This window comes from Mytilus trossulus, chromosome 10 (assembly GCF_036588685.1).
Source record: "Mytilus trossulus isolate FHL-02 chromosome 10, PNRI_Mtr1.1.1.hap1, whole genome shotgun sequence".
NCBI lineage: Eukaryota > Metazoa > Mollusca > Bivalvia > Mytilida > Mytilidae > Mytilus > Mytilus trossulus.
In genome coordinates, this window is record NC_086382.1 from 39,242,986 (window position 1) to 39,315,074 (window position 72,089).

Genomic DNA, 72,089 nt, shown 5'->3' on the forward strand with positions numbered 1-72,089 from the left:
TTTTGAATTTTCCTTGGAGTTCTGTATTTTTGTGATTTAACTTTTCGTCATAATGGAGACTATGAAATTTTGACCATCTGTAAACTTTTTGAAGTAATTAAAAGAATGTGTGTTTTGATTAACAACAAGAATCCACAAGAGCCAAACAAATTTTGTTAAGCATCACTATTATTACATTCTGGTAAATAATTAGATATAGGAAGATGTGGTGTGAGTGCCAATGAGACAACTCTCCATCCAAATAACATCATGAAAGTAAACCATTATAGGTCAATGTACGGCCTCAACACAGAGCCTTGGCTCACACCAAACAACAAGCTATAAAGGACCCCAAAATTACTAGCATCCTTTATAAAAGGGTACAGTTTATCTAACTGAGAACAGGGGATTCTTGAAATAAGTACTAAATTAATATTATATTAACTTTCTTGCTTATATTGTTGATTTTTATTGTGTCATATATAAGAAATATATGGTGTTATGATATAAATATATGAATTGAATAGAACAGAAACCATCAGACACCTCCTAGTGTAAGGCAAAATTATGCACAGGGCAAATGCAACAAAAAAGTTAAAACATTTTATTAAATTTTTATTAAAACAATTAAAATCGATTTTTCATAATATATATTACAAGCTGTATGTAATTCTTAATATTTTTTAACAACTTGTTATAACAACAAAACAACTGCTTTCCAAGTATCAAATACTGCACTAAACTAAAATTCTAGATCTTGTACAAAATAAATGTTTTTTTTTCTCCATATAAATATCTAATGGTTTAATTAATACTTCAATACTACACTAAAGATGGGAAATTCTTTATTTGAACAAGTGTCAATACAAAACAGACATTCAGGCATTATTCATCTTTGAAGGTAGCAAATTTAGTAGATGAGGAAAAATCATGTTTTGTGGATATTTGATATTTTGGTTATAATGCAAACAAGCATATAGAAAGCGTACAAATTCATAGTTCACCTTTACCCATGAAAATAAAAAAGGCTATCCCCAAGCAATAATAAATCTATTTTTTATCATGACCTCAGATATACGTAAAAATCATTTTGCATGGCTTTTTAATTTCAATTACCAGTGGCAGATCGAGAAATTTTCATAAGTGAGGGCCCACTGACTGCCTAAGCCCCCTCAAGTGATTCCCCATATGAGCAAAAAAAAAAATCCCAAAAAGGGGGGGGGGGGGGCTGGGCCTTCCGCTTAATCTGCATCTGATTACACTAAACAGGTCATAACATAATGGGAGCCAAAAGACAGATGTAATAATTTTCATTATGAAAAGTCAGAGAGCCGCATGTTTTAAATTTGAAAATTAAACTGTCTTGAGTGGATACATATATCTTATCACACTCAGTACATTGGTAGAATCTATATTAACATGGCAGGAGATATATGACATCCAGATGTTCCGCAGGGCACAGCTTTATACGACCGAACAGGTTGAACCCTGAACTGTTGGGGCAAGTATGGACACAACATTTAAGCTTGATAGAGCTCTGAATTTGGATTGTGATTAAAAAGTTGACACAACATAGGTTTTTGACACAGAATGAATGTGGTCTAAGAACTTAAACTTAAAAACTTAAAAATATTAAATTGGACATATACCTATTATGGTCCAATATCCAAAATCTAAATACATGGTTAGATTCAACATAATTCCTAAAATGTTGGGACCAAAACTCCCCAAATCTATCCCAACTTTCCTTTTGTGGTCATAAACCTTGTTTTAACATTTCATAGATTTCTATTTACTTATACTAAAGTTATTGTGTGAAATTCAAGAAAAATGCTGATTTGGGCCCTTTTTGGCCCCTTATCCTAAACTTTTGGGACCAAAACTCCCAAAATCAATACCAACCTTCCTTTTATGGTCATAAACCTTGTTTAAATTTCATAGATTTCTATTTACTAATACTAAAGTTATAGTGCGAAAACCAAATGTCTTCAGACGACAACGATGACGCCAATAATTTATCAGTAGAGAATATTCTTTATATTTATATCATAACCAGTATAAGATGGGACATACATTATCATTCATGTTTAGAATGCAGAAATTGTGCATGAATAAATGCAAGTTAAATAATAGAAAGCTTACATAACAATAAACAGTAGCATATTAATATAAAATGACTAGCTTCTGGATATGAAGTAGATCTCCTTAATATCCATTTTAAGTAGTATACTTTCATACTGACATTCTGTAGTTTGATTTCCTACTAGAGAATCATGAATGTTGGTTAAATATTATATGATATCTATAAATAAATGTAATTCTGATAAACAACCATTAATTTTTTGTTCACATACATACAATTTGTTTTCTGTTGAATTTATTAAAGAAAACTGAAGGAAATGTCATGGTTGGTACTTTAATATTGAAGAAATTTTAACTCAATTTTATGTTTATGGTACATTTGTACATTAAGTTTGATAAACCTATCTATCTGAAATCTTGAAACTGAATTCATTTACAATATTAAGACAAATAGTTGTATTCTCTAAATCAAGTAGTATTTTTTGTGATCAAAAGTTGATTTAATACACCACACCCAACAGATACAAAGCATTGTTTAAATCAATAAAAAATACCCTTACATAAAATCTTTTTTCTCTCATCATTATTTAACAATATTGCAACAGTATTATGAACAACATAAATTATATAATGAGATAGTAATAAATAAAAACATACAACTCCACAGATATTCTTTCTTGAAACATTTACACATAATACTACTGGTAGTATTCACCAAGTGGTAAAAGTTCATAAAATTATTAACGATACTTCTACAATTCTAAAATCATTTTTCATTTACTTCTAATAGAAAAATCAGCAACAAATTTATCCCAAAGTTATAATATAGATTTTTGAGTATGCAAGCTTCCAATTTTCACATGCATGGTTTAGTCTAATATTTTCTGTATCCTTGTGTAGATATTAACTACTGTAAATTCAGAAATTATTGTGAGGTTTTAATTAATATGAAATAATGCGATTTGATGGCTATCCTAATAATGAGAACACTGAATTCTGACAACTCTTTACTGAAACATATACCTGTGTGCATTATTTTACTAATTTGCAATAATTAAACTCACTTTTTGTCCATTCTTGAAAAATCACAATATTAAATGCACACAATAATTACTGAATTTATAGTATTAGATTTAGGAATGTGTATCTGGATTAGCACCTTTAGATTATTTTTAAGAACATTCTACATCATGTCATACTTTTTTTGCTTTTTGCTGCTATATCATGAAAGAATTTATCACGTTTGTCATGAAGATATTGCACAAAATTATTGACCCTGTTTTCTCTGTCATTTGCATATTGTTTGGCAAGTGTATGTATAGATTGAGTTTCTGATTGGTCCATTTGTTGAGCTACAATTTCATAATCACTTTCTCTTTGTAATCGTATTTGGTCAGCTTCATTCTGTTCTTTGGCCTTCTAAAATTTGAAGAAAAATTATTTAATTTTGTTCCCTATTGGATTTTTTTTTAAGCAATTTTATCAAAAGAAGTTATAGGACAACAGAAAATAATTTTTTTCTCTGTCATAGCTGAGAGGGATATCTCCCTTTTTAAATGTTTCAGAGGTTGACAGTTTAAAAATGATTTGGGGTAAATTTCTGATGCAAAAGTGTCAGGTTATTACAAGAGGGTGGTAAAGGGGGGGTGCTTGCAAGAAAAAATACCTTGAAATAAGACATAAATTCACATTGAACGAAAAAAAACACCTTTTATTTGAACCTTTTGTGACTGAGTCACTGTCTTCTTGTATATATAAACTCTTTGTTTTACTTGATATTCCCGATTTATTATACACATTTATGATATAATTGGTTTACGACTTTTAAAAAAGTATTTTATGACGATCCCTACCAAGTGTTTGAATTTTATTTGAAAAATACCGAGCACACAAAGTAAGACTTTGAAAATCATGATGCACGTAAAATTAAATTAGCAAAACACATTGAAGGAGGCACCCGTCTTGCACGACTGAACGTGAAATAAAAAAGTAAAACCACATTGAACGTGAAATAAAAAATGGTGATCATGTTGCACGAAAATAACCCTTTACCACCCTTTTACTAGTTTCTTTGAAATTGGAATCATCCTTAAAATAAATGATAAATCTTACCTGAAGTTGCTTATAGTTTCTTTGGTAATGTAAAATACATCCATATAAATGCCACCTGCTGAATTCTGGCCATAACACTTTTACAAAAGCCAAACAACTGTATGCAGTCTATAACAAAGATAATTCTAATTATAAATATTTGAAGCACAAAATACAACAACACAATATATATTATCAGAAATCCATATAAAGTGGGTATTTCTATTTTTGTGTGAAGTGGTTCATCAGTTAATTTATCCAGATAATATCATAAACTTCTAATTTTGCGATTAAAATGACAAAAACAAATTCCAGCGAGCGTTAAGACATTTGGGCCGATTTTGAAAATTTTCATTCTTTCATTTGCGCCGATTTTATATTTGCTCCTAATTAGATTTACAGGTAAGTGAATACTTGTACATGTACTGTATTATACCATTGATTAAATCTGGTTTTTTACTGTTGTTCATTTATGTTTAAGTGAATTTTCATTCATATTGTTCTGGAACTTTGTTGTAACATGATTGACATATTACACACTGAAATGAGCCGAGGAGTCAATTATTTAATCGAGGGCCATACATGTATAGAACATCAAATCATTATAATACCATGAAAACAAGGTAACAGATAATAGCACAAAAAGTGGTAAATTTCTAATTACCTCAATTAAAATAAAATGGGAATGTGTACATGAGACACATGATGCCCAAGCTTGCATATCATATAAAATTGTACAGGGACATAACTGAAGAACTGTAAATTGATGTTACCCAAATTTGTACTTGATCAGAGTTTTGTGGTAATAACTATTGTCTATAAGGTTCCTAACATTTGGTTTAGGCTTACTAAAGTAAGGGAATGAAAATAAATTTTTAAACCAACTTTGGATGTACTAAGGTACAGCTAGACAAGGGTAAAACTTACTCTATGCTCCCTCTGCTAGGGCGGGCACAACTGTGTGTTGACCTCTAGATGAGTTTTGATTGTTAAGTGTGGTCGGTTTGCTGTTTCATTTACATTCACCCAATATTCTGTTTTATTCATATCATTAAAATAATAGTATCTACAGAGACAGCAGTTTATACATCAAGAAAAATAGTAAATGTTAAAGTTTAAGGTAGCACAATACAAAGATTTTATAACTCCAACTCCCAAGTTTAAAAATGCTGTAACTTTCTTAAAATGCTTGAAAATTTATAAAAATGGTAGTTTTGAATAGCTAACAGATTACTCTTTCAAATTAATGCAATGTAATTATTATGCAACAATTATGTAACCAATTGTAATGTTAACTGTGTCTAAAGTATTTTTTTACCAAAATTCATCTTTCAAATGAAATAAGCTTCTGCATAGGTATTCCTAGAGGGTTGATTATATTACATGTTGTTCCTATGGCTATTATCTACGAGAGGGTGTCTCAGATTTCAGATAGAATGTATAGGACAAATTTTACACCTAATCAAACATTATCTTCTCTTATGTGGTTAGGATGCTTACACTAATTAAAGATTTATGAAAGAATTGAATACCATAAGGACAATTTGAGACACTCTTTTGAAGCCCATGATGTGTTGATTAAGATTTCGTTAAAATTTGTATAGTTAAAGAGATGATAGAGCTAAATTCATTCAAATGAACTGACCCAGATTTTGCCACTAATCACATTATAATTGATTACATAATGTTTGCATAATAAACATATTGCAACCATTTAAAAGAGTAATCTTTTTATCTATCTTATATATATATACCTCTTTTATTATTTTCTATGCATTCATAAGAAAGTGACAACAATTTAAAGGTTAGTGATTGAAAGTAAACAAATCTTTGTATTGTGCTACCTTAAAATGCTTTATGGGGTTTAAGTTGGGAGAATGTTCCTATGCTTACCTGCCATAGTAAAAAATCACTTAGTCTAACTTCTCCTGATGTCCTTACAAGAAGATCTGGGTTGGGAGAATTTCCTGTATACAGACTTTTCTCCAATAAGGCTTCTGATACATCGCTAAAATTTAGTTGCATAATGTGAATGAGAAGTTAAAATAATATAAAAAATATATACCAATCATGCAATGGTTACTCATTGGCTTGCTTTCAACTTACATAATTCTTAGTACAGCTGTAAAAGTAGTCAACTTTTAAAACTGAAAACATGGCTGGAAAACAAGTCAACTTTTAAAATCAGAAAGCATGGCTGTTAAAATCCAATGTTAGAGGGCTTTTATAGCTGTCTATGTGGTATGGCCTTTGCTCATTGTTGAAGGATGTACAGTGACCTATTGTTGTTAATATCTGTGTAGTTTAGTCTCTGGTGGAGAGTTGTCTAATTGGCAATGATGCCACATTTTCTTTTTCGATTAGCCAATAACTAATATAAGATTCTAAAATATTATGGTCCAAAACTAGCTAATTTCTAAGTACCATTAAAATGACAGAGAAAAATTGGAAAATATGGTCATAAATCAGTCAACTACTAACTTCTTAACAAACATACATGTAATATAGACTTGAAATCTTTTATGCATTTTCAATATTGATAAAAATCATGAAAAACAGTATGACTAAATTTCTTCTCAAGCTAAAGTTTGTGGCTGTGGATAAGATTTTTTCATGACGACGTCTTTAATAAAATTGAGAAAGGAAACTTGTTTTTCAAAACCCAAACTGTACCTGTCTTTTATCAATCCAAGTGATACACCTTCTGCTATTTCTTTCATAGCTGTACACATTTCATCTCTAGAGGTATAGGCAAAACAAACATTTAATATGGCCCTGCAAGTATACACAATAAATTATATTCTATGGAATATTCATTAATTTTAACACTGAAAACATGGAAAATCTCTTTTTCGCTGCAATGTGAATATATATAGGACATCTCAAATGTTTAAAATTTTTAAATGGATCAACAAAAAACCCATCAAAAACATAAAATATTTCTGCATATAATTCATGTAATTATCTAAACCAGTTATTTGACAATAATTATCAAAGCATATACTGTTTTGTGTCAATATTTACCATTTTCAAAGACAGACATTTTTGATGGCAGTTGTGAATGTGAACTGCCATATCAACTCTGAAAAGATTTTAAAAAGATGTCAAATTTTATCTTATTCTGCTTTAAATAATTACAGCAATATACTTTGATCAGTGACAAATTGGAAATTTTGTTGGAGATTGAAATCATTAGACTATTTCGACTATCTTTGGTTTCTATCAGTCCTGTAGTTTTAAAGGAGATGACCTTTGAAAAAGTTTACAAATATGATGTCAGTACCAACCTGGTATTATCTTTAGAGTATGTGACAACCTCGGCTATAATTTCCTGTATATCATCAGGTAATAAACTGACATTCCCCAGCACACGCACACATACACCATACTCCTGTATCTTATCTCTAAAAAATACAAACACAATTTATCTATTTAAAATAATTATTGGAAAGTTGAATACATGCTTGTTTCTTAAACATATTACTATAATGACAAATGTACTATTTCAGGATTTTTTGAAATTCACTTTAAAAAAATCATGAATAAGATTTTAAAATTACAATTATTTATGAGTTATTTCCCTTGTTTAGAAGTATACTGCTAAATAAACTCTCCTACAAATTGATTCTCAAATTAGGTATTCAGAGGTTATCAAGGTATGTTCAATTGCACAATTGTTTCAATTAAGTGACCACAGAGATCCTTATGTAAAGATAGGGGTTGATTGTCAAAATTTGAGCAAGAATTACTTCCCTTTGTCTCTAATGTTTGACTTCTAAAAGCCTTCATAAATCAGTCAAATTCAACATATTGATATATAATAGTGAATGCAAGACTTTTGAAAAAGTTATTTTTTTAACAGTTTTGATTTCTTTTAGACCTTATTAATTATAAAATAATAACTACAATCTAGTAAGGATCTCTTATCATATAAAAAAGAAGATGTGGTATGATTGCCAATGAGACAACTATCCACAAAAGACCAAAATGACACAAACATTAACAACTATAGGTCACCGTCAGACTTGTTAAAAGGTTTAATTTCTTTGCATCTGTCCTAATTCAGGAACCTGTTGTTCAGTGGTTGTTGTTTGTTGATGTGATTCATGAAAGTTTCATGTTACTTGCTTTTGACCTACATGTAGAAATTTGGTTATCCAGTTTGAATTGTTTTACACTAGTCATTTTGAGGTCCTATGTAGCTTGCTGTTAGGTGTGAGCCAAGGCGCCATGTTGATGCCTACATGTTAAAATGTTTACTTTTTATACATTGAGATTTGGATGGAGAGTTGTTTTAATTTGGTTAGTCAAATAAGAAAACCAACTGTTGATTTCTCCAAAATGGTGACCAAGGGAATTAATTTAAACTATGTTTATCAACTTAAATCTCACTTTTCTTCCATCAGTCTTTTAAACTTTTTTCTTGCAAGTTCCATGAGACAATCAACCTCTGCTTTAGATCTTTTAAAGTTCTCTATACTAAAGGCATAAACAGTAACTTCTGTGATTCCAATGTCTAAACACCATTCTAAAACCTGCAAAATTTCAAAACAGATTTTTTTAAGGTCTATTTTGAAAAGGGGTTGTCAGTTTGTGTCCTTATTTGGGTACTTCCAAATCTTTTGAATATTATCATGATGATTATCTAATGAACATTCATGATGATTTTAACATTTTTAAGTTAGAAAAATGGGTTTAACATTTTTTCAACAATAAACAAAGTATTGCTTTGCTTTAATTCATTATTTTGATAATGAAAAATATCAAACCACTTAAAATTCATAAGATACAGTAGATGGTGTTCAAATGTAAAAATGTAAAAACACATATAGTGAAGTATTTTGTTTGTTTCTGAAATGTTCCTTGTACCTGTATATATCACTATAAAATTTACCAATATCTGTGTACATGTATGTTAACAAAAAACATTTAAAAGTTGTCTTTCTTTTAAGTTCTTTACAACAATTATTGTCATGCTATTTCATTTTTTACTGTACACATTTAAAAAAAAACTTGTTTTCCAATCTGTATTTCATCAAATTGATAGATCTTCAATGTAATAGTGAATAGTTTCGGCCTAATGCTAGTGAACGTTTGTTTGTATAAAACAAGTGAGGTGTAATACATATTTGACTTATAGTCCACCTCTATTGAAAGTCTTAAAATGCATTTTAGAAATTATGTGAAATTGCAACAATTTAAATACCTACATGTACATGTACTCATCATCATCATCAGGAACACAGCTTGCTAACAAAAACTTGGACTAGAATATGAAATTGATTGGTTTGTTGGTTTTATTTTCAAAATTGCAAGGAAGATAACTCTCCATTTATTCCTGATTTTAGCTTCTAGTTTATAACCATAAAAAAATAAATAATTGTGCAGTCATTTAAAAACCCTTCAAGTATAAAATACAATATGAATATAATACCTCTGTAAGTTTGTCAAAACCTTTGAGATGACCCTCTGCTCTTTCCATACTATTTTTCACAGCGAATCTTCTATTGCCATCCATTATGACTGCTACATGTTTAGGGATTTGTCCAAAGCCAAGGATCCTTAAACACATTCTGTGGTACCATGCCTTAGGCTGCTCAGGGAACCACGTTGACATTCTGAAGCTGTTAAAATGAAATTTTCATATTTTTAGAATCATAGAAAAAACAACTAGCAATCAATTAATTATATATATTGAAACAGGAACATAATTATAGACATGGAAAAAATAATATAAGATTTTGTTGAGTTATCATAAGTAGTTTCCCTTGAAACTGATCTTATAACATGTAAACTACATTTATCTAAAAGTTTTAAAGTAGATAGACCTTTACTGAGAGGACAGGGCCACCTAATCTCCATGGAAAATAGATGACAGGGCAAGGAAAATAATCTCTGACTAAGTATTGTGGTTATCAAGTTCAAAAGATCCAATTTCTATTTGATGTCCAGTTTGTTGGCACCTAAAATAGGATATTATCTCCCCCTGATCTTTCTGTTATTTTCTGGTCTAGCAGGATTCAATATTAGTATATGTTTGGACACCAGTTTTTGGGTTGACAAGGTTGATATAATAAAGTTATACAGTTGCACTTAACAGTTGCAGATCATCAGCATGATCAGAGGAGACACACTGAAGGCCTGAGAGGGGACCTGCTCCAGTGATTCCCTATAAACATGATAAAATTAACCAAATTTTTCACACAAAAGGGGGGGGGATGGGGCTGCCACTCTTAAATTTGCCTCTGTTTTATCTGCCCAAATGATATAGAAAATTTGATTTATATGCTGTATCTATCATGTCTATATTCTTGTATAACTATGTATTAAAACTGAAAAATAAAACCAAAAATATTGATATATTACATTGAGTAGTTACATGTATAAACAAACACTATTGATTTTCAAATTTTGCAAATACATCAGGATGGTCGGTTGCCTGCAAAACGTATTGAAACCCAGCCAATTCTGTGTATGACTGTCCAAAGTAACACAAGTAAGGAGCCTGTAATTCAGTCCTGTTGTTTGTTGCTGTATATCCTATTCATTTATTGTTTCGTACAGAAGGTAGACTCACAATTTTTTTTATCTAAATCGTTCGAAATAATAATTTAATTTATTACTTGCTACATTTATATGGTAGAGTTTTTCTCATTTTTGAAGGCCAAATAGTGACCTATAATTTTTAACTTCCATGTCATTTGGTCTCTCAGGTAGAGTTTCTCACTGGCAATCATGCATACACCATTTTCTTATGCAAATATTTTTATATTGTACATGTACTCAAATATATACGATAAGTGTTAAATTATTTTTTTTACTGGTTTACAAGTGTTATGGTCGTCAAGTTCAAATGATCCTGTTTTTTTTAGTATCAATTTCTTTCTAGTTCTTAATGCATGTAATGTACATGTAAATATATATATGTTACAGTGAATTTGTATTTTTTAGGGAATATGTAGAATCACTAAAATCATTAGTAATTATATATACCGGTATACTGTATGTATAATCCCAGACAATGATCAGTGATTTTACATAATCAAGGGTGACTGGCCATGGGGAATAGAAATATGGTCACTTGGTCCTCTCCCAAACCAGCAGTTAAACGCTTGCCGAACCTTGGAAATTCCAAATCAAGATCAACAGACCAAAAAAATGTTGGAAAACACATAATAATGGAAAAACTAAGTCATCTTCCAGCAAATTCATGGTATAGCATTTACTGATGGGTCCTGTCTTGGTAGTCCTGGCCCTGTAGGAGCAGGTGCTATCATCTTTCCATCAAATAATCAACCTCAAATTGAAATTAGTAAAGCTGTATCCAAGAAAGGATCAATACTACTCGGAGAACTGATCGCCATTAAACTTGTTGTTGACCACTTTTTAATATCAGAAAACAGACAAAACACAGACTCAATTACACAATTTACAGATAGTCAGACCTCAATTGGAATTTTAACTTTAAACTGGAAATCAGAAAATTACATCAAAGTCATAAGAGAAATTAAGAACAACATGAAAGTATTAAAGATGTATGGAATTCCATTAAATTTTGAATGGACACCTGGTCATGCTGATATCCAAGGGAATGACATTGCTGATTCACTGACCAAAAAAGGAGCTAAAGAAGCTGAAAAAATAAAAGAACCATCAGAAGTAACCAGGCAGGATATAAAACATGCAGCAAGAGAAAGTGTTTTTAAGAAAATGGCAGAACCAATGGGAATCAAGTCAACTTGGCAGAAATTATTATAACTATCATCAAAAAGTTTGTCAAAAAATACCAAAAGATTTACCATCCAAATGGTCATTTTCAATTATTACTAGTTTGAGAACAGGTTATTGTGATCTAAATGATTATAAATCCAAAATCATACCATCATCAGACAAAAACTGTTCCTGTGAAGAGCCAGAAACTGTAGAACACTACCTTTTACATTGTTCTAACTACATGTATGAGGAGGCTAGATAGAGGATGAGAACATCTATTTACTTTATTACAGGAAATATACACATGGATTTAGACACCTTACTAGGAATCGATGAAGAAGACATTAATAGAGACAATCGAAATGAGATATTGTGCCATCTGGAAAATTATTTAACGGAGTCTGGTAGATTCAAAAACACTATATAGCAAAAAACACTATAAATCTAAATCAAAATTAAGTCAACATTTTTTAAGCAGCAGCCACCATTTCAATTAAGTACATGAGTGAACATTACATATGTGAAGAAACTACAAAAGAGGAAACGTACACAAGTGTTTACAGTGTCATTTGGGACACTTACTAAAGACTAAAGTCTGTTTGGCTTGGCAGGATGTATTATGTTTGCAGACAAGTCTGGTCAAAATGGGGATGTTAAATCTGATGTCTCGTGTAAATAGAGTGCCACTCTCTTTGCACATTAAGAACCCTTGCAACAACTCTTTGAGCAGTCCGTAGGTGGCCTTTTGCAAGGCAAAATTCCGGTCCCTATCCAATATACCCTCATTTTCCAGTGGCAGTCCAAATTTCCCTGACCATCATCCCAAATGGCCTCTATTATGACAGGACCTACCTATTGTATTTATTGTGAACTTGTTCTCGTCCTGAATATGCATGAAATATTTGCCACTGTTCGTTAAGCAACCAGCAATCAATCAATCAATATAATTTGTTAAATTTTAACAACATTGGTCATTGAAAATTTGTGTATGTACATGCATCTGTATAATTTGGAAGGAATCATGTGTGAATATGGTGTATAAATGTCAGATGTACAAATGTTTTTATAAAGCAATAAATTTACAAAATACTTTACCACCAATATACGGTGCAATTAACAACAGATTAAATGATAAAACACCAGCTGAGAACAATTTAGGGAATCACGAAGCGAGGGCTATCCCCATATATGTGTGACGTAGCACCGGGTTGTGAGTCGGCTAAATTTAAAACATTCACAAATTAGTCCGTAATATTTCTATGTTACGAGATCATTTATTCGCATCTTTTTATAATATAAAATAATAATAACAAATCATACTTTCAAAGAATAAAGTTATACTCATATTTTCAAAACAAAATAGATTTAATTTTTTCAGAAAATTATTCTTCCGCGTTTCGATCCATGGCAGTAAACAGAAAATGGCGTCGCTATCGCTCATTGAATAACCCACACAGTTCATTGTTTAATTAAGTTTTAATGATGAAGCCGGGGCCAAGTAGAGAAAACAGAGAAATATCACCAATAGAAGCTGGTAAATTAATGCTTACATGTTGAATTCATGTGTATTTTATACGAATAAAACTGAATCCAATGTACTAGCAGTCTTTCTGTTTTCTTTTCAGAGTTATATTTCCTCATCGCCAGATTCTTGTCTTCTGGACCCTGTTCCGATGCCGCACAGGTAAGTCTTTGACATTATTGTGTCTGTAAGGGTTCATTTGACTGACCACACACTAAATTTACCCTTTTCTTTTCCAGGCACTTCGCAAAGAACTAGAAAAACACAAGGTAAGTGTGCGAAAATTTGACATGTTTTCAATCCAAATTACGCGCTTTTACGGTAGAAAACGGATAAAAAACGGCAATTTAATGTTGAAAAATAATTGGAAATGTCACGAATTTTACTTGCTGTCATTGTAATCGGACAATTCCACGGAACATTTGGAATAATGAATTTTTGAAATTTTGTAGCTTTTGCCAAAAAGAATTGACTGGGAAGGCAGGGAACACGAAAGAAGTTTTGAAAATTTGGTAAGTTTTCGAAAAACAAGAAATTGACATTTATTACTTTTTCCATTTTTAGAAAGATTTTTTCGTCATCTTGTTTAATGGGTATTATCTGTTGCATGTTATTTCAAGATACACGTAATTTTCACCTATTTAAGTCAATTTTATTAAAAAATCAATTGTTTTCATGATTTGCTTTGAAATTGTAATAATTTCTTTGAGGCCATTATCATATCTAATGCACAAGGTCATGTGTGATGTCATTGACCCCAAGGTTCAGATTTATATCCAATGAGAGAACAGCAGCTATATTTAGAAAGTACGTTCTGAATTTCTCTAGACTTATCATTTAATGTGATTGATTGGGTGCATAAAAGTTTATTTTCTTGTTTTCCTTTTTGATATAGATAATTTTGTCAAATATTCAGTACAAATTTCAAATATACTAACAGATCACATTAAAAAAATTAAGTCTTAAACATGACAAATATTTATAAAAAATCTTGACAAAAACAAGGATTTGTAGTCCAAATCCCTATTTAAAACAAAAATAAAAACTTCTCATCAATCAATAGACAATACTTGATTATAAATTTTTAAAATTGTGTTATTTACAAGACTCTGACTGTTTAAGAAATACATTCATTTTTAATTTCAAGGTGTCGTCTTTTAATTTGCAACCTTTTTTATGGTATAAGAAAAGATTTTTTTAAATATTAATTGAACAATAATAAATTTAATAGATATTTTGGAGGTGGAGTAATATTTAATATCTTTTAGTTAGACATTCAATTTTATTTTTATTATTATCAATGACTTTTAAACTAAATTATTATAATATTCAATACTTATATATATTGATATTTGAAAGTGAAAAAAATCAAGTAATATCTTCTTTTCTTGAATTTCTCATGATCATGATGACTACAATGCTCTATTTTAGTGTTATTTTTATTGGGTGTCTTTTGAAGTTGGTGAAGGATTTGGGGCCCTCCCCTTTTTTGTGAAAAAAAATTATGTTGATTGTTTTGGGAATCATTGAAGCAGGACAGTAGCAGGTCTTGGGCAGTTTGTGATCCCACTAGCATGACTGGAAGTTTTCTTTTCTATTCATAAAAGTATAATTTCATGGACAATTCAAACATTTTTTGTCAAATCACACTTGTCTGTTATTTTCAAAATACTGACCACCCATTAAACACCTATCAATCAATTAATAAAATTAATGCTTTACTTGGACATAGATAATTAACTACTGTTCAAGTAATAAAATTCTATTATTCACAAACTGACACAAAGGCATGTACATGTAATGGTCACAAAAAATCAAGTGAACAGTCAACAGTCAAACTACATGTAATATATATTTCAAATATTCATTTCAGTATGCATTATCCAATAACTGGTTAAGGAGCGATAACTCTCTTAAAAGTATACTTAGTTAACCAAAAGTCTTGACCATACTAAACTAACATAGAACCAAAAAATTACAAAAGGTTGTGTAAATAAGTTTCTCTAGTTATCATAAAATGAGAAATTAATAAATAATGGAAATATATAATTTAATTATATTTGTTGTAGGTTGAACTATACCGTCATGTGACATCTAACCATTTATTACACATATGTCAGAGACTTGGTCCTTTATTAGACAAAGATATCAAACCAAGTGTATGTGGTGTACAGTCTTTACTTGGTTCTGGTAGCAACTCTTTATTGAGGACAAAAGACGGTAAGTTGTACATGTTCAACATGTTTTCCCAAACTTTTTGGTTTTCATAGTTATCAACATTGATCAGTATTTTTTTTTATGCTATAGTTGTCAACATTTCAGATGTACGTCATTAAAAGACTAAAAGAGGTACATTGTACATGTACATCAAAAATCTTAATTTGCAGAAATATGTTGCAATATCAAAATCCTACAAAAGTCAATAGTTTATCTATTGACTTTTAAAGGATTTGTTTCAAGATACATGTACATATATCAAGATTTTTTTTGAAAATTCATACACAAAAATATGTTTAACATGAGGTCATCAATAAAAGCATAACATATACATGATGACATAGACATGACTTTTTTGATAAAGATCAAGTTGTAAAGCTTGTGAAAATTGAGAAATTGTAAAACATTGATTAAGGTGGTACCTAACACTACAGGGAGATAACTCTGTAAAGTCAGCTAAATGTTTTAATTATGTTGTGTTGTAAAAGGTGTTTTAAGCTTCTCAATGTTCAAAATTGGTTTTTGTCAAAGTGCTATATATATGTAACTATGTAATTTTTCAAAACAGTAGGTTAAAATTTTTTAAATTTTTTGTATTTTTGTTTAAGGGTCAAAGTAAATACTTTGATAAAATTTTATGGAAATTAAACGAGCCAAATTAATTTTAGTGAAAGTGTTGGGTACCATCTTAAGATTATAAGAATATACAACATAAAATTACTTTATTTTTTGCCACATGTAACTATAACATAAATGTTTCGACTGCCCCATACCTTGCCTTAAATTAAAAGGAAACACCCAATTCTATGAATTCTATGAATTGAAAAGATGACACAGATACATAAATAAATGTTTATTGTTGACTGTACATAACCAATTATATCAGAAATTTTGTACATGTACGGCTTGTTGTCAGATGAAAATAAAAATAATTATAACATATGTTAAAACATTTGAAACACTACATTAAAACACACAAATAAATATAAATTTATGTATAAACTTTGACTTTTGTTGTTTGGTTGATGTTTACTTCACAACTCTGAAAAAGAATCAGGAGAAATTAATAGAATTGTTTGAAAAAGAAAATAAAGAAAAATTTCTTCTTGTGTTACTATCTAATTGGCACATATTCAATAACACGTTTTACTTAATGAATGGCTTTTATTTATTTTGAATTTATTGAACCATAAAACTAATTTTTGACTCTTCACATTGAATAATCAGCGAAGCGGATTATGTAAAATGTGAAGAGTCAAAAATTAGTTTTATGGTTCAATAAATTCAAAATAAATTATTGCCATTCATTATAAATAAATTTTTACCAAAAATAAGGCTCAAAGAACTTTTTATATTATTTATCTTGACAATAACAACGTACACACATGTTGGCGTATGAATACACAGCGTCAGAGTGGGCGTGTCGCCATTAAAATTGACAACATTGAAAATAAAACTAATAATTTTAACCAATCAGAAGACAGTAAATACACAAAATTTATTTATATCAGTATGTTTGAATTTTAGATACATACATGTATATGTACTTAAACTTAAAATTATAAACTTTTATAAATATTTGATGTCTGACATTGTTTAAGATATAAATATACACCATGTTTTTTATTGTTCAAATGAAACATATGAAGAGATGGGAGATAACTCTTATTGTAATTGATTTATAAATTTGGGGGGAAAATAAATGGATTTAACAAGATATAATTTTCAGAATGGATGTGTGATATACATGTTATAGAACATTCTTTCTATTTTATAAAGTATGTTTAGATCAGTTCAGAAAAGTAGCTGTAATTGAAAGGCAAACATTTTGAAATCATGTTTCTTTTCTTATTGAATTATCGAATACATGTAAAACTGATATTATCAATGTAATAAATTTAAACCTGTTTTGAGTCTGACTTGTAGAATTTAGAGGCTAACATTTCATTACTTTCTTCTGAAAATCGTTTGATAGCATATGCCAAATTCATGTTAAATGAGTAAAATTCTAAGGTTTCAAACCAAACAAGGTGCTTTGTTAAACTCTGCTGCATGAGATCTCAATGTTGTGCCTAACACCCAACAAATACTAAGAATGAAAAGAGATTAGCAGAACCCCACTACAAAGATTTCCTGTATTAATTTAAGCTATATAAATTAAATATATATATATATCTCACATGGGTTACTCAGTATGGGATATTGTGTTTGAACTAGAAATTAGTTGGTATTACTGTTGTAATGGAGAACCCATTAATTATACCAGGAAATTTTCATTTTAACCTGTGACAGACCTTTTTATTTTGTAAAAAAAATATATACATTAAGTCATTTGTATTACAGATTATGACTATAATGCTATCTACTGACTATCATGAAGCACCCCTAGCTTATAATAATAATAGATTTGTAATGAACATTTAATCAAATAACAATCAATCTATCATTTCAAGTTGTAGAAAGTAGTTCCTGGTGAATCTGTCCGTTATACTTGAAAATTTTCTGGACAAAGGGGAATAACTCAATTCACCATATTGCATTAACAGTCGGAGCTCAGTGGTAGTTTCATAGATAGGTTTTCATTATTACTTGAGATTGATAAGACTATGTGCACAAATTCTTTATATATATCGACGCCTTCAATTTAGTATATGTCTATCCTTCATGTAAATATATTATAGCAATATTAAATCCAAGATGGCCACCAGTTACTCATGTTGTGATGCATCATCAGAGACCACTTCTACCTCCAAACAATCTTGTTATACCAAATGTTGGTAAGTGTATTGTGGTATTTAATAAGATAATTATATTTTTTCTTTAATTTTCATTTAGAGAACAATTCAGTCTTACTTATAATTTTGATATTTTTTTTTATTACAATATTTTATAGCAATATATAAGATAAGATAGCCATCAGTACCATCAAAATGAAATTCTCCCTCCAAAGAACCTCAGTATCCCTCTTATCTTCAGACTTGTATTTTTTATTTGTTTGAAAAAAATCATGTTTTTAGGAGTTTATTTTTTATCAACATATTTATCATGTTTATGTTTTATACAGGTCATGTCTTAAAAGGCAGAGAGATGTCTGGCCATTCAAGATTGGATCATACCTTTTCAAATCATATCTATGTCAAAGTGGCACTGCATGCCAGAAAATTAGGCCATTTGGCGGCAGTATATTGTGTAGCATTTGATAGAACAGGAAAATATATTTTCACAGTAAGTAGTATATAAAACCAAAAATCTTTCTGCATTTTAGTTTTTGCAAGGAGTAAATGAAAGCATTTTGGTATAACAGTGAAAAATCAATGTCATATTCCTGGCCAAGTACTTGCATTTTCAAAAAACAACATTTGTAGATCCAAATGTTGAACATTCATAAGTGAAGAATTATCAAATTTAAGTCGTCCATAAGAAAAGTCAATTAAGCATTGCATATATACATCTTAAAACTTAAAAATTTACCAACATTATAAAAATTATTAGACGCTTTGGTTAGAGTGCCAATGATACAACTATCCAACAGCCACCAAATGACACAGATATTAGTAACTGAAATTGTTAAATTCATTAAAACATTATAGAAAGATGTTTCAAATAATTGTAGATAACCTTCATATTATAATCACTATCATATATTTCAGGGTGCTGATGATGCTTTAATAAAAATCTGGTATGCCGAAAACAGTAGACTATTAGCAACCCTAAGGGGACATAACTCTGAAATAACAGACATTGCTGTTAATTATGAAAACACTTTATTAGCATCTGGAAGTTGTGATAAAATTATTCGTGTTTGGTGTTTACGAACTAAAACTCCTTTGGCTGTTTTAAGTGCTCACACAGGAATGATCACATCATTACAGGTATGTATGGAGTGTTCTTAGTTTCTAAAACTTATACTTTCCTTGAACAGTCATGACAGTTGTAAACAAAATAACTTTTGCTTGATTTCAGTTTTTTTTAATATATTGCACAAAAAAAACAAAAAACCATTGCCGTGTGATATGACATTCAAAAATCACTAATCCTTTTGCAGATAATTGAAAATTGCATATACCTAAAAATCATGTGAAAAACAAGAACTTGATTCTACAACAATATGTTGTGTTATAAAATATTTCTCAACTATTGACAATAAGATATTGATATTTAAAGCACTTGACAAGCCTCACATTTAAAATTGAATTCTATAGGGAGAAATATTTGTACATTAATTTCATAAATGAAGACTGTCTTGTCTTAAAATTAAATTCTGATAAGATAGCTACACAAACCTCTAATTGCAGCCTGCAAGTCAGAATAAGCGTAATTACATGACATTCAATATGTGATTATCTAAGTATTTGGGGACTAAGACAGCAGCTATTGTCAAAAAAAAGTTTGATTCCAATTATTTGAAGCTACACAAATAGTTAAGTGTTCAGTATAAAAAAATGATGTGGTTTGATTGCTAATGTCACAACTCTCAGTCAGAGAACAAATCATGTAGGAATAAGAGGTCACCATGGTATGTTGATTTGTGTATACATGTACCGGAATAATAATTACATAAAGTGCACAACACACATCATGTTATACTTTGTATTACAGTTTTGTCCGCAGTCACATGGTGAGAATAGAATATTAATGTCCACTGGAGGTGATGGCTGTGTTTGTTTTTGGTTCTGGAATGTTACAACTAACAAATTTGAGTATGTATTAGAAGTATTGATATGTGTTGTAGATATCTTCCATTTTGTGCCTAAATTGATCTTGCAAGAAAAGGAAATATTTAAATTCATTTTAATTGAGACATCTTTTCATTGTTTTTCCTATTGTTTTCCATATAAAGTACACGTATAATGTTGAAACTGATATTGTTGATAAACACATATGCAAACAATTGAGACATCATTTCATCTTTTTCAGTGTTTAAACTACATACATTGAAATTACTTTTGATTAAACAATCTTTTATTACCTTTTTAAATAAAATGTCATCTAATTTTATTTCAGACCAAAACCAGGAAAGTTTATAGAGAAGTCGCGAGCGGGAGCTCAAATGTTGTGTTCATCGTTTAGTCCTGGTGGTGTATTCCTGGCCACAGGAAGTTCTGATCATGTTGTTAGAGTTTATTTTGTTCATGGAAAAACTCCAGAGAAAATTTGTGAATTAGAGGCCCACACAGTAAGTACAGTCAGGGGTACTACTTGCACAAGATATTTTTTATTACTTGAAGAAGTAATATTAATATACTTATATAAGTAAATATGTAGGCTACTTATACAAGTGAATTTTATTTACTTCGAGCGGACATTTCTGGCATTTCCTCTGCACTTCTTGTATTATTATTACTTCATCACAATGAGAAGACTAACAGTAGAGAGTATCATTTATTGATAGAACAAAACAACAATTTGCTGAAGTCATGTTTACAAAATGTCAAAACAAGCCAAAGATAAAAAAATGACAAGTACAGTTAAGCTCCTTTTATAGAGACAAAAACTATATTCATTAAAAGGCTTTGGGGTTTTTCAATCGAAATAATAGCAAGCTAAACTAACTTAAAAGATTATAATTAGAGATAAATCTTGTCTTTACTAGCCAAATTTCACAAATTTAAAGTTGTTTATAAAAAATTACATCATGAATGATGGTTAAATACGTTTTTTTGGTAATCAGTTAAACTGTATGGTACTATTATTACCATACAAAAACACCTGAGACGTTAAACCGCATGTTTCTATTACAATAGGAAAACACCCGAGACGTCCCAAAATTATATAGGTGCTCCTATCATTGGAGGAACATTACACAGTTGTGTATACACACATGGCCGTACGGAACATAATTGGAAATCCATTTGACGATATCTAAACATCTCGAAACAAAGTGAAAATATTGTGCGTCACCTGGGCACTTACACTTGTCACTCTATGCGCCATTTCTGGTCGATATGCGCTAAAGGCGCAGAGCGTACCTCCTTCCCGATTACTGTCTTTAGAAATCTCTATGATTGTTAGTGATATATATATATAGGTTGTATTAGACTTCGGCACGTAGAAAATAGTGCTATTGTTATTATAATTTGTCTTTGTTTCTGTAGGAGAGGGTCGATAGTATATGTTATAGTAACACAGGAGAGAGATTTGTAAGTGGAAGTTGTGATGGCACAGCTAGAATTTGGAGATATGATAGGCAGGAATGGAAGTCAATTATACTCCATATGGCAACTAAGTTACAGTGAGTACAAAATGATTTCATGCGATACCTTGAACTCCTTCATAATTTTGTTCATGCTTATTCCACTAAAATGAATGTGGGAGGAACAAAATTTCATACAGTCATGACAGTGACATGATATATGAAACTGCTAAATTTTTGGGGGTTACATTAGATAACTTGAAGGGATTGGAAAACAGACAAATAATAATAAGAGAATTCTATCATTTAGACTCTTAGAATGGCAAAAATTTGTTACTTGAAATGAGAATACTTTTATTGAGCAGGGTTATTTTTGGTGATGAGTGATTTCTATGAAAGAAGGTGAGTAGTGATGATTTAAGATGAACTAGCAAATTTATGTCTACTATTAAAAATAGCTATTTGCTATACTGATATAAATCGCCCACACTCACCAATGTTCAATGTAAAGAGAATTCTGACATGATCTTTAGAAAATGATAAAAATAGGCTCATAACAACACTGATTCCAACTTTAAATGTGTAATATTGTAGTGAGAAATATAATAAGTGTATATATGTTACAGTCCTACCACAGAGGAAGATAAAACAAAGTATGGTGTAACCATGGTAGCCTGGAATGCAGACGACAGATATGTTTTAACAGCTGTTACAGATTGTACATTAAAAGTTTGGGACTCTCGTTCAGGAAAATTGTTACATATACTCAAGGTAAATGTTGTATTTTTTATCATTTGTTCTTACAATTCAATGTATATTAAGGATAATTTACTGATAAAAGTCTTCGGTTCTTGCTTCTGGTGTGTGAAATTTTATTATTATTTTCTGTTTTCTAGTAAGATAAATTATGATATACTGTGGTATATAGTATAAAACCTATATTTATTTTTTCCTAGGGTTAAATTTTCGTGAAAAATATGGCCTACCTACTCATAGTAAAATTTCAATTAAAAGATATTCTACAGTAAATAATTTTTCGATTGAATAAACTTTTAAAGTAGACAAAGTCTATAGCAACAACATTAAGGCATTACTTCCCAACTAAATATTGTTATGAGTACAATAGACTGAAAGTGTTATATCAGAAAACATATTGTTTGAAATTTGAAGAGTAAAAACATCATGAAAGTTTTCATATTAACAGTGCTGACTATATTAAAGACGGTTTCTAGATGGTTAAAGATCGGGTCCTTTTATAGCTGACTATATGCGGTATGGGCTTTGCTCATTGTTGAAGGCCGTACGGTGACCTATAATTGTTAATGTTTGTGTCGTTTTGGTCTTTTGTGGATAGTTGTCTCATTGGCAATCATACCACATCTTCTTTTTTATATTCTCTCTATTATAATGAATGAATTCTAAAAAGAATTGAATGTTATTGTTTCAGTACCATGAAGATGAAGTATTTGTATTAGAATGTAGTCCATGGGATCCTAGAGTCATACTTAGTGCTGGTCACGATGGTCATGTGATATTATGGGATATACAGAAAGGGGTTAAAATCAAAAGTTTCTTCAATATGGTATGTATTTGATCAGTTAAACTATGAAAATAAAAAGGTGAATTTTTAGATGTGGGATAAACTTCAATGAAGCTGCACCATAATGACATAAAAAAAAAATGAAAATGTGAAAGGGGAATGTGTAAAAGAGACAACAACCTGAGCAAAGAGCAGAAAAGAGCTAAAGTCCACCCGTGGATCTTAATCACAGTGAGAAAATTAAATTAAATATCATGCAAGACTAAGAAAGGCAACTTAGTTGTGAATAAATCTTGCAGAAACTAGGATAATATAGAAAAATAAAGTATATGGGGTATACATGTATGACACAAAATTAAATGAGAGTCAACATCTTCCTAGGTTTATAGCTTTAATAATAAGGATGACTGATACCTGAAATGAATACACAGTATATTAGTAAATGATTAGTTATCTCCTCCCCGGGGGACAAGTTTTTTGTATACGAAAAAAAAACTTAAACCAAGTCAAGTCTATTAGAAAATAGATCTTCAGGAATGTTCTGTTAAAGTCATCCGGAAGCGAACAAGATTAAACGTATGGTGTCCTTTCACAATTTTAAACATATGGTGTCCTTTCACAATTGTAAATGTATGGTGTCCTTTCACAATTTTAAACGTATGGTGTCCTTTCACAATTTGAAACATATAGTGTCCTTTCACAATTTTAAATGTATGGTGTCCTTTCACAATTTAAACGCAAAGTCTCTAGATTCACTTATAAATGTCTTTGCATATCTCATTAATCAGTTCCTGATTCATCAATGTTATGTTCTGTTGTGTTGCGGCGGCTCGGTCTTCGTGGTGTCAATAGTTCCTTTCCTCCAGCTTTATTATGTGGCTGAAGACGGGATAGAGCACGTGGTACTCTAGACATTGAAGGTACAACTGGTTCAGGGGTCTGGTGGAATGACTGGTCCAAATCTATTTGTGAAGGCTGTTGAATTGTCTGAGTCTGTGTACCCTGTTTTTGAGTGGGGACAATAATTGGTGTCTCATTCAATGCAGCTGGTTGACTTAAGATTCTTGTTGGTGATAAAGACACTGGAATCTTGGGTACTTGTGGCTGTGTCGTCTTGGGTGTAGATGGAGAGCTCAAGATCACTTCTGGATGTTGAACTGCAGTAGGTGCCATCAAAGTACCATGTGTTTGGTTGGTTTGAAAAGGAGTGAACTTTCGAAGGTGTTGGCGGTTGCGGATAGTTACTCGGCCTGTGCCATCTACGCGTATAACATACTGGTGGTATTGGCGTACTTCAACAACTGTTCCTGTACGTTCCCATCTTCTGGGATGGTTGCCTACCAAGTTCTGTATGTATACATGATCTCCAACCTGTAGTGTTGGCAGGTGATGAGTGTGTTCATTCCACCGTTCATGTTCCCTTGAATGACGTTTGGCAAGAGCCATCTCTCGGTGAGACATTAACTCAGTCCATGTTTCATGTGGAGAATATCTACCCATCAGTATGGGAATGGCATCACGAATTGGTCGTCCAAACAGAATCAATGCTGGTGATGCTTTTGTCTCTGGGTCAATAGAATTTCTGTACATTAGTAAGGCTCTCTGGAATTTGTCAACATCCAGAGATCCAACAGCAGTAATGTTGTCCACCAGCATGCGTTTTACTGTTTTTACCGCTATCTCAGCCCTGCAGTTAGCGTGTGGGTTTGCAACTGATGAAAGTCTATGACAAACTCCCCAGGCCTTTAAAAACTCTTGAGTCTTCCCTGCTGTGAACTGTGGACCTCCATCAGACGTCAACTCTTCTGGGATTCCAAATGTCACGAACGTCTCACGAAGTCTCTTGACAAGTCCTTCTGCGCCTGATTCAGACTTGTATATCATTGGCCAGTTTGAATACCTGTCAACAATAACTACATAGTCATTACTGTTATATGTGAAGTAGTCACTGCAAATCATCTGGAATGGATAATCTGGAGGTGTTATATCAGATGGTGGCTGCATAGGGTTTGACTTAGCCATCTGATGGCAGTGAACACATTGGTCTCTCACCTGGGCAATATCTACTGTGATCTCAGGCCAATATACAGAGTCCATGGCCCTCGCACGCATAGCGCTGACTCCTTGGTGGGCTGCGTGTAAAGCATTGAGTACTGGTTTGCGAAGAGCTGGAGGTATAACAATTCGTTGGCCCATAAGAACTACACCATCCACGGTGCATAAACTGGATGCAAAGCGATGGTAAGGACGCAAGTCTGTTGGTAGCTCCTTGTAGTCTTCTGGGAACCCTGCTTCCAGCTGCCTGATTAGATTTACAAATGTAGGGTCTGATGCAGTGGCCTCACGAACCATGTTCCAAGTAACAACTGTGATAACAGCATTCAAGGCACAAGTGGCAGCAGCCACAGTGGAGGCGTCATTAGCTGTATCATTATCCTCTGTATGTAGACATAGACTGGTAAGTGTATCTGAATGATAATGAGCAGTCATGTTAACTAGGGAATCAAGTTCAGGTGCTTCACCAGGTAAGTTCAGACGATCTGGTGGTCCAACAGGATACCGTGACGCTGCATCTGGCCCAAGGTTCTTTCTGCCTGGTACATGAAGAATGGTAAATCTGTACCCTAAAGTTTTCTCTTTGAGGTTGAGAAGTCGCCTGTTGTCGATGTCTGTGAGTGATCGATCGCTCAGAATCTGTAGTAGTGGCTTGTGGTCAGTTGCAACAAGAAGGTCTTTGCAACCAAGAACATAGTAGCGTGTTTGGTGAAGTGCATACACAACAGCCAAGGCCTCACCTTCAATAGGAGCATATCTACTTTCTGCTGGATGTGTGAATCTGCTGCCAACTAGACATAGTTTCCAACCGTCATTACAGCAGGTAGGGGTTTTACTTGAGCACTGACAGTACTTCTGCATCAAAAAGAATCCAATTCCGTCAACAGACCAGTCGGTAGCTAGGCATGTCATACGAGCAGGGTCAAAAAGACGAACACCTTCCTTCATCTCCTGGATAATGATCTCTTTTGACTTGTGAAATACTTCGTCTAATTCATTTGTCCAGCAGAATGTGGTGGATGGTTTCAATAGAGCACGAAACGGTTTCATTTGTCTTGCCATTGCAAATGCATATGCTCCTTGGTTTATGAGCCCAAACCAAGCTCTTGCACCAGTAATGTCAGTTGGTGTTGGGAAGTTGCTAATTGCATCTAGGAACTTAGTACTTGGTCGTATGTTTGTTGGGGTGATTGTAAGTCCTGCAAAATTGACAGTGTCTTGAGCAAATTGAAACTTCTTTGGGTTTAATGTAATGCCGTTACGAGCACACAGGTCGAACCATTCACATGCCTGAAAAAATGCTGCTTCAATGGAGTTCGCCCACATACATGTGTCATCCACACATTTTACCTTGTCGTTGAAGTTTGATATTATAGCATCAAATCGTTGATTGTAAGCGTCACCGCTGGCCATAAATCCCTGTGGAGCAACCTTGTACCTGTAGCGCCCCCATGGTGTGATGAATGTTGTGAAATGGCGATCTTCCTCACGAATAGGCACTGAGTGGTACCCATTCCAAGCGTCTGTCACTGTTTTTTTCATACCTTGAGGGACACGGTCAGCTAGATGAAAAGGACTTGGGACATGATGTGTTTGCCGAACAGAATGTCGATTTTGTGGTTGTAGGTCTACTGTCCGCCTTGGAGTGCCATCCGCCTTGCTGGTTACAACCATTCTTGAGCACCAAGTTGTAGGTGTGTTTTGACTTACTTGTTCCAGTACACCAATGCGAACATCCCTCTCAAGATCAGCATAAACTTTATCCTGCCAATGGATAGGAACAAGTGCTGGTTTGTGGACAGCTACAGGTGTGGCATTAGGATCAACATGGAGTTGAAGAGGCTCACAATTCATAAGTGGTAGAGGTTGATGTTCACATACATTAAATGTTGTAGCACCATAGTAATCAAGAAGCCACTCCTTTAGTGACTCTACATGTTCCTCTGTGGCCTTCAGACCGGGTGGTAAAGATGTGGGAATAGGTGGTGGTGAAGGTCGACGTCTAGGACAAGAGCAGGTTACATCTTCAGAGCTTTCCATAGATGCAGCAATGTTTGGAGATGTGACTGTTGATACATTAGGAAAGTTGGTGTGAATAATTCCCAGAGATATGAGTGCTTCTCTGCAAATGAAAGCTCTTTCCATGGTATCAGAGACATAACACAATAAACGTGTTGACATGGCACTGCTAGTAGTGTCTTTTGTAGTAACACTTACTGCGACTGCTCCAATTACACCGAGGTCTTCCTTTATAGCTCCACGCATCACAAGTTTTACTGGAAGGAGATCCTTTTCTGTTATGCCAAGACTGTTTGCAGATTGTAAAGGTATGATTGAACTCTGGCATCCTGTATCAGCCACCATGGACATAGTGATTGTCTTAAGCTGAGACGTGTCTTGAATGGGATGTCCAAACGATGAATGGTCCTCAGGTAGGGGTGTCATGTTCACCAGGAGCATTGGGTGTGGTTTTGAGGGTCTAGCCACCCAGTGTCCATCAAATATGTGATGTTCAAGACGTGATACTTGGTTCGTCTGTTCAGATGTAGTGCACAGCTGCTCATAGATATAACCAACTTGTTCTTGTTCTTGATCTTTGGTTGATTTCCCTTGATTGGACACGTTCCTGTGGCCCTTACCTTGAGTGCAGATTCTAGAAGATGCATCACGGTGGCCCCATACGCCACAGGTAGTGCACTTGCTGCAAGATTTGGTGTAATGACCTTTGACTGTACATTTAGAACATGTGAATGTCCAAGCTTCACAGAATCTAGACCTGGCCTTGCGATCATTCCTCTGTCCATGAGCAGGACCACCACAAGCCCAACATTTGGCTCCAGCTGCTTGCGGTCGCTTCTGAGTATTACATGTGGCACTCATAGCACTAGCTGAATCTCCTACTGCACTCCTTGTGACTTTACCCTGCTCTTTCTGAGCAATAAATGACACAGTCTCTTCTAATGTTCTATCTGTCTTGGAGTCACCTAGCAGGTCAGACATAATTTCTGGGTCTGCAATACCTCTTACTAAATTGTCTTTTATTATCTCATCACTATAGTCAAATATATGGTTGCAACCTAATTCTTTACACGTTGCTTTATACTGGCACAGTGATGCTTGGCCTCTGAGACTGGCCAAAAAAGTTCTGATATTTTAACCAGGTGATTGAGTCATCCTGTTCAATTTTATGCGTTGGACTAGTGTGCTTTCTTCTTTGACAGCCAGCCTTTTGATTGCTTTTAAAAGATCTGTCTCTAGCATACTAGCAACATCACCTTGAAGGTCACGCATAATATCTGTACGCAGATTAGTGTCACAGCAGTAGAAAAGGGCTGTAGGCAAGACATTGTCTGTGATCGCCATCCCTGTTTTATACATCTTCCACTGTCTGGTGAATGCAGACCATTGATCTGGATCACATCCTGTGGCTATAGACGGTGGGTCTAATTTTAACTTGTGCGTTGACGGTTGAGCCAGAGGTGGGTGGACGGTTCTGTCATGAATCTGTAGAGCAGTGGTTAGAGCAGCAGCAAATGCTTCATCCAGGTCCTGAGATTTCCAATTACAGCCGTCAATAGGGCACTGTAGAACTGGCATTGTAAATTCACTGTGGTTAAGCTGTTAGTTGAGTATCAGTCATAAATGAGAGTCAACATCTTCCTAGGTTTATAGCTTTAATAATAAGGATGACTGATACCTGAAATGAATACACAGTATATTAGTAAATGATTAGTTAAAAATCAGTATATATATAGCTAAAAAAGACACAAAAAGACTATACTGATCTAAAATAAATCCTTTAACTTGAAATGGGAAATAATATATTTTAAGGAACATGATTTTCTTTGGTATTTTGTAACAATTTAAACAACCAACTTCATTTTTCTACAATAGATAAATTTTACTACTTTTTTGTTGTAGATTGAAGGCCAAGGGCATGGTTCTATGTTTGATTGTAAGTTTAGTCCTGATGGTTTGAGCTTTGCTGCTACAGATTCTCATGGTCATTTTTTAAATTTTGGATTTGGTGGCAGTGAAATTCATAAAAAGGTAATGTTTTACAGCTTATTTCCTAATGCCTGTAGACCAAAACTTTGGTAGGCTTGCTTGCTCTGTGTGTATAAATGTTATTTCAAGCTTTGTAATTAACATTGACATCTTCAAAACAATATATATAGGCATATCTTAACTTTTATATATTATATTCAAATTTGAATGGACGTTATCCCAATCACAATTGTACAATATGCAAAGCAAGCAAGTAAGCCAGTCTTGCTTAACATGCATTAAAAAATTAGCTGTAAACTTCGGATGGAGGTAGCTTGATTGTTTTTGACCTAACATACATGGATCAATTAATCATAGCACCACCATGGTACAAAAACAAGCTAGACTACATGTATTTAAAAAAAAAACAATTGTTAGGGGTACATCAGAATAATCCTGTCTGTCTTTCCATGTATCTTGTCAGTCCAACCCTGCTAAATGGCTAGACTGATATTGCTGAAACTTTATAGTCTTTAAGCACTTCCTAAGGATGTGAATACTGTGAATTCCTGTCAAATATATGTTAAAGGGGAGATAACCTTATTAAGTAACTTTAAAATTCTAACAGTATTCTGGAGATGGGAAAGGGGTACCCACAGTTAAAGTTAATCCCGATGATAAGTGCGGTTAGTGTTTGAATATAAGACAGCCATTTTACCATTAGACATTTTGAAATGAGAAATAATAGATAATTATTATCCTTCCATAAAAATATGAAGTGGAAGTTGATTTCATCTTGTCCCATTTAAATTACTTTTAAGAAATTGGAGAAAAATTAGAAAGGTTAAAATAGAATATATATGAAGTAAAACAAATGATATATAGAATTTAACTATTATTGCTATTTCAGAATTTATAAAGAATGACTTTTCATGGCAACTGTAATTTCAGATTCCTCAAGAGTTATTTTTCCATACAGACTATAGACCCCTTATGCGAGATGCAAATAATTATGTTCTGGATGAACAAACACAGCAGCCCCCACATCTGATGCCTCCTCCCTTCCTGGTTGATATCGATGGTAATCCTTACCCTCCTAGATTACAGAAACTTGTCCCAGGGAGGGAACACAACAGGGACGATCAGTTGATTCCTCAGATGGGGGTTAATGAAGAAGGTAAGTGTATATACCATTTTACTTTTTTGTAGAAGACGCTTATATCCTTATTTGAAAAATTTAGTGGTAAGTCAAAGATATTTTATACTATGGTAAATCTTCATCATTACATATCTTTCCAATAGACCACTTTCAAGTTCATCCGTCACCAGTTAGAGGGGGTCGCCTGTATCCCTGCACTATTTACGTTCATCAAGCATCTTAGTGATCGTCATTGTGTAGGATAAACTAGAAATAATGGTTGCTCTGTAGGTACTTACTGACAATTCCCTAATGACAGCAGTGTTGATTGTTAATTTTGAGAATTCGATTTGCCGAATAATTCGTACAATATAGAATTATAGTTTTCCAACCACCCGCTCAACATTGGAATGGAAGTGACGACGCCCCTAAACGCACAAATGACGTTCACTTAAACCAGAGTTTTTGACGGAAATGCATCGAACTTGAAAGTTGTCTATTGGGTTAGGTTTGATGATGCATGAACTCTGAAGGTTTATAACATGTGTGGATAATATATGAATACTATAGGGTTATTGCATGAATATTGGTGAATATTGTCCAGAGTAGAATTTTATATTGCACGAGATTGCGAGTGCAATATATGTTCTACAAGGGACAATATTCCCCAATATTCATGCAATAACCCTTTTATGGTATAGTAATATAATATTTGAAAGTAAAAACTGGTTTAAACTAAGATTTTGTCATTGATGACGTCATGAATTTTGAAGATTTATTGCACTAGTGCAATATTAGAATTTATTGCACGCTAACTTTTGGTTACTTTCTGTGGGAAATATTATATTGCTATACAATAAATATATATATTTGTATAAAAATTATTTCTTCAAAGTTGTCTGTTGTACTAAAGTTAGTGTTATTTCATTTTGATCATGTGGTCAGTTATTTAAAGATTCCATAAAACTTGTCAGAAAAAAAAGAAAGAATGTATTGTTGAATTTTATTTTGTTTATAGAATCTTATTTCTAAAAGCATTGATTGTACAAATTTACATAACTGAATTAAGGAAGAATCAAATAAGGAGTAATGGATTGAGTTTTGAAATTTAACTTTTATTCAGGTGAACAGGAAGTTATGGGAGATGTAGAACCAGTGCCCGGAGTAGGTGGACCTTCAGGGCAAGCTCCAGGTGGACCCCCAGGGCAAGCTCCAGCTGGACTAGCAGGGCATGTTCTGGGTGGAACTTCAGGTCATGTTCTGGGTGGAGCTTCAGGGCTTGCTCCAGGTGGACCTGGTCAGGCCAGTATAGATAGAATGATACGAGAATTACAGAGGCAGCAAGATAGTAGGATAATACGGCAAGGAGGGGCTCCATTGGCTTCACCCCCTCTTCCAGGGGCACAACCTAGAGTTAATAGATCAAATTCTGGTAATTAGATTTCAAGATTTTAGAATACTGAGGATTCATAATTATATTTGTCAGAAAGTAATTTTTGTGGATTTCGTGGTTACCTTGGGACACAAAGTCCAATTTAGAATGAAAAACAAATTTTCTATAAAATGCATGCAGACTTTGGCAAAATCACTGAAATCAAATATCCACGAAAATGCAAGTTTTCCTGAATTGTTTGTAAAATTTTAAAGAGGGAAATGATAAGTTTATGGGAGGGTTTGAATGAGTTTAACAATAGAGAATTAGAGGGTATCTAAATATAAAGATTAATGGAAAAATTACCTAAAATATTTAACAAATACAGAAATGAGGGACTACAATGCAGTGCCTGTTATATGCTAGCGTATAATCATTACCATTCTCAAAATGAAAGTGCCGAACATTGAAGAAAAATACCCAAACTATTTGTTATTTGCAGTCGGGAACACTGGGCCAAGAGTTGGTATTAGAAGGAGTGGGGAAACTGAAGGTGTAAGACAATCACTTAGCAATATAGAACAGAGGGCTACACAGTCAGAAATAGCAGCATGGAGTCGTAGAATAGTTGTAAGGGAGCTGGACCCTTCTTTGTTGTCGTAAGTATAAGAAGTTTCTTGGTTAAGAGTCAATTTCCTAATGCTTTAGAGTTGGTTGGCTTGCTTGCTTTGTAATAATGTTTGCTCAAGCATTATAATTAAGATTGTCATTTGCAAACAATGTAAGTAGGTGTAGTACCTGAATAAAAGTAAATCTATATCAGATATCAATCTTAATTACAAAGCTTGAGTTAACATTAATTAAGGAATGAATGTAATAGTTTTTCTGTCTATGAAGAAATAACATAAAAAATTTGGTGCACACTGAATAACGTGTTTAGCGGGTTATTTAACAGTGTGAACTGCATTTTTTATGTTATTTCAAATAGATTGACATAATATTAGTCATTTCTTATAATTAGATTCTAAATTCCATTTTAAACCGGCATAAATCATGAAAAAATGTTGATGACGTCATGGTCACATGTCAAAATTGTGTGTATGATTTGATAAACAAAACAACGTCAGCCAATCAGAAGATACGTTACATCCAAAATTAAATTATTACAAACAAAGCAAGCAAGCAAGCCAAAGTCTTAATCTACGAGTATTAGGAAATAAACAGTAAACAAATTGTTTTGATTTTATTATTTGGGTATACGGGTTTTACATGTTTTACTAATGTTAAATACATGTATAAATGTAAAATATGAATTTATGTTACAGGAAAAATGAAGAAGAAAGAAGAGCCCACTCAGAAGCAGAAATGAGGAAATTCTTAGAAGAAAGGAAGAAAAAACCTACGTTGCCTTATGTAATAAGATCTCATTTACTGTAAACTAGCTAATATAATGTTCACAACTTTCACTATCAGAAAAAATGCGAATATAAAGATTTTTTTTGTTTCCTTATTGGTCTACATCAAGTAAATTTGAGAATCACAACACTAAATCGCCCCTAAACAGACTAGAAAGGGCTTAATAGGAAACAAAGTATCCACGAAATTAAGTTGGTTTACAGAATTCTTTTATCAAATAAAAGTTTCATTCGTCAAAGTGGTTTAACATCCTATATGCAGATAACAAATATTAATTTATATTATATGTACATGTAATAGAAAAGAAATTCTAACTAGAAATGCAATTGCAAGTAATAGGGAATGTCATCAAAAACGTGCAGGTTCCATGGTAATGACAACTCTTAAAAAGTTAAACATTTTTTTCACATATAGCATGAGAGGTCAAGTTTCTGTGAAATTTCATTTTAGTTTGGAATTTATCACATTTTTTCTGTTTTAATGGCAACTGCAGCCATTTTGATTTTATTTTAAATTGCAATTTCCATCTATACATATTAGTTATTGTTATGGTTACGCTATGAGAAATTGTGTTTACAATATATTAAATGTGTTCCAAGATACCATTTTGATAGAGTTATTTATTTAATTTTTAGCCCAGCACAGCCAGTACACCAAAGAAAGGAAAGGGTAAAAAGAAAGTGACAGAAGAACCTGCTAGTCCAGCACAACAGGAGAATGAACAGACTGCTACCAACAGACTGGTTACCAGAGCTCTATATGACACTGAAGAGGTACCAGCTTAGCCTTTAACTCATCGTTTTGTTCATATAGTTATGCAATAAAAGGAGATGGTGTGAAAAGGCCACATTTTTGCAATCTTTTAAGTTCAACAACATTTTGATACATTCCTTTAATGCAATTGAAAAAATGACTGTTATTTGTTAAAGCTTGACATTGAATTGAAATTTAGAGTGTAGGTTCAACATAAGATAGCAAAAGCATGTTTCTATAATAATTGATGTATTGCTGTCTCATAGACTTTCACACAATATTGTGTTTTTATTTGAACAAAAATAATAGATAAGAGTGCTATCTAATGCTGAACCCACACTCTAAATTCATAACAGATATGTAGATCTTTAAATATTAATCGTCAAGCAAGAATTTTTTCCCAATTCAGTCATTAACATGAGTACAAACATATTTTATTTGATAGGAAGAAGATGGATCAGGATCAGATCCATGGAACAGCAGCAGTGATGGGTAAGATACTTAATCAAGCATTTTAGTGCCAAATCAAATTTAAACAAAAATTTGGACTATAACTGCCACCACAAGAATAAACGCTTTTGTTTCTTTTTAAATTACAAATTAAAAAACTTTGAAGATTATAAAAAAAAACATTATTTCGGTATTCACCTTTAAATAGTTTCATCAATCTAGGAGTCCAATAAATAATTTGTCACACACTTCTCAAGTGCTACAGAACAGACAGACTTCATATTTCGGTAGCAGCTTGACAGTCATATATTGGTTTCACATCAGTTTTCAAAGAATAAGCTAAGTAAGGCACAAAAGAAAAAAAATGTATCAATTCCAATTGCGTAACCAATTCAAGTTCTTTGACTACAGTTATTATTTGTCACAAACCTATTATGTGTCAAATATTAAATTACAATCCAAATTCAAACCTGTATCAAGTGGGAATATTGTATCCATTTTTGCCCCAACTGTTCAGGGTTGGACCTCTGCAATCATATACACCTGGGCTTGGCGAAGCAATTATTAGATATGCAAGACACCTGCACAATTTGGTTCAACATCAGATATTGATTATTATCGGTCGTCCCACTGTCTATATCACTCTGTTCAGCTCTTAATATTATTCCGTATCATGTCTTTGTGTCGTCAAATACGTTAACCGGCCTTAATAACTTTGACCCGGACATATCAGCGACGTCATAATGTTTGAACCGACGTTGATAACTTTGACCCGAACTTATCAAGTCATCTTTTGTGTGCTGGTGAAACAAAGAAAACACTTCTGAAACACGCAAATATAGCACGATAAATCGATTACCAGATTATCTGCATATTGATATTGTAAAATATCAGCTGCTTGACATTATATGAAGGCTTTTTCATCTCGTTCGCTACGCTCACTCGACAAAAAGCTTCATATTATGTCTCGCAGCTGATATTTCACGATATCAACATGCAGATAACCTGATAATCAGTACCTATTGATGACTTACTTGAAAGTCTTTTTTAATACATTGGTTTTGGTGTAGAGTTTTACAATTTGTTTACAGTGAATCAAGTGAATATTCTGATTGGATGGGAGACACGGGTAACAATTTACAACCACCAAAGAGGACATCTCAGCGGAAACGTAAACAAAGAAAAGTCAGTTCCTCTGAGACAGAAGATATAGATAGCGATTACTTACATGATGTGGCTAAGGATGAAGATAGGGACTCAAATAGGGACTCAACATTCCAGGCCAAAGTTCCTCGTCCTCAGAGGAAAAAACCTGTACCAAAGAAGAAAGAACCTAAGCCCACCAAGAAAACAATAGTATGTATTTAAGACAAAAAACCATGGCTCTTGGTGTTTTTTCAAAGGCAAGGCAAAATAGACATCAGACAGAACTGCCTTTTCAGTTCTTCTTTTTTTAACTCCAATTGTGTTTTGTCTTTTTTTGTTTTAAAAAAAAGAGTAATCTTAAAGGTATAGACTGGGTGTATTTTATTTTATAAAAAGTCTATAAAATGTAAAAACAGTTTGTTTGTTTTTTGTTCCTTTTTATAGTCGGGGTGTATTTTCCTTGATTTTAAAATTAGGAACCATAATCAAAAAATTAATATTAGGAACCATAATAAAAAAATAATAAACTTTCTCAGTCTACATGTATTGCAAAAATTAATTTGATAATAAATATATACAACTATTTGCAAATGACCACTGAGTTATCTCCCTTCCCTTGGTTATGAGCATGCTACAGTTAAAATAAAATATTCTATATTCTTCACACTTATTTTGGAATTATTTTTCAGAGGAGGCAAAAAATTGTTAAAAAAATGGGAGGTATACAAGAATTGCCAGAAGAATTCCGTCCATCAGAATGGTTAACTGATACAAAGCCTCGTAAAACCCCTTATGTACCTCAGATGGGAGATGGAGTTATGTACTTTAGACAAGGTCATGACCTTTACCTACAAGCAGTAGTCAGAAAAAATGCATACAAGATTGATCCAAATAAAAACCTACCATGGCATAAAATGCCTAGTATTAGGGTAGGTATATTAAAACTAATTGTCATAAATTAAACTCATTCATAAAGAATTCAAATTATTATAACATTTTAAAGTTGTAATTTGAAAGAAGCGCAAATTGATCACTAAATTTTACATTTTTTGTACACAATTTTATCCTAAACAACATATTAAACTATCTTTCTTCAAATAAGTATACTGAATGATTAAAAGCAAAGAATACTATTGCCTCATCATTAAAATAATTCAATATATTTCAAATTTTATTTAGGAGCAAGAATTAATGAGAGTTGTTGGAATAAAATATGAAGTCCGTCCACCTAGAATGGTCTGTTTGAAGCTGGCATTTATTGATCCAGCAACAGGGAAACCAACAGGAGGCTCAATCTCAATCAAGTAAGTTCTTTGACACACAGGAAGTTATATCCTAAATTAAAAACAAGAATGTGTTCATAGTATACGTATGCACCAGTCACACATGATTTTCTATGTTCAGTGTACCGTAAAATTGGGGTCAAAAGTACTCTAATTTGGCATTAAATTAGAAAGAACATATCATACAGAACATGTGTACTAAGTTTGAAGTTGATTGGATTTCAACTACATTAAAAACTTCCTTTGACAAAAACTTTAACCAAAAACTTTAACCTGAAATGGATCAGTTAGACAGATGAAATTAAAGGATGGACGAACAGAGACTTAAACCGAAAAACATAAAGCCCATAAAAAAGTCATTAAGAAAAATTTCTTATACTTCTATGCTTAGTTGTTAATGTCTGTGTCATTTGGTCTCTTGTGGAGAGTTGCCTCATTGACAATCAAATGAGAATGTCAATATTACTTGTTTTAGATAAGTGCCTTTGGAAGCCTTGGCGATAAGACTGCATGGTTGTCTTTTTATACATCTTCCCATTTTATTGTAAGACTCAAAGTTGAGGGGAAGACTTTTCTCTGTTAAATATTCCTGGAAACCATTAATAGCTATGTTTGCTTGACTTTTAGTGTTTTTTGAATCAATGTTTTCCAACAGATTTTCCCTGTCTTCATCCTCGAGGGTTGCAAATCTTCCTTTTGTAGACATTTATCTTTAACGTCTGCTTGTTGTGATTGTAGTGGAAGTAAAATAGATAAGCATTTGATTGGATGTTGAGAATACGTCATTAAGTATATTGGTTTTCTGATTTTTAAAAATAACCGTGGATTATGCTTTTTGCCGGTCAATATGCATTTTTAGCTCACCTGGCTCGAAGGACCCTATGGGAAATGCATACAAATGACTTCTTTTAGAGAACCACTGAATGGAATGAAACTACACATGGCATGAATGTTCCTTTTGAGGTGCTGACCAAGTGTTGTTACTTTGTAGCCGATCCATCATCCAAGATGGCCGCCAGTGGGGGACTTAGTTTAACATAGGACCCTATGGGAAATGCATACAAATGACTTCTTTTAGAAAACCACTGAATGGAATGAAACCAAACATGGGATGAATGTTCCTTATGAGGTGCTGACCAAGTGTTGTTACTTTGTAGCCGATCCATTATCCAAGATGGCCGCCAGCAGGGGACTTAGTTTAACATAGGACCCTATGGGAAATACATACAAATGTCTTCTTTTAGAGAACCACTGAATGGAATGAAACCAAACATAGCATGAATGTTTCTTATGAGGTGCTGACCAAGTGTTGTTACTTTGTAGCCAAATTTTATCTTTTTTTATATGATTTCAAAAACTCAAATAGAGTCAGGTGAGCGATACAGGCTCTTGAGAGCCTCTAATTCTATCTACCTTTAAAAATATAGTTTAAAATGTGACTATCCTTAAACCAATCAAATTAGTTAAAATATACTACTGCAGATTGATTTATTTTTTGTGGGTACCAATTTTCCTTGATTCAGGAAAACTTGTATTGATGTGGATATTTGATTTTGTTGTTTTGCCTAAGTCTGCATACAATGTTATTGAAAATTGAAAATTTGTTGGACATTTAAATTCATGGTTCAGCGGTCTCTACAAATTTCATGAAAATTGGTTTTCCTCGAATTATAGTGAATCAACAGTATATAAAATACAACAAGAAAATAAACTAAGGGAACAATCTAAAAGCACAGGTCGAAGGATGGCTCTCAACACCATGATAAAATTCGTTTTTTAGATTGATTAAATAAACAGCAAGGAACAAATCTACACAATATACTAAAGTGTGGAGAAACAAACACCAAGAAAAACTATCAATTTTTAAAAGCTGTAGCTTCAATCTTTTCAATTCAAACTGGTAAACTGAACCTTTCCTAAGACTAACTAGTATAAATATACTTATATATATGTTTACAGATATCATGATATGCCTGATGTGATAGATTTCCTAGTTCTCAGACAGAACTATGATATTGCCATGCAGAGAAAGTGGAAAACAGGTAATGTTACTTTCGGATTCATTATTATTCTTGGTTTACCAATTTTTGTGGATTTCATATTCATGTGGATAGGTGAAGCGCAATTTTTAATGCTTAAGAAGTACACACTTTTTCTAGGTTTTATTGCAAGCTTTGGGAAATATCACATAATCGAGTTAGTATCTAGGAAAACAGAATTTTTCCCCAATCAACAATGTTGTCATAATAGAGTTTTTTGCAAGCTTTAAAGCACTATTGATGCCATTGTAGCTTAAAATACAATATTGTTATCTCCATTCAAACAAAACTGACAGAAAACAACGTCATAATATACATTTAAAATCTGTCATACATGGTGTTGGCTTGCACATACCTTTTCATAGCATCATTTGCTAACTAATGCCAGCAATCCCTAATTGATGCCATGCAACTTGGTTACATTATCCAATCAAAATGAGTGTTATGAAAAATATGGCATTAGAATGACTATTTTATTATTAATTTTTGATTAACAAACAGGTGACAGATTTAGGTCTATGATTGATGATGCCTGGTGGATGGGTTCTATAAAGGAGCAGTTTCCATTCCAAGAAGAACACCCAGACAGCATGTTCCAATGTTTTCTTGTTCAGTAAGTCACTGTGTACATTTGTAAGAAATTTCCTTATATAGATATAAGAAGATGTGGTATGAGTGCCAATGAGACAACTCTCCATCCAAGTCACAATTTGTAAAATAAAAACCATCATATGTCATAGTAGGGTTTTCAACACGGAGCCTTGACTCACACAGAACAGTAAGCTATAAAGGGCCCCAAAAATGACCAGTGTAAAACCTTTCAAACAGGGAAAACCAACAGTCTAATCTATATAAAACATGAGTGAATAATGATTAACCTGTTTTATATTTCAATATCTGTCATAAAATTTTTGCAACTTAGATAATGCCTATGTCTCATTCCTTTCAAATTAAAGTGAAGTAACCTTTTTCAGAACTAGCATAATTACTTTTTTTAGACATCAGATTGAAGATGGTCTTTAACGATCATATTTTCATCATAATGCAGCAGTACAATTTCATTTTTAGTTGGGATAATGGAGAAACAGAAAAGATAAGCCCATGGGACATGGAACCAATAGCTGATTGCAGTAAGTATATATGATGGTTTAAAAAATAGATCTATGCCTTTGGAGACAAAATTATTGTAAATTGAGAAATTATTGTGTGAATTTATTTTTTTACGATTGTGTTACAACTGACATAAATTGCAAGTATAATTATTGTGATGCATAAAATGCTGCATACTAAAATTCTATCCAAATTTTTAAATCCAGTATTTTTTTATTTTTTTTTCAAATTTCATCTGTCCCAGTTTTCAAAATAATAAAAACTTTACAAAAATGTTTGAATTTTTAGTATAATTGAATCAAATTTATCTAACTAGTGCATTTATCAGGTTTTGATAAAAAAAAAAAAAATGGAACATGAATGTTAACTTTTAATAGACAATTTTATGATTTTTTTCAGATTTAAATTTTTTTTTATTCGTAGGTTTAATATATGAAGAACATCTTATTAACATTTTTGTACAGTTGTATTTTTAAAATCTGAATTTTATTGGAATTTTATTGGAGTAAAATAAAAACAACCCAAATTAACAAGAAGACCTGATAAATATTTGTAATAAAAAGGGTATATATACATTTTTTTTTGTCTTTTGTTCAATGTAATGGTCAGCAAAATCCAATAAAAAGTATAATAGAGATTTTCTTCCTTTAAGCTGGCAGACCTGGACATAGGGGTAAGATAGCATGCTTATCTCACTGTCTTGCTGGCAAGAATAGATGTAGTCTCATACACTATAAAGAGAATACATTTTTTTTTAAATTAAAAGGTATAAAATGCAAGAATCGGTGAATTGTCAAGATTTAGTTTCACTTGGCTTATCAATTTTTGAATAAAAATCATTTGTTAAAGATTAACTTATTGGAATATGATTTAAGAATCGGTAAGCTTGCCTCTTTAAGGGTGTACTTAAGTGAGGTTTTAGTAATTTGTGTCAGATGTTAGGACTCCTCAGATTTTTTCCTTTATTATACAGGGAAATTATTTTGCCTCGTAATACCCATTTTTATTTTCATGTATAACTTCATTATCTCAAAAAATGTCATTTACCAAAATTTAAGTAGATTCTAGATTTTCTTTATTACCAATGCAAATATAAGATAAAAGTTTTGTTTAGTAACTAATGCTCTTCTGAATTACAATACCAATTTAAAATTCTTGATTTTTTTTAATTTCACTTATTAAAGTTCGTCCTTAATAGTAAGAGCTATTTTTTTGCCAGAAATTACATATTGCAAAATGTTGACAGTTACTTTATAGAGTTCGCTAGTTACTTCATAGAGTTCGCTAGTTACTTCTTGTTATTTTTTTCAAGTTTACTCAAGGTTATAATATTATCAAGAATTCTATTTTAAACTGATTGGATGATCTGATTTCACTTTTGCCCCAGAAAAAGAGGGCATGATAGATAGGAGTAAGACATTTTATTTTCAAGTAGATTACATGCAGACTCTTTACAAATTTTCTTAAGTAGGAGATTTCCAGCAAAGTCAGATTGATCTTTGTAAACCCTGATCAGACATGGCTATGAAGTATTTTCTGCTCAGCAAGACAGAAAAGACCTCAGCATAGGTTCTACTCTAGCAGAGTAGAAGTTAGGGCGACTGTATTTTAACAGGTTGGGCTCAAGTCATGAAACATGGGGTGGTCCCAAGTTTGTGGGATAAACACGTTTTTCTGGGGTCGAAAAAACCCACAAAACTGGGGTAAAAAACTTCGTTCATAGTTTACACATAAACTGTGAAAAAGCACACCATGTCAGCTGTTGCGGTAATTTTGATCCAACATGAACTTTTGTTTACGTTAAGTTGTTTGCCATTGCTATATGTATTCTGTGCGTAAGTGTCTGGATAAATGGGCTTCATAACCGGAAGTGTAAAAATCATGTCATTTATCAATAATATCATATCATTTCTTTACTTTCTAGACAAATTGTCTTTCTCACTAACTTTGTCGACTACCATTACTCCATCTTGAACAACAATGCATGTGCAGTATGAAACAAAGCTTTCTATTGGTTGATTAATCTTTTGACTTTTGTTAAATTCTATGGAGGGCATAATTAACAAAACAATACCAAAAACTGTATTTCATTTTGTATCGGAGATGCTGAAATGATCTCCCTTTGCAAGAATAAGGAATGACTCAAAATGAACTATATTACTGTGTATGAACAGAATAATTAAATGAAGATGAAATGAAACTATCTTATGATGATCTAAAATATAGTTTCCAACTTACTATATATTTTTTAGAATACTTTGCTATTCTTATGGAAGAATTATACCTTTTAAATGAACTTGTTAAAATAGAGCTATAATAGAAATATAACAGAATGCTTGTTATCGACCATGCAAGGGCGATATTGCCAGTCACCCCCATTTGAAGAAACTACAAAATAAGTAATGATAATATCTAAAGTTTATAATATAAAGATAAATAAAAACATTGAGTTGTGTCTAATCTTCGAATATAGTTATTAACAAGTTTTTTATTCTTATATAATCTATCATTCCACTTTTATAATTATGTTTTTATATCCTTATAATAGGATTTGACAGCATGTAGTTTATTGTATATAAACCACAAACACAAGTTTCTAGCAAATTTGTCCGACATAAAAGCCCTTGTATGGTCGGTTTTAAGCTATGTCTTGTATTTCTTTTATATGTCTATTTTAACAAGTTCACTCAAAAGGTATAATTCTTCCATAAGAATAGCAAAGTATTCTAAAAAATATATAGTAAGTTGGAAACTATATTTTAGATCATCATAAGATAGTTTCATTTACATCTTCATTAAATTATTCTGTTCATACACAGTAATATAGTTCATTTTGAGTCATTCCTTATTCTTGCAAAGGGAGATCATTTCAGCATCTCCGATACAAAATGAAATACAGTTTTTGGTATTGTTTTGTTAATTATGCCCTCCATAGAATTTAACAAAAGTCAAAAGATTAATCAACCAATAGAAAGCTTTGTTTCATACTGCACATGCATTGTTGTTCAAGATGGAGTAATGGTAGTCGACAAAGTTAGTGAGAAAGACAATTTGTCAAGAAAGTAAAGAAATGATATGATATTATTGATAAATGACATGATTTTTACACTTCCGGTTATGAAGCCCATTTATCCAGACACTTACGCACAAGAATACATATAGCAATGGCAAACAACTTAACTTAAACAAAAGTTCATGTTGGATCAAAATTACCGCAACAGCTGACATGGTGCGCTTTTTCACAGTTTATGTGTAAACAATGAACGAAGTTTTTTACCCCAGTTTTGTGGGGTTTTTCGACCCCAGAAAAACGTGTTTATCCCACAAACTTGGGACCACCCCATGTTTCATGACTTGAGCCCAACCTGTTTAAGTCCCATATCACAAAACTGTTGAATTGATTATAGTCTTCAGATTATACTTTAATATAAAGTGTATCAATTTGAAGAATATATGTTAATGGGCTTAAAGTAATATATCAATAAAAAGATTAATAATTGGTGTTTAATGCCACTTTCAGTGTTCTTGGCTTTTTTGTACTGACAAGTTTTCATTGGTGTATATAGCCAGAGAGAACTTTTACCTTTGACAGTAATATTTACGAGCATTGTCAAAAAATAAAAGAGTTGAACCCACTGCTCCTTTTGCGAACGGTGAGAGACCTGTTTAGCTAGTCAATAAAATTGAGAATGGAAATGGGGAATGTGTCAAAGAGACAACAACCCGACCATTTAAAAAACAACAGCAGAAGGTCACGAACAGGTCTTCAATGTAGTGAGAAATTCCCGCCCCCAGAGGCGTCCTTCAGCTGGCCCTTAAACAAATATATACTAGTTCAGTGATAATGAACGCCATACTAATTTCCAAATTTCAAGTTCATCAAAAACTTCCACCATCATCTGCTCCTGCCATATGATATGGTTAAATTAAAAGAAATGAGGGTTTACATTAATAAGACTGTTTCCCAATTATAATAAAAACTAAAAGACATCTAGTGGGTATATATGCATTGTACTTTGTACACTTTTGAGTCAAATTTTCTGTTTGTTCATTTATTTATGATACTTTATATTTGTTTGTTTATTTGGTTGCAAAACATTGCTTTTTATAAATTTTTATCTTACTATATATAAAACAATGATTGAATTAAGCAACTATTAAGTATATTGATTTGTTATTTCATTGTCACAAATTTAAGCCAGTAAAATAATGCACACAAAAATAACAAATTTTAGGTAAGTTTCATTTTACAGTTGCAGTTTAAAAGACAAAATTCCCAAGTAGTTAAAATATGGAAGTTTATGAATTTATGTAGAGAAGCATTATACATTTTAAAATTTGTTTTTCTGTTTACACTAATTAATATAATCCCTTTATATGAAATTTTTTCTTGGATTCAGTTGCATGATATTATATTTTATAGATTTTTGCTCATATTTCTTTATTTAAATGGTGGTACATTTATGAAAATGAGGTATTTGAAGTTAGATATTTTTATTCAGAACATGTACATATTAAAGATTTTCTGGTTAAATTACTATGGAATCATAGCTTTGCATACCAATAATTAACTAAAAACTTTAAAGTTATAACAATATTTTTGGGGTCTACAGCTTCTTGCAAGAATATCATAATTTTCTTTTTTTTTTGATAAATTTTATCATGTTTATAGGAGAATGTTGAGGACACCCATTCACACAATTTTGTGTTGTACAAGCTTATTTCATGTAGTCAGTTTGGATGCTACAGTAACCTGTATATCTATTGCTTGCTGTTTGTCAGTAAAATGCATAATTTTAACTTTTTGCGAGATTAATGCACAGTGCATTTAGAATAAAAAAATAATTATTAATATATTTTTTCAGACCGAGATAATCATTTTGAATAAATGGAATAAAAGAAGACTAAAAAAAACAAAAAATTGGCTAAATAAAATTGCTGATTCTAATGAATTTATATAATATAAAAGTTAGGAGCTAGTTGGATATAATTGTCAGTAAAACAGCTATTTACCATAGAACAATGGACCATGATGTAAACAATTTTTTATCACAGTATTGCCTTTAACAATGAGCAAAACCCATATCTTAAAATCAGCTATAAAAGGCTGACATGACGAAATGTGAAACAATTTAAAAGAGAAAACTATCAGCCTGATATATGTTGTCAACAATAAAGGATAAACAAATATTTCAGACATCCACTTTTGGAACAACACTGGATTGCAGATAAAATGTTTTTTTCTATATAAGGAGGTTTACAGAAATTGTGTGTAGCGTAAAAACAACTTGAAAGAAAAACTTTGAAAAATACTCTCTATAATCTTAACTTTTACATTCAATCAATTAAAACATTAACACCTTGTCAACTTCTAAACTTTTAAACATTCATCAAAATTTTGATGCAAGAATTCAAACTTTGATACAAAATTTAAACTTTTATATAAACAACAAACTTACTACGATACCAACTTGAAAAATGTGTCTGAAGGAAATTTCAGATATTTACTAAAACAAAAAGTTATAATGTCTGCAGACTTGGAAAAAGTTTTCTTATGAAAGAATCTTTTTTTCCCGGTATGCTTGAAGACTACAAAAATGTCATTTCTATATTTCTATGATATTTTCTATATTCCAGGTATGCCTGAGGACCCAGGTGGGGGAGTTCCTGTTACTCAGGATGAAATTATATCTCTCATGTACACACCGTCTGCTGGAGAATGGCCATCATGCAGTAGAGACCAGGAATGTGACAGAATTATACGAGGAATGGAAATGATAATGGAACACTCTGTGGCAGAACCCTTCTTAACCCCTGTTGATCTAAATGTGTTCCCCATCTATGGAATAATTATTGAATATCCTATGGATTTAACTACAATCAAATCTAGATTAGAAAATAGATTTTATAGGTAATTATTCTCCATGTTATCTACCATGAGTGTCATTTCTCCTAGCTATATAGTGTTTGTGTGAGACTTTTTTTATAGTGACTAGTGACTCCCTGGCTGAATGGTCTAAGTAGTTACTACTGTAATAACTAGCCAGTCAATTATAAGTTCAAACTGTGCTCGTGGGTTCACACTTGACTCCAATCTTAATTAACTAGGATTGTCAGTTTTCTTATCGAAGGTCAGTGGTTTTCTACTGGCACTCCGACTTCCTCAACCAATAAAAACTGACTGCCCAAAAATAGCCTAAAAGTGGCATTAAAACAAAGAAAATCAAATATCTAATAGTGACTTGGGGTGTCTATTCTTTTATCTGTCTCATTCTCAGTAGGTAGTATTTCTGTAACAAGTGAAATATTATGATTACATTACATTAAAGTTGGAAATATTTGACATTTTATAAAGAGTACTAAAACCAAAAATTTGAAAAGATAATAAGTAATCGATAGAAAGAGTGAAAAAGGAAGAAGAGGAATTATCATATCATATTCCTTACTACATTTTTAGATGTACTATATCTATGATATATAATATGGAGAAAAAAAAGAATAAACAAAGGAGTAGGTCAGGTAAGGACCGATTTTGGCCTCAAATTTCAGGTTCATCTTACGAAGGATTTTGACCACTTTCTAAACACTTTTAAAATTGTCTATTTCATTTGAATCAATAAGAAGATTTCAACTGATTTTGTCATTAAAAACGACCCGATTCAAGCTTAATTAACTAGGATTGTCAGTTTTCTTATCGAAGGTCAGTGGTTTTCTACTGGCACTCCGACTTCCTCAACCAATAAAAACTGACTGCCCAAAAATAGCCTAAAAGTGGCATTAAAACAAAGAAAATCAAATATCTAATAGTGACTTGGGGTGTCTATTCTTTTATCTGTCTCATTCTCAGTAGGTAGTATTTCTGTAACAAGTGAAATATTATGATTACATTACATTAAAGTTGGAAATATTTGACATTTTATAAAGAGTACTAAAACCAAAAATTTGAAAAGATAATAAGTAATCGATAGAAAGAGTGAAAAAGGAAGAAGAGGAATTATCATATCATATTCCTTACTACATTTTTAGATGTACTATATCTATGATATATAATATGGAGAAAAAAAAGAATAAACAAAGGAGTAGGTCAGGTAAGGACCGATTTTGGCCTCAAATTTCAGGTTCATCTTACGAAGGATTTTGACCACTTTCTAAACACTTTTAAAATTGTCTATTTCATTTGAATCAATAAGAAGATTTCAACTGATTTTGTCATTAAAAACGACCCGATTCAAGCTTAATTAACTAGGATTGTCAGTTTTCTTATCGAAGGTCAGTGGTTTTCTACTGGCACTCCGACTTCCTCAACCAATAAAAACTGACTGCCCAAAAATAGCCTAAAAGTGGCATTAAAACAAAGAAAATCAAATATCTAATAGTGACTTGGGGTGTCTATTCTTTTATCTGTCTCATTCTCAGTAGGTAGTATTTCTGTAACAAGTGAAATATTATGATTACATTACATTAAAGTTGGAAATATTTGACATTTTATAAAGAGTACTAAAACCAAAAATTTGAAAAGATAATAAGTAATCGATAGAAAGAGTGAAAAAGGAAGAAGAGGAATTATCATATCATATTCCTTACTACATTTTTAGATGTACTATATCTATGATATATAATATGGAGAAAAAAAAGAATAAACAAAGGAGTAGGTCAGGTAAGGACCGATTTTGGCCTCAAATTTCAGGTTCATCTTACGAAGGATTTTGACCACTTTCTAAACACTTTTAAAATTGTCTATTTCATTTGAATCAATAAGAAGATTTCAACTGATTTTGTCATTAAAAACGACCCGATTCAAGCTCATAAATGAAAAATCTACCAAATATGCCAAAAAATGTCACTTTTCAGATGGTTTTCGTCAAAAATGAAAGTGGCCGCATCCATGTTCATCCTCAATCTTTATATATGTTATGTCTTATCATAAAATACAACTTACATTTTAATATTAAGGATGAACACGAATGTGGCCACTTTCGTTTCACACGAAAACCGCCTAAAATTTAACAAAAATGCTAGAATTGTGAAGATTTCTTTAATTTAGCCTGATTTAATGGTGCTATTACCTGATATATGTGCATTGCATTGTCAAAAACAGCCCATATTTATGTAGCTGGACCATTCTACTGTACAATAAATATCTAAAAGTTTACATTTTAACAATTTTGTAAAACTGCTTTTTTTGGGGGCCAAAAAGGGGTCTTATTGAACCTACTCCTTTCTTTCATAAATAACAAATTTAATATCATATCAAGAACATTCATATATTTTCTGAAAAAAATGAAGCAATAGGTATATCATGTATATAGAATATACATGAATGCCAAAACACATATTTAACAGCACCTGATATGAAGCAATAGGTACTTAATTTTTTTTTTATACATGATGGTACCCATTTTTGCAACACTCATGAGTTGACAGTTCTAATTTGTGTTTCAGGAGAGTCAATGCCCTCCAGTTTGATGTGCGTTACATAGAGACTAATGCTGTTACTTTTAATGAAGCTGGTACTCCTATTGTTAAAAGTGCTAAAATTTTAACAGAAGCTTTACTTAGATTTATAAAGTAAGTACAATCAAATAGAATACAGTTGTTTGTGATGCATATTGTTTGCTGGTTGGTACACATTTATTTTATGAGCTGTCTTATCAGTTTGTCCATATATTTCAAGATTTTGCTGAAAATAAAAAATCTTTATTAAATCAAATTGTTCCCCGAATTTGTAACTTTTTATGTTAAGATTCCAAAAGTAGAGGCCAAAGATAGTAGAGGGACATTTAAACTCCTATAAGTGGAAAATCATATAGAGCTGATCACAATAATTTTAAGTGCTATCTGTCCTTAAACATGAGGGTAAACCAATGGGGTATGTATGTACAGTTAAGGTGGATAGAGACTATTTGACTACGCATTATTTCACACATGAATTACAATGCACATGAAAAGCATGTGTCATAAATTCAATTTTATTTTTTTTTAAATATTTTGATTGATTAGAAATGTTTAATCATTGTAGTTATTTCACGAAAAATATATTATCGTTATTATATGTATCTATGGAAGGCTCAAAATGACATTTCACCCAATTTAGCCAATTTCCCATCAAAATGTAGGTTTTATAAGGCAAAATATTGTTTTTCCATTGTTGGTGACCTATGCTTTTTATTTACTCATTCTTTGAAGCTATATTTCAGCTTTTTATATTACAGTTTTGGACCAAGTGTCATAGAATGTTTTTTTGATATTCCGATAAAAATATGTAAACACCTCTATTTTCCCTATCATTTCATTGAAAAATGGTCCCTTTTACCTGTTTAAAAGTAAAATTTTGAGCTAAAATGGTCCTTGACCCCCTTTTTTTCGACAAATTCGATTTACTTTCTGTAAAGAATAGAATAAAAAAAAAATATGTTTTTTTCTGATAGAAACTTCAAATCAGCCTGAGCCACCTTAAGGTCTTATATCAAGGCAATTATTTCAGGGTAACAAAAGACTTTACTAACACCACAAAATTTAATATCAAGGAAAATGGAAGTTTTTCTCAATCCATAAAAATAAATGAATCCACAGTATGCAGTGCACAGGTCCTGACACAGTACACGCATTGGTCTTGTTTTTATAACTTTACCATGTTAAAATCTATTTCAGTGATACTGATTGTTGTGATCCAATGTCAATAGTCAGTAACTTAACACATGGAATGGAATTTAACTGGGGTACGTCTGATTCTGATTCCGACACTGAGGATACAGCAGACACCAGAAAAAGAAAGAGGGTTAGTACTTCATTCATAAAATTACGTAAGAGCTCAAACTTTTGACAGATAAATACTGGAAGAATTTTGATTTTAATTTAGGTTAAAATGATGGAAAATGAAATTCAGAACCTAGATGTAATCAGTTGATAGAGGCTGTTCTATAAAGTGAAATATTTATACTTTAAAACTAACCATCTTTTAATAAAAAGAGTCATTAACTGATTAGATTTCATCAGCTGCACACAAATATGGATTTTAATATTGGATTACTGACTTTGTGATCAGTGATTAAATATACGTAAAAAGTATGTTAGTCTCACTGGATATTGTTCGGATAGTATTTACATATTTTATTGTTCCGAAAAACAAATGGATCAGACACTTGCTTTGCAACTAACATCGACTCCAAAAATTTGTTCTGATGCAAACAACAGATTTGTAACCTTTTCTAAGGTGGATTAGATATGGCGATATTTTTTTGCCAAAATAAAAAAATTGCTTCAATTTGAATGAATTTTAGTCTGATGATGAGTTGCCAGAAACTAAGAAAAGAAAGAAAACTGGAATCACTGACCCTAATGCCTGGAAAGCTCAATGTCGTCAGTTACTGGAAACCATGTTACGATGTGAAGATTCAGAACCATTCAGGCGACCTGTAGGCCTTAATGAACTACCAGTGAGTGCTTTATTCCATATTATTGTAGATTAAGGTCCTATTTTAAGTCATCCCCCACAAGTTAAGGGACAGTTTTGTTAACCGGTATGTGCCTTTATTATTTAGTCTGTCTGTCTGTCCTGAATAAGTTGAAAGTTTAGTTTTACAGTGGTTTATTTTGAAATTTTCCTACCAAAGAAAATACCTCTGTACATTATGATGTGAACTTCTTTAAAATATATGCAAGATTTTGGGTTCAGGTAACATGTAAATGGGATAGTGCATGCTTGCAGATTGATCCCTAATTTCAAAACAAAAAAAAACTTGCATAAAACATGTACATTGCATTTACCTGTATAAATTGACTTATTATGTTTTTTTTCTCTTTTGTTAGGGTTACTTTGATATTGTTATGAATCCAATGGATTTAGTCTCAGTAAGACAGAGACTTCAGGATGATTATTATGACAACCCACAGGACTTGTGTAAAGACTGTCGCCAAGTGTTTACAAACTCAAAGATGTACAATACAAATAAAAGGGCAAGGGTAAGAGACTATTGTATAAACATTTTACTGTTTAAAGGTTAAAATATAGGATATTACTTAAGTGTAGAAACATTATTGATAGATTTGTTTATCTGATTTACTTTATTGCTAGATCTATACAATACCCTTTATATATTTTATTTTTAACGCTATTTTGTGTATTTTTCCTTTGATCTTTTTTTGTGATATTTTCCATATTGTGCTACTGGCTTGAGTATCTCAACTCACTTTCTCCGTCCCGGCTCAAGCAAGAAAATCAATCTCCTTGAGATGATCAACGATAATTTATAATTATCTGGATTACTTTTTTGTTGCTAGATCTATACAATGACCTTGAGATTGTCAGTTTTATCTGGTTTACTTTGTTGCTAGATCTACACAGTGACCTTGAGATTGTCAGTTTTATATGGCTTACTTTGTTGCTAGATCTACACAATGACCTTCAGATTGTCAGTTTTATCTGGTTTAATTTGTTGCTACATCTACACAGTGACCTTGAGATTGTCAGTTTTATCTGGTTTACTTTGTTGCTAGATCTGCACAATGACCTTGAGATTGTCAGTTTTATCTGATTTACTTTGTTGCTAGATCTACACAATGACCTTGAGATTGTCAGTTTTATCTGGTTTACTTTGTTGCTAGATCTGCACAATGACCTTGAGATTGTCAGTTTTATCTGATTTACTTTGTTGCTAGATCTACACAATGACTTTGAGATTATCAGTTTTATCTGATTTACTTTATTGCTAGATCTACACAATGACCTTGAGATTGTCAGCCATGTTTGAAGAACAGATCAGGGATATAATAAGTGGTTGGAAGACTGCTGTTAAGAGAAGTCAGAAATCTCCAGCACCCAGAGGTTTCTCACCAAGGTATGTGATTGTGTCCTTTGTAGATAAGAAATATTTCAGTCTTGTGTTAGCTGCTACCTATTTATTACTTTTAGTTCAGTAATATTTACATGTATTTTTTTTTAATATGAATGTTGAACATTAGAAGATAATGTGAGATTAATTATTGTGATTTCAGGAAATGTTTTATAAAAAAAGTGTCACTTTCACATTTTGGAATAAACAAACTCATCATAGATACCAGGACTAAATTTAGTATATACGCCAGACGCGCGTTTCGTCTACAAAAGACTCATCAGTGACGCTCGAATTAAAAAAAGTTTAAAAGGAATACAAGTTTTTATATTTCAAAACCTTCTGTTACAGTTTTCAATGAGAGGTGTTGACCTGATACTTATAAAACTCAATTATTAAGACTAAATACTTTAAAAATGACATTCAGAGGATTAGAAATACATTTAAAGTTGAATTTCAAGCACATGACTTTTATATACACATTCCAAAAGATAGATGTTCAAGTTAAATACTGTAATGACATGCATTGATATGCATTAGGTCCTCTTTTGCTTGAAATCGCCCATGGAGATTTTTGAAAGTTGGCAGGTATGCAATTTAGCCTTTCAAGATTTTTTTTTTATGCAGAATTAAACCATCTACCTCATACTCCACCAGAGCTGGTACATCACGTGATACAAAAGTATCAGTACCTGGACCTTCAAGATCTACCTCAGGCCTTCGTAATGGCAGACGGGCACGATTTGTTAGTAGTAGCACTACTGAAGAGGATGTGGATGTCACAGGCCCCAGTACTTCTAGAGGTATAAGACTAGCAACTGTTGCTAGACCAACAAGAGCAGCTCCTAGTCCAGCAAGTAAGTTAAGGATACAGATAAAGAAAGCCTTCTTTTCAAACCAGCATTTTGAGTATAAAACCCTATGGTACTGACTTGATATCTAAACGTTCCAAGATATGTCACTACCTTAGAGATACACAAAAAATAGTGCATTGATCATGTCATTCTATACAATCTATAATAAAATTTATTAATGAAATATTCGCTCAGATATTCAAGTTGCAAAATGATGATATTATACTGAATCAACTACAACCAATGTTTTTACAATACAATGTTTAATTTTTAATCTTCACCCTTCTGTGCTTACAAGAACTTTGATCGGTACCAAGTCAGGAATATGGCAGTTGTTGTAAAATAGTCCTTTTCAATGTATTTAGGTGTTTGTTATTGTTGCAATAAGTGCTTGTGTTGGTCTCTTCTTATAGTTGATGTGTTTCCCTTGGTATTAGTTTGTAACCTTGATTTGTTTTCTCTTTATTGATTTATGACTTTTTTACAGTTGTTTTTCTGCTGCCTTTAATCAGAACAAATCTTTAATCATGACAAAAGCACATAAATTATTAGCCAGTAGAATATCCTGCAATCCCTCTGTCATGGCAATGCCTATATATTTACCAAAATGTATAAAATATTTATCTAAATGGTAGAGAAAGATTTCATATTTCACATACAAAAATTGAAAGACAACAAAAATATTTGTGAAAATATTTACCAGGAGGAAATTTAAAAGAAATGATCACTAACATTTGTATTACAGAAAAGCCTGTTGTAGAATCTAATCATTATGATTCTGAAACAGAACTAGAGACAACAGATGAGGAGGAACAAGTTAAAACCAAAAAGAGACCACAGAGGACAGCAACTAATAAATCTCCAGGTAAATTAGTGATCAGACCAGTGCTATATAGATATAGGAAGATGTGGTGTGAGTGCCAATGAGACAACTCTCCATCCAAATAACAATTTAAAAAAGTAAACCGTATATAGGTCAATGTACGGCCTTCAACACGGAGCCTTGGCTCACACTGAACAACAAGCTATAAAGGGCCCCAAAATTACTAGTGTAAAACCATTCAAACGGGAAAACCAACGGTCTAATCTATATAAAAAAAAATGAGAAACACGTATAAATTACATAAACAAACGACAACTACTGTACATAATGGATAGTCTATTTTATTTTATACCAGTTAAGAATCAGCTTCTTGAATAACAAGGTGGCACATGACATTCCTGATTTTGTAAGCAATTGCTTTCATGCCGTCGCGTGTGGCCATCTTTGTGACCCAGATCAGAGACTCCGCCCAGATCAAGCCATAGTATTTTGTTAAACAGGCTCCTGGTCTGTCATTCTTAAACACCTATGTATGTTTTCTAATGCAATACATAGCTTGAAACTTTTGAAAAACGTTAGTGGATTTAAGAAGTTTCAGCATACGTTCTTGTAGATGTATTTTTGTATTTAGGGGGACAACCGTTTGACTATCAAAAAACATAGACGTCCGAGTGAAAAAAATGCATTTTTATACCTGCGATTCCGTTTTCCGTTCGTACGATGTTTCAACAAAATATGGAATCATTTCAGTTGTTGATTAGTATTGAAAATTTGACTGAATTATCTTTTATAATATACGGTTTTATATGTTTAATTGGTGTGTTTTTTTAAGAAAGAGGTCAGGTGCTCTTGTTCATTCATAAAGTTGTCGTTCATTCATAAATTTATCGTAAAATCAAAATCACTACACAGGTTATCAGGTTATACGTAGTGTTAAATGATTACCTGTAATCTAAAAATAGACAAAGTTAACTGACCTATTTTGTTGATTTGTCTGCGCTAATAATTTGGAGGAACGAAACCCTTGTTAAAAACACATAACAATAAGTTTGTTTTCCTTTTTTGTCATACTCCGTAAGATTTATCGATCACCTTACTAATGAAATGGACCCGCCCAAACGTGATAGATGCCAAGTCCAGATGAAGAGATATTTACAATTTGGAATTTTCTAGTTTCATAGATTAAAAAAAGTACATCCTTTTTGAATATTATATTCAAAACTGGGTATGCATGACAAATGATGAAACCATTATCCTCGTCTTTCCAATGGATGACTCTACTACATTTGTTGACCCTCGACGGTCCACCGTGTTTGCAATTTTATTTCAAATGTTTTCGAAATATTGAAGATCATTTTCACAATGTTTCCTGAAAATTGGATAAATATCAAAGCAACTTAGAGCTGTTTGTTCTTGTTCGTATAATGACGATTTGATGTCATGTTTGTCTGTGATGGCCCCTCTTTTCGGGATTGCATGAGAATTATAGTTATCTCGTACCGCATGAGGATGACACATATCAACTGAGCAATAATGTTTGGGATTTAGTTTTTAAGAAATGATGACAAAGTAACATTATGAAAATATTTTTAGTCAGCTGAAATATATATTTATTTTTTACATGTTTATGTCTTGTAAAATATTTTGTTTCTTTCCCGTTTTTCAACATTTGCGTCTGGAAAGTTGAAATGTTTTAACTGAAGTGTTAAATTTAAATTAATTATGAAAATTAAATCAATAAAGGAAATTATTGCCCAGTTACAAACACTACTAGGGGATAATCCATAATAATTTCTCTTGGAGTTATATGTTTCAGCACATGTATATTTGACCCCAAATTTAGCCTGGTAAACGTGTTGTCTCCTTGTGAAATATAAAACATATTAAAAATGACTTTCTGCTAAAGTCTTTAATTGATATAAAGTTAAAACCTTCTTAATTCTCACTAGACAACACTCCTGTCATGTTTAATTCTTAAATATATGTGGATGAAAAAAAGTCCCCAAAACATAAACATGGCAGCAATTGCTTTTACAGCCTTTCAGGCTTTGATTCAGTGATATTTTCATTGGTCTTTAATAGAAAAAAACAGACCAGAAAACTTGTCGTTAACAGACTTTTACATGTTAATGACCAATGGGGCCTGGATTTTCTGTTTAGAGAGATGTCCCTTTGATAAAACATTTTCCTGTTTACAATTTTATATTGAAGTTGTTGAATTGTTTACTTATGTTTTGGTGAATTATTAAATTATAGAAAGCTGCACTTTGTATTTACTAATACAATTGCACTTAAATGAATGGCAGTGACTTACAATCATCACTTTGACTGGTCTTCATTTGTTCCTATAAAAATCAGAGAAATAACTGAAGTAAAACACACTAATTTACTGGCAATGAGGACAAAAAAATGTTTTTTCCCTCTTGGGAGACATTTTTACATGTATGCCATGTTTGACATACTGAGTAAATTCATGTTTATTTTCTTTAAACAGATTTCAAAATATAGTCAAATTAATTAAGATTTCATATCAACAGAAATCAACTGAAGGGATAGAAATGCATTGAACAAAATGAAATATAACTGTGATAATTTTAACTTACTGGGGATTCATTATTATTTGTGGGTTACCAATTTTCATGGATTTTGTAGATTAAAGTAAACCACAAATTCTAATGTTTAGCCAAGTATATCTTTGTATGCAAACTTTGGCAAAACTACAAAATCAAATATCAACTAAATACATTTTTTGCTGAATCCACAAAAATTTGAATTCACGAAGATAAATTAACCCACTATATGCAATTTTTTAACACAACTAAGTACAATATGATATTACAAGATTAGACTGTATTTTAATTTTGAATAAAAAAAATAAGGCTATGTTTATTTTTTTCTATTCTAATTACAGTGAAGCCATCTCTTACAAATGGGGGCTCTTCCAAATCCTACACAACTCGTGCAGCAACAGGATCGATAAAACCTCGTAAATATTGTGCCGATGGATCATTTACAGATGAAGACAAAAATCAGGAAAATTCTCATTCATCATCAGACTCAGAAACTAATTTAAATGAAAAGTCATCGAGACCTCGCTCATCATCATCGTCATCTTCATCCAGTCCCCATTCTCATAATAACAGTTCAGGTTCTGACACGGAATCACTTAATAGTGATTATAAAACGGTGCCATCAGCTCCTACAGTTAGAGTGCCAAATCATAGAAGAAAACCGAGATTAAAAGCAAATATAGGGGGTGAAGAAGGATCAGGACCTTCTGATAATCGTAGGCGACCTAAAAGAAGCACTAAGCAAATAGAAACATTTAATGGCAGCGAGGGACCTGTTCGAAGTACCAGAAATAAGGGTAAACGGACGATAAAATATACTCAGGAAAGTGATTTGGAGGAGGATCAATCAGAGTCCGGATCCAACTCCGACACCGAAGAATCTGAACCTTCCACACCTGTTGTCACTGTCAGTAGTCGGGGACGATTACGGAAAATGACACCAAGAGCCCGAGCCAATTTAGCTTCATAGTTGTTAGTTATTGTACTTCATTGTTAATATATAAAAAATGATTTGCTCAATTTCTGAAATATCTACAATGTGTTTTAAATTACCATGGATATTTATTTTGTTATATTTAAATTTCTTTATTACAGTTTGTTCAGCCTTCAAAATTAAGGAATATAAAATGAATAATGGAATTATAAAGATAATATATTGATATTTTTGTGTGTCATTTAATGACAGCACTAAATACAGCCTTTAATATTTCCTATAGGAAGATGGCAAATTTTCTATACATCATGTGAATTCTTATATCATTGGTCATTTTCAGAAGTTAAGCAGTTTTGTTTCAGAAATTGAATCATCATAATAAAGTGTCTGTGGTAATTTAACTGTATACACATTGTATTTTGTATTCTTGTACAACTTTTGATCTCACTAGAAAGTTTTTCCCCCAGTGTTGGAAAACAAATATGGACGACGAATTGAATACTTTGTGAGAGACAAAACCAATATTGTTATTTTTTCTTGTTATATTTTTTTCATTTGTGTGATGAAATAAGTGTTATTGTTAGGTTTTGTACTCCAGTAAAAATTTTGCTGGTCAAAAATAAAAAAATGATGTTTTTAGATTGTTTTTGTATAATAGGTTTATTTATTAACAGTATTCTTATTATTAAACAGTGTGACCAGGTCCATTCTGCATGACTTTGTATGATATTCAGAATTATCATAGTTTGTTTGACAGGATATAATACTATCTATGTAGATTGAAATATTCACCAACCAGGTTAATATTGGATAAGAAATGTCATTGTGCATGGAAAATACATGGGTTTAATTGTTGCCAAATGTAGCCTTTAATTTCGACTTTATCATTGTATTGAAAGAAGTTCTTAAATGGATCCAATGTACACCTTCAATTTTAGCAGCAATTTTTGCCTTTTGTGAACCAACTCTTTTCTGGTCTAGTGTGCATTTATTTTTTGAATTCCTCACAACAAATATAAGTTAACTATGAAAATTAAACAAACATAAAGATTTATTTATATACAGTTAATTTCAATAAATTTTTGTCTAGGTTTTGGTTGATCATTTTATTTAAATGAGGTTGTAGACAATACTTTTATTGTTTATTAGTTTTAAAAGACCAGATTTTGAAGTTGTATAATAAAGACAAAACTAAGTTAGCTGCTTGAATCTACACCATTTAGACTCTGGGGGATAATTGTCACATTGGCAATTATACCCCATCTCCTTATTTTTATACGTTTATGGGTTAACAGAATAAAGGCAAGTTTCTCATATTTTGAAAATCAATTGTTTGGAAAAAAATAGTGAGAATAATTGTTACTTTGCATAGTTTCCATTGTAATCAAAATAAAGAATCCAATTGGGTGTCTTCACAGGAAACAGACAATAGGTGACCAATGATTGTGAACAATAGATTTGTGGAAGTCAAATGCACGAGGAAAATTATCATATTACTGTTGATGAATTTTTATTTGACAGATTTAATATATTTTTGTGTCAAGACATTATTTCATAGAAAGGACAGATCAATTTTGAAACAGACTTGCCTCCAAACAATTCAATTGATCTGTTTTAAAAATATGATATAATAATAATATTTCAACCTTTCTACCTGTAGAGATGAACTTAAACATGTATAAATTTGATATTTCCCATGGTGTTCCAATACAAGGAAATATTGTGATTTGTATATATTATTTTTCACCGGTGATTATTTATTACCTCAATCTAGTCTGTATTGGTTGTATAATTTGATCTCTTGAATTTGTATCATATACCAGAGTTCAGGGGAGTGACTCTTTAAATCAGTAAGAAGTTTGCAATAGTTAGTTTCATCAAGGCTTTGAAAGAAATCATGTGAAGCAGAATCCAAATGTGTTAATAAGAAGCTTGGAATGTTATTATAAAAATGTTAGACACAAACTTACAAGTCATTTGTAAGAGATATTTCCCCTTAACCTTAGTTTCTCTCCTTGAGCCATACACATGTACATGATGTATATCATATTGCCACTTATTGTGTCTTATAAAGGTAAATATTTAAATTAAAGATGTACTTAAAACTAGCATGTGATTAATTAAAGAGGTAAAAACTCCTTATTATTTTATTTACTATGGATTTTCTCAATTTTAACGGCTTGTCAATTTTTATTGGTAAGGTGAAATGACAATACCAATAAATAAAATTACCCTCAAAATAGCCAAAATGTCATTTGAAAGCTGAAGATGTACAAATACATGAAAAAGTTAAAAGTGATATTTATTTTTAATTAGAGTTTCCAACTGTGTTGGAATTTCCTTATTGTCACTTATTTATAAGAATAGGTAATCGTGGAATAATTCTAAATGTTCTGTAAGGTACGACTTTTTCACAAGATAACATCTATTTGTATTTTTTATATTAAAATATGAAACATACTGCACTTCAGATCTTAATTTTGTAATTGTTTTGGCAAACCATTTGTTTATGCATTACTGGTCATTTTGAGGCCCTTAATAGCTTCCTGTTTTGTTGGAGACCAGGCTTTGTTTTGAATGCCATGCTTTGACTTATAATTGTTTATTTTTGACACATAGTGACTTGGGTGTTGAGATTTTTCAGTGGCAATCATACCACATCTCATCTAATTTCAGGATTTTTGCATCATAAAATCACTAATTGAACTCATACAACTAAAGTAATCAGTTTAAGTTTATAAGATCTAACATCATAAAAATCCTAACATTTTAAAACTAGTTATCATGTGTTAGGGTGCTAACATAAAAGTCACCAAAACCACCCAACCCTTGTACCACACCAATTTTGGAAATTCAAATATCAAAGGGTAGGTCAACATATGACAAATAATTATGAAAGCCAACAATCTTTTTCATAATTGGCAGTTTCCATAGTAACGGCAGCCATTTTGGAACTCAAATATCAAAGGTCGAGTTTCACATGATGGGCAACATGTGTTTTTAAGAATCATTAAATTTGGAGCATTTTAATTTATTTCATATTTTTGCTGTTTCCATGGTAACCGTGGCTATTTAAAAAATTTCAAATTCTAATTACTGCTGCATATTGTGATCCCAAAAATAATATACCATGATACACTATTTAAAGTCTCTCGAGGTAATCTAACACTGATGTTGGAAGGTTTCACGAAAATTCATTCCCCTCACATTTTTCCAAGGAGCTCCCAGACTAAAATAAAAAAATATTCCCTGTTGGAAGTGGACATGTGACTCTAAATATTCAAAGAAGTAATCAGGATTCTATCGACTCTACATATGGTAGCTAATTTAAGTTAAGTATTTTTTTTACCATCTAATTATTTCGAATGGACACTGGCAATGTTAATTTCTTTACTTTACCTAATTTCACCTAGGATGTCTAAAGCCTTAAGTTTTTTTTGTTTTTTTTCGTTGTTTAGTTGTTCGGTATAAACAGGTAGATTCCCTGAAACATTGTTTTCTTGAGACAAGTGTATACAGGTTGTCTCTGTGGATGAGCGATCTAAGTTTTTGTCTTTTGTGTCTCTAGCCTGACAACAGCTTCATGAGGAAAGATTTACAAGTGAAACAAAGGACAAAAAGTCTATACTCTCCACCAACATGTACTGCGATGGGTTTTTCTGGGTGTTTCTTGGTTCCAGTTGACGAATCTATCAAGTTTAAGATTTTATTAAATGACTGCATAAACTAGTTTGAATATTTATAAATAATTGTGTTGGCGGTCTATATCAGTGTTTTAATAGTTATCAAAGGTATCAGGATTATAATTTAGTACGCCAGACGTGCGTTTCGTCTTAATAAGACTCAATAGTGACGCTCATATCAAAATATTTATCAAGCCACACAATTACGAAGTTGAAGAACATTGAGGATCCAAAATTACAAAAAAATTGTGTTAAACACGCGTAATGTTATCTATTCCTGGGAAAAGAAAATCCTTAGTTTTTCGATAAATTCAAAGTTTTGTTAACAGGAAATTTATAAAACTGACCACATAATTGATATTCATGTCAACACCAAAGTGCTGACTACTTGGATGGTGATACCATGACATCACATTAAAATGAAGGCTATATATTCAATAAATATAGGATAAGACATTCTACACCTCAAGAGGAATAACCAACTAAACTGGCTCATCTGTCAAAGGTGGACTGTACAAAATAGGTAACAGGTAACTGTGAGTATAAACTCATCAGTTTACATACGACTCTAAACTATTAGTAAACTGGGTAGAATTGTCAGTTATATTGCCTACAGTAGGTGGTTCTCTCTGTGCACTCCAGCTCCCTTCACCAATAAAACTTCAACTTAAGGTGGTATGGGAGTCTAAAATAAAAATGATAGAATTTGTTCATACTTTGTCAAAATGTAGTATCTATTGATACATGTTCAAAAATATTATAAAAATGATAGGTCACCGCGCATTTTATCAAGCTACAGGTTGTGACAAAATGACAAATTTTGTATGGATTATACAGGAAAAGCCAATATTTTGTGATTAGAAACTAAACGAAATGATAGAATTGTAAAATAAATTAGGAAAAGATAGCTTTCAGACAATGCTTTGAGAATATCAAAAGAAAAGATAGGGTCACCGTGCGTTTTTTCCGGCTAAAAGACAAAATAGGAAAATTTCTTGTAGAGTCCTTCAGAAAATGCACTGTTTTAGAGTTACCTCCCCTCAAAATGAAAATTTGAAAATATTCAAAAATAACCAAAAATAATATACACTTGTAAAAATATTAATATTTCTAAGTTACATTCTTATAAATTGGTTCTTTTAAATGAAAATTCACATAAATATCTGCATTCCTGCATCAAATTTTGCTAACTTGATAGAAAATATGGACCTTAGATTCTCTGTTTTTTACAATCCAAGATGGCGAAAGACACCCATACCACCTTAATATAGCGAAAAGTGCTGAAAGTGGAGGTAAATATTAGTAGTCAATCTGTCAATGTAGGAAGGCGGACAGTCAATGTTTTCAAAAGGTTTGGGTTCGAATTGTGTTGGATTAGGAACTTGTCAAGTAATAAAAATCTGATCCCGTCTATTTAAAACATGTAAACTAAAAGAGGTCCAAAAGTAGGGGTAGTATAGAATCGTAGTAAAGGTTAAAATTATTAGAAGTTAAGGACATGTAAATGTTGAAAATATGCCGCACAGCCCAATACTTTGACCTTTGGATAAAATGTAAGCCAACTTTCCGTTCTAGAATGTGACTTTTTACGAAATTGGCAAATATTTTCGTATACTTGAGTCTATGTTTTTATTTATGCCGTCAAATGGAAATTTGACCTTTAATAATTTCTCTCAACTAACGTACCCGATTAAGGTTCAAATTGGGAAGCATTCTATTAAGGGTCATTTTCAATTTCACACAATAATGAAATTGACATTTAAAAGTGAATAAAATTACAAATCATAAACATAGTGTCTATCTGTAAGGTCTGATTAAGAAGCAACATAAATGTCATTGCTAAAAATAACAGACGTGTTAATAAAGCAGAGGTTTAAAGTAATATTTGACCCTTATTCAAGTTTTCCTATTAATTACGTAAATGCTGATATCATTGTTTTTACTAAAAAGCAACACAAAATAAGTTCTAAAAACATGTTTTCCATTAATTTAACCAAACAGTTATCCGATATTGAAGAAAAATATTTACGATTTGTAAAAAAGAAAAGGTTGATAAATTAAGAATCTACAGATTTTAAAGTTTTTGAATTCACAGATGGGACAAAATTGGTGATACAATTACTAAGTTATCTAATCAAATAGTATATTCGTTAGATTTCGCGTTCATCAACAAAAAAAAGTTGTAATATCGGAAGATGCGTTTCATTGTTCATTTTGTTCTGTTGTGTTCGCCTATTTAGTGAGTTGAACATACATTATACTCATACGAATATCATAGCATACATTTTAAGATCATAGAATTTATTTTCAGACCATTTAATTGAATTTGTCATCACGTTTATTATATATACAGTGACATTTATCTTGTAGACAAATCAGACGTCAAACGAAAAATATCCGTTGCATAAGATTAAAATCGTCTTGTCTCGCGTTCATGAAGTCAAATTCACATAAAACATCCCAAGAATAAAGTGAAACATCTTTATAAAACGACAGGCGGACCCTTCGAACTTATTTAATATTTAATGAAATGGGTTCAAAAAGTGTTTTTGATATAAAGTTGTCTAATGTGTAACTGAGCATTAGCTAAAAAAAATAATGATTTTATTGGTTCAATCATTAAGTGAAAAAGTGAAATAATAATTCGCTATTAACAGCAAGTTTGGTTCAATTTTGTTAAAATATGCGAAGAAACATAGCTGATGAAGTATCCACTCTTTAGTGAATAAAACATCTCTGATGAGTATCCACTTTCAAGTGAATAAAACATCGCTGATGATTATCGACTTTCAAGTGAATAAAACATCGCTGATGATTATCCACTTTCAAGTGAATAAAACATCGCTGATGATTATCGACTTTCAAGTGAATAAACCATCGCTGATGATTATCGACTTTCAAGTGAATAAAACATCTCTGATGATTATCCACTTTCAAGTGAATAAAACATCGCTGATGATTATCGACTTTCAAGTGAATAAAACATCGCTGATGGTTATTGACTTTCAAGTGAATAATACATCGCTGATGATTATCCACTTTTAAGTGAATAAAACATCGCTGATGATTATCCACTGTCAAGTGAATAAAACATCGCTGATGATTATCCACTTTTAAGTGAATAAAACATCGCTGATGATTATCCACTGTCAAGTGAATAAAACATCACTGATGAATTATTTACTTGCAATTAGATCTCATTGCATCCGCATTCTTTAATTTAAATATGTGAGTCAAATCGGTGAACATAAATATGACAGCTAATGCCTTTATACAACGTATACAATCTAACGGGCTATTGCTTTATGACTTATTGGAAGAAGAAAACCACACAGAAGGAAAAACTTTTTTTTTTTTTTAAATATTTTCATTTTTTAGACATCTTACCTCAAAATAGAGCATCTTTGTCTGAGGTAGTTATATTATCAATAAATGTTCTAATTGATATTGTCACAAAGTACCAATTTAAAATTAAAAAAAAAATTGTGGTTATAGAACTCATAAAATAATATCAAACCCTTTCTGAACATCTATATCTATTTCACAGTTATCAGACATCTACAATAATGAACCCTCATAGAGTGTGTTTAAGTTATTGTTTTTGAAAATGGCTCTTGCAGAAAATAATTTATGGAAATAGTTATCAAAGGAACCCGGATTATAATTTTGTACGCCAGACACGCGTTTCGTCTACATAAGACTCATCAGTGACGCTCATATCAAAATATGTATAAGCCAAACAAGTTCAAAGTTGAAGAGCATTGAGGATCCAAAATTCCAAAAAGTTGTGCCAAATACGGAAAAACTGGCTCTGATATCTTTACAGGACTTCTTTATCTATTTCACAGTTATTAGCCATCTACAATTGTGAACCCTCATGGAGTCTGTTTAAGTTACTGCTGAAATACGTTTTGAAAATGGCTCCTGCAGAAAATAATTTATGGGGAAACTGGCTCTTATCTCTTTAAAGATTTATTAAAGGGACTTTTATCAATGAGATAAGAGTGATTTTGTTTGTTAAGAAAATATTTCCCTCTGGTGTTTTCAATCACGACATCCTTATTCGTAAGGTGATGCAGTACAGTCCTTTAGAATTTATATACTACAGGTTGTATAAAGTATACTTAAACTTTACGTGTATGTGTACAGAACCATGTTCATCTGACCCTCATTTCTTTCATGTATACGAAACCATGTTCATATGAACCGTTTTGCGTGAATTTTCGCAAACATATACATCTGTCACATTTGTTAGTTTAAACATATTTATTTAGAGTGGATTGGGAAACAAGTTTTGCAACTTATATTAATCCCTTTCCACTTTGCGGGTCACATTTGTTGCGTATGCATAAAAAAATGCATGCCCTCTAAACCTTCTATCGTGAATGTGTACGATAGCATGTCCACCTTCACCTTCGTTCGTGTATATGTATGCCACCATGTTTACTGAACCTTCTTACGTGAAGGTTTAAATAATCATGTCCAATTGAACCTTCTTGTGTGTATGTATGCCAACATTTATTAGCCTTGTTTGTGCAGAAAAGTACAGAAAAAATACCCTATCGACCGTTTTGTGTGTATGCGTACGATAACATATTGACATAAGAAGATGTGATTTGAGTGCCATTGAGACAACTTAATACCCATGTCACAATTTATAAAAGTATACTTTTAAAGATCCAAGTACGGTCTGTAGCACGGAGTATTGGCTCACATCGATCACTTATATAGAGCTTCAAAATGACTCGTGTAAAACAGGAAAACTAACCGCTCAATCTATGTAAATAAAACGAGAACCACATCAGCAGACGAGAATCACTGAACATCAGGTTCAGATGCAAACAAATGCAGCAATCGTTAACGTTCTAATAGGTACCAACCTTCATCCTTACCTAATCAATAATGTAACAATACAACGTAAAAAGACACACTATAAAATATAAACTCAATTAAAAGACATACTAACACAATCAAATGGACAAACACTGAACGAATGAATTTGATCTGAGACGAAATGTAAATACAAAATAGTACGAGAACATGTCCATTAGAATGTTCTTTCCTAAATGTGTTTGAAAACAGATCGCCATGAAATAGTTAAACCAACTTATATCGACGCTGTAATAGGCAGTTGAAAGCAAAGATACTTAGTAATTGCTAAATTTATTTATATATACCAAAACATTATTACAGCAATTAAAAAAACCATAAACTGTTAGAATAACAAAAAGAGTATATAGCATATACTACTTTATTATATTTCCCCCCTTTTTTTTGCCTTTTCCCCTGTATATTCTACTTGAAAAGACACAGCTGGTAGTGTTCTTCTCTGCGTTTTATCTTCTTTCTCCAGAGTGGTTGACTTCTATGAAACCCAGGTATGTAGAACCTAGATGATTTGAGTTGATATATTGATACGTTCATCTCTTATCTGTGTTGAATATTCGAATATCAGATCCAACTATTTTGTTTGTTTTCACTTAAACCAATTACTGATGCTTCGTTGTATTCTTTAAACAATTCTTTAACTCGTTTTAATGAGTTTCTATCTGCATAATCAAGAGCACATTTTCCATATATATCTATAAGATGAAGATCTGCTCCTCGATCTAAAAGAAACTTGGCAAAGCCGACAATGTCATCGTTCTCCTGATTTCTGGTTGTAGTTCTGCATATCATTATCAAAGGTGTAGTATCAGAATAATCCAGCAGGTTTACATTCATTTTCCCGTCAATCAATATTTTAGCCATTTTAAAATTGCCTTGATTAATTGAGGCAAACAATAACTCTCCCTCATCATCGACTTTGTATTTAGAGGCCGAAGACAAATTCTTTAAACAGTTAATTTTTTCCTTACACTTTGTTAAGAAAGACATGTCTGGCTGATATTGAGAAATAATAATGAAAATTAAATTATGACTTCTTATTTATATACTTTGCATATCCTTGATGACCACCAAAACAAAAAATATATCAAATACAAAATAAATTAAACATCAACACAATCATATTTATTTTGTACTATATCAAAATGTCAGTCTTCTAAGGATTTAGAACAATACATAATACAAAGCCACACACCGAGGTAGACAAAACTAGCACGTGCTAATTTATACCTATAACCTTAGTTTAAGGTAAATACCAAGCTATACATATGGGGATATTTTGTCATCATTGATATCATGTTGATATTTTTCTTTATATTATAGAATGTCCTTTAAATGTGTAATGACATATTTTTTACAACACACAGGTTAAATGATGTGTGATATTGAAAAACAATCACATAAACGAGAGCCGAAAGATACCAGAGGGACATTCAAACTCATAAGTCGCCATGCCAAAAAAGACAAAAAGACGAACAGGCAAACAACAGTACATAAACACAATATGGAACACTTAACACTAAACATCACAAACCCCAACAAATCTGGAAAAAATATTAGATACTCCGGAAAGATGAGCAGACCCAGCCCCACATGTGACGCCCTTCATTTTGCTCATGTTACAGTGACTTGACTGTTAGTGTTGCTCTCCACCAATTGCAACTCATGCAAAATTTTGACCAAATTGCAATTTGTTTTATTAAACCAAATTGTTCAACTGGTCAGAATATTGAACAAATTGTTCAGTCAAATTGTGAAAGTGCAAGGTGATAAAATAAAACATACTTACGGCAATCCTATAAGACTTTAACTCCACTCTAATGATTTTGTAACAAATTAATCTATCAGTTTGTATAGGTATATTATAGTCATTACTATGCTTAAGGTGAACTTGTTATTTTGAATTGCTATAAAAATGTCCAAACTAAGCTTTCTTATAGTTTTTCTTCAGAAAAGTATTCTATATTCATCGGAATCAGACATCATTTTATATTAAAACATCATATATTCAGTAAAATATGTGTGAAATTGCAATATATTTGTGGAAAGTATATTATCTCCCAATGGAAACAGTAAAAACCGGTAATTTATAATTATAATAACAAAAACCGGTAAACTTTTATGTTTTTGATGTAAAATAACGCATAACAGATTGGGGTTTGATAAAGCCTTATATAAACGCAATTTACTATGGATAAAAGTTACACGAGAGTTAAAATCGACTTGTTGAAGTTTAAATACACGACAAATAAAGGCAACAGTAGTATACCGCTGTTCAAAACTCATAAATCCATGGACTAAACACAAAATCGGGGTAACAAACCAAAACCGAGCGAAACACATTAAATATAAGAGGAGAACAACGACACAACACCGAAACGCAACACACACAGAAACGGACCAAGCATCAGAAAAAACACCACGAGAATAACAAATATAACATGAAAACCAAATACATGAATTTGGGATAGACAAGTACCGTGCCATGTCTTATCTAAACTGTGCAAAAGAAAATGTTTTCTCACACCTACACGATATTTGTTAAAAAGAGCTACACATTGTTTTCGTATATTTGAGTCTATGGTTTTATTTATATGCTGTATAATGTGAATTTGACTTTTAACATTTCTTTCAACTAACGTACCCGGTAAAGGTTCACATTGGGAAGCACTCTATTCAGGGTCATTTTCAATTTCACACAATAATGAAATTGACATTTAAAAGTGAACAAAGTATAAATCATATACAGAGTGTCTATCTTTAAGGTCTGATTAGGAAGTAATATAAATGTCATTGCGAAAATAACCAAAGTGTTAATAAAACAGAGGTTTAAAGTCATATCAATTGAGATTTCCAATACAATGAGATTACGCGTCATAATCGACCTATCTGACCGTAATTTTGTCTTTTCAAGTGAAAGACGACGGAGGGGAACATGGACTGCATGAATATTTTGGTTCGTTGAATGCGCATACTTTGTTGGAATAAATGCTATTTGAAAAAGTGCATAAACTATTATTTTAAATCTTTGCATATTTTGTTATTACATTTGCGATTATTTTTTTTGGCAGCAACCTTAAAAGGAATAATTAGTTCAGTCATTGTTAATCAAATACATCGATCAATTCTTCGCCACTTTACTCGTATATTTATCTCGCGAACAATGAATTCTTATAGCTTATACATCAAAATTAATTTAGAACAAATAAAAATAATGGAATCTAAAGCGTGACTATATTTTTAGTAATAAGATTAAAGCCAGAGCTTCAAACACGCAGGCATGTAAAAAAGGGTACACGACTTGCCTTTTCTCTATTTTTGTTTAGCATAATTTGTAATTCATTTGAAAATACTTTTAATTTGTCGGAGGTAAAACTTTTAATCACTGATGCATCTTTCTGATAGGACTGTGTCGACTTTCCGCTAAATTTAAAAATGTGAATCGCAAAAATAGGTGTAGGTGATCATACTCTTGGTAAATCACACAATGACAACAATTTACTGTTTAAGAATCATTGAGATTTGTAGAAATTCTATCATCAAATAATATTTCTAGTGCGAATTTAATCAGTACTTATTTCAATTAAACTTCTGGTTAAATATAAAAAAAGAAGATGTGGTATGATTGTCGATGAGACAACTCTCCACGAGGACCAAAATGACAAAGATATTAACAACTATAGGTCACCGTACGGCCTTCATCATTTAGCAAAGGGCATACCGCATATAACAAAGTCAGTTATAACAAAAGGCCCAAAAATGACAATGTAAAACAATTCAAACGAGAAAACTAACGGCCTTATTTATGTATAAAAAACTAACGAAATTCAAATACATTACACTAAACAATTGACAACCACTGAATTACAGGTTCCTGACAAGGGACAGGCACATACATACAGAATGTCGCGGGGTTAAATCTCAGTATTCGGTTCGGTATTTGAATTCAGATAAGTTCCTGACAAAAAAACATATTGTATGACCTCCCAAGAAATACTTTTGTACAAATTGGGAGATAAGTTTAAGATCCACTATGTCCCTTAACTTTATATGTTTAGCGTTTGTCAACTTGTATGGATGATAATAGCTGAGAAAACTATTAAGTCTTGCTTATATTTAACAAGGTGGCAGATAACTACGTAAAGTGTAGGAATGAAAAGTTTCTGTTGAAAAGTTTGCCCACCATAAGTAAGAAATTTGTTGTCAAAAATAATAGTTATGAACTTTTTTTGGATTAGTTTTTCGCTAGTTATACTTTGTCTGTTACTTAAAAAAGATATTTGTATCTACCTTATTTAGTTAAAGATGCACAATATAATGCCGTTCAATGTACTTACCTTTCATATTTCCGGTACTGATTTACTCATTAAAATAATACGGTGACCCCCTTTTAGTTGTTTTAAATATAATGGATAAATTACTCTGAGTTGGTTCACTTCAAGGGATCTCGAATATTTTCCCTGGAAAGATTATTTTGTATTTGGACTTTGATAGCATTTCCGTTAAACAAGTTTATACAGAACAATCCCTTATCGAACACACCTTAATTCTAAAATATAACTTATATAGAGATTTTTTATCAATGCATTTTATAATAAATGAAAAAATATAATTTGTTTATAAATTAAACTGAAGCGATGGTTTTATCTGAATTTTCAACCTTTCGTCAAGAGACAGATTTTGACAAATTCTGCTTTCAACATTTCTGGAATTGAATAAGAATTTAATAGATTTGACAAAAAATAAAGGACGATATCTCAAGAATCTACAGGATTCACAGTGTATCTTGAATTCCTAGATGGATCAAAAGAGGGGATAAAATAACTAACGCATTTCAACAAATATTTTTTTTCGCAAGATTTCGCGTTCATTTAACTATAACCTATTGTAATATAAGATGCGGTTCATTGGTTTTTTTTGTGTCCGCCTTATGGTTAGTGAATTGAAAAAGCTTCAACATACATTTATAGCACGTTATTATATCTATAAGAAGTAGAGAACTTTTTAGAAGATCATAGCATATATTTTAGGATCATATAATTTATTTTCAGACAATTTAATTGTATTTGTTATTACGTTTATAATATATACAGTGGCATTTATCTTGTAAACACATCAGACGTCAAACGAAAATTAACCGTTGCTTACGGACGGACGGACGCTTAACGGATAACTTTTTTTCAATCCGTTGATGTCCGTTAGACGTCCGTTCTTATCCGTTAGGCGTCCGTCCATATCCGTTGCGTGTCCGTTAAGCGTCCGTTTTATCCGTTGACGTCCGTTTTGTTCGGTGGAAAATTTTGAGCATGTTCAAAACTTTGAACGGACGTCCAACGGATAAAATGTCCGTTGAACGTCCGTTAAGCGTCCGTTAGGCGTCCGTTTTGTACGGTACTCGTCCGTTTTGTATCCGTTACGTGTCCGTTATGCATCCGTTGGAGATCCGGTAGACCAATTCACCAACGAACGTCTACCGGACGCCTAACGGACGCCTAACGAATAAAACGGATGTGAAACGGACATTAACGGAAGGATAACGGATAAAACGGATGCCTACTGATAGTTTATTCTCATAAAACCATGCAAGTACAAAGGTTACAGAGAAGTTGAAAAATAATATACATCAAAAACAAATATGCATTAGAAATGCATAAAATTCAAAAATACTAGATGTAAAACGGACAAATGCTAATTGAAATTTCGCGTCAGAAATGCCAATATATGGTATGTTAGATTTTCGTGAGTGTCATGACTATTTATTATTCGTTATGGATCTTGGAGTAAGAGCACGTCTTCGCTACCAAGCAGCTCTTATTCAGGCCAGACTCAACTTAAATGTAGCAAATATAACCCTTATAGCTGTCGAAAGAAGAAGACAAAGGAGATGGTGGACACGACCATGGCTTAGTCCTGAAAGACGACGCAGTTTTTGTCTATATGACCAACTCATGAAGAAACGTAAAAACAAATCGGATAAATTGTTCAATTTGTTTGGTACGTGTGACCTTGATAACTGTCCTACTGACCAGACTTTCCCAGAAGCAAATATTATAACATATATACTAGATACCATGTCCATCTGACGCGCCTTTAATTTTCAGATGGTTTATTTCTTTTAATTTTCAGATGGTTTATTGCCTTTAATTTTTAGATGGTTTATTGCCTTTAATTTTTAGATGGTTTATTGCCTTTAATTTTCAGATTATTTTGTTCATCCGTTTTATCCGTTACGCTTCCGTTAGGTGTCCGTTTTATCCGGTACTCGTCCGTTGGATGTACGTTCGACGTCCGTTCTGTCCGGTATGTATCCGTTTCACGTACGTTCAATGTCCGTTGTGTGTCCGTTAGGCATTCGTTACATGTCCGTAAGAAAACCAACGGACTCCCAAGGGATAAAAATTTTGTCAACGGATAACTTTTTTTTATCCGTTAGGCGTCCGTTCGAGCTATCCGGTAAGGTGTGACCGAGGCTTAAAGTATA

General features: G+C 32.1%; 3 protein-coding genes across 5 annotated transcripts; 2 read left to right on the top strand and 1 right to left on the bottom strand.

Moving 5' to 3' along the window:
• Positions 1 to 2,961: 2,961 nt before the first annotated feature.
• On the bottom strand, positions 2,962 to 13,078 carry LOC134687329 (dehydrodolichyl diphosphate synthase complex subunit DHDDS-like). Its single transcript, XM_063547539.1, has 8 exons — positions 12,961 to 13,078; positions 9,587 to 9,776; positions 8,545 to 8,687; positions 7,440 to 7,556; positions 6,826 to 6,927; positions 6,046 to 6,160; positions 4,174 to 4,281; positions 2,962 to 3,480 (listed from the first exon to the last, which is right to left on the bottom strand). Exons 2-8 carry the CDS (start codon positions 9,767 to 9,769, stop codon positions 3,250 to 3,252), a joined length of 999 nt encoding a protein of 332 aa, XP_063403609.1. The 5' UTR covers positions 9,770 to 9,776; positions 12,961 to 13,078; the 3' UTR covers positions 2,962 to 3,249.
• On the top strand, positions 10,627 to 11,910 carry LOC134687891 (ribonuclease H-like). The gene is made up of 2 exons (XM_063548348.1): positions 10,627 to 10,659; positions 11,356 to 11,910. The coding sequence occupies exons 1-2, from the start codon at positions 10,627 to 10,629 to the stop codon at positions 11,908 to 11,910; spliced, it is 588 nt and encodes a 195-aa protein (XP_063404418.1).
• Positions 13,079 to 13,271: 193 nt separating the features above from the next.
• On the top strand, positions 13,272 to 58,533 carry LOC134687328 (PH-interacting protein-like). 3 transcript variants are annotated; one of them, XM_063547536.1, is made up of 36 exons: positions 13,272 to 13,399; positions 13,491 to 13,549; positions 13,627 to 13,656; positions 13,840 to 13,899; positions 15,457 to 15,607; positions 18,286 to 18,381; positions 18,669 to 18,829; positions 19,255 to 19,476; positions 20,204 to 20,304; positions 20,609 to 20,780; positions 21,700 to 21,836; positions 22,364 to 22,508; positions 23,185 to 23,319; positions 29,254 to 29,382; positions 30,271 to 30,496; positions 31,581 to 31,889; positions 32,332 to 32,488; positions 33,155 to 33,242; positions 33,881 to 34,018; positions 34,444 to 34,490; positions 35,540 to 35,804; positions 36,284 to 36,523; positions 36,774 to 36,898; positions 38,837 to 38,919; positions 39,418 to 39,529; positions 39,985 to 40,046; positions 40,679 to 40,699; positions 45,664 to 45,937; positions 48,469 to 48,594; positions 49,678 to 49,804; positions 50,307 to 50,462; positions 50,836 to 50,988; positions 51,739 to 51,863; positions 52,485 to 52,714; positions 53,457 to 53,576; positions 56,446 to 58,533. In XM_063547536.1, exons 1-36 carry the CDS (start codon positions 13,345 to 13,347, stop codon positions 57,072 to 57,074), a joined length of 5,466 nt encoding a protein of 1,821 aa, XP_063403606.1. In that variant the 5' UTR covers positions 13,272 to 13,344; the 3' UTR covers positions 57,075 to 58,533. The 3 variants fall into 3 exon arrangements, with proteins under 3 accessions (XP_063403606.1, XP_063403607.1, XP_063403608.1); XM_063547537.1 differs by lacking the exon at positions 40,679 to 40,699; XM_063547538.1 differs by lacking the exon at positions 13,491 to 13,549 and having other exon boundaries at positions 13,278 to 13,399.
• The last annotated feature ends 13,556 nt before the right edge of the window (positions 58,534 to 72,089 follow it).

Coding starts and splice junctions, on each gene's coding strand:
- LOC134687328 (XM_063547536.1), top strand. CDS start 13,345: ATGATGAAGCCGGGGCCAAGTAGAGAAAACAGAGAAATATCACCAATA. Junction 33,243..33,880: donor AAAAACCTACGTTGCCTTAT/GTAATAAGATCT, acceptor TTTAATTTTTAG/CCCAGCACAGCCAGTACACC. Junction 49,805..50,306: donor ACACCAGAAAAAGAAAGAGG/GTTAGTACTTCA, acceptor AATGAATTTTAG/TCTGATGATGAGTTGCCAGA.
- LOC134687891 (XM_063548348.1), top strand. CDS start 10,627: ATGACTGTCCAAAGTAACACAAGTAAGGAGCCT. Junction 10,660..11,355: donor GTAACACAAGTAAGGAGCCT/GTAATTCAGTCC, acceptor GTCATCTTCCAG/CAAATTCATGGTATAGCATT.
- LOC134687329 (XM_063547539.1), bottom strand. CDS start 9,769: ATGTCAACGTGGTTCCCTGAGCAGCCTAAGGCATGGTACCACAGAATG. Junction 6,928..7,439: donor TACTCTAAAGATAATACCAG/GTTGGTACTGAC, acceptor GTATACTTGCAG/GGCCATATTAAATGTTTGTT. Junction 4,282..6,045: donor GTGATTTTTTACTATGGCAG/GTAAGCATAGGA, acceptor TCTTTGTTATAG/ACTGCATACAGTTGTTTGGC.